The 56,293-nt window shown below is 48.1% G+C and overlaps 7 protein-coding genes across 7 annotated transcripts; 6 read left to right on the top strand and 1 right to left on the bottom strand.

Annotated features, from left to right (window-relative positions):
• Positions 1 to 5,787: 5,787 nt before the first annotated feature.
• Positions 5,788 to 6,744, top strand: LOC123000609 (olfactory receptor 52H1). Its single transcript, XM_044381094.2, has one exon. The coding sequence runs from the start codon at positions 5,800 to 5,802 to the stop codon at positions 6,742 to 6,744; it is 945 nt and encodes a 314-aa protein (XP_044237029.2). The 5' UTR covers positions 5,788 to 5,799.
• A 9,213-nt stretch (positions 6,745 to 15,957) lies between these two features.
• LOC113248271 (olfactory receptor 52Z1P-like) lies at positions 15,958 to 16,971 on the top strand. Its single transcript, XM_026489635.2, has one exon. The coding sequence runs from the start codon at positions 15,958 to 15,960 to the stop codon at positions 16,969 to 16,971; it is 1,014 nt and encodes a 337-aa protein (XP_026345420.1).
• A 2,015-nt stretch (positions 16,972 to 18,986) lies between these two features.
• Positions 18,987 to 24,777, top strand: LOC113248272 (olfactomedin-4-like). Its single transcript, XM_026489636.4, has 7 exons — positions 18,987 to 19,145; positions 19,956 to 20,018; positions 20,265 to 20,417; positions 21,312 to 21,434; positions 21,617 to 21,770; positions 22,159 to 22,318; positions 23,870 to 24,777. The coding sequence occupies exons 1-7, from the start codon at positions 19,077 to 19,079 to the stop codon at positions 24,591 to 24,593; spliced, it is 1,446 nt and encodes a 481-aa protein (XP_026345421.2). The 5' UTR covers positions 18,987 to 19,076; the 3' UTR covers positions 24,594 to 24,777.
• A 2,228-nt stretch (positions 24,778 to 27,005) lies between these two features.
• UBQLNL (ubiquilin like) lies at positions 27,006 to 28,850 on the top strand. The gene has a single exon (XM_026489637.2). The coding sequence runs from the start codon at positions 27,006 to 27,008 to the stop codon at positions 28,848 to 28,850; it is 1,845 nt and encodes a 614-aa protein (XP_026345422.2).
• A 4,497-nt stretch (positions 28,851 to 33,347) lies between these two features.
• UBQLN3 (ubiquilin 3) lies at positions 33,348 to 35,315 on the top strand. Its single transcript, XM_026489619.3, has one exon. It carries the CDS (start codon positions 33,348 to 33,350, stop codon positions 35,313 to 35,315), a length of 1,968 nt encoding a protein of 655 aa, XP_026345404.2.
• Positions 35,316 to 45,994: 10,679 nt separating this feature from the next.
• Positions 45,995 to 47,641, top strand: LOC113248247 (ubiquilin-3-like). Its single transcript, XM_026489616.3, has one exon. It carries the CDS (start codon positions 45,995 to 45,997, stop codon positions 47,639 to 47,641), a length of 1,647 nt encoding a protein of 548 aa, XP_026345401.2.
• Positions 47,642 to 52,026: 4,385 nt separating this feature from the next.
• Positions 52,027 to 52,983, bottom strand: LOC113250174 (olfactory receptor 52D1). The gene has a single exon (XM_026491540.3). It carries the CDS (start codon positions 52,981 to 52,983, stop codon positions 52,027 to 52,029), a length of 957 nt encoding a protein of 318 aa, XP_026347325.2.
• Positions 52,984 to 56,293: the final 3,310 nt, after the last annotated feature.

Here is a 56,293-nt window from a genome sequence, read left to right as displayed (position 1 = left end):
AGAGCAAAATGGCAGTTGAAGTAACTGATAGGGGCCAAAATTAACATGTATAAAATATTCAAACAGGCATAAGAAAATTTCCACCTTACTCATTTAACCACTAAATCTTTTTAGAAAAGTAACAGGATTTCAAGTTAAACAAATTGGTATAGACGTGGTGGTGATTGAATTGTGGGGACTATCACTTTGACATAGTTGGTTAGGACTCCTGCCTGGCCATCCTAGACGGAAGAGCCAGCTCACCTCCTCCATCATGCAAATAGAACCATAGTATTTGTGTGTAAAATAATAGTTTGTTGCTGTTATTTAAGTGGGTGTGAAGGGCAAGGGTGTAATTCAATTTTTAAAGGGGTAAATTATAAATATGGAGGGAAGGGGCACCAGAGCTCATCTCTATTTTAGTCCAGTGGAAGTCATTCATTAACTGATTTATCAGAAAACTATTAGCCCCAGCTATGGCAACATTAAGCCGTAAGTTCTATGTAACGTGATTGAACCATGTGTTCATACAAAAGTCATTCAAGTTTCCTATAATCATCTCTGTTCCATATAATCAACACAGGAAGACCGTTGTCTCCATAAAGGGACAGAATACACCAAAGGTGAGGATTGGAAATTTTCATGACTTAAATATGCCTCCTCTTGCTATAAAATACTGACCAAAAATTTCGACTTCTAGTACATCAAACAAAATATTATTGTGCACTTGACCATTACTTTCAATGACCTTGTGATATAGGATTTAAAGAGACAAGCACTGGAAATGAAATTATTTGTATTCTGCATCCAACTAGAAGGAAACCTGCCCATGGATGAGACAAAGGCAAACAATTGGCAATTCTGGCGTCCCTATTCAGAGATGCTGGCTGTGCTGTCCCAGGGAAGGTGACCTGGCTGCTAGGTCTGGGGGATAAGAGCCTCTCAGGGACACACTGAGACCTGGCCTCCAAACTCCCACCAGTGTCAGCAGCACATCTAACAGACTTCCCCCAGGAAGGTACTTTATGATTCATACTGGTTTTACTGATAAAAATTATATTATGCTTCAGTTTGCTGTGAGTCCCCATTAAGGAAAATATGACAAAGATGGGGATGAAGATTAGTAAAACTACGGAAAGCTGCAGGAGCTAGGACTCAGAGTTGAGAAAAAAACAGGATTTAAGAAAGGGCAGACATGATCAGATTCACATGGTAGGAGGAGCAGTATGCAGACAGGAAATAATGGGAGGGAGACACAAGGGAAATGAGGTGAACCTTTAGGAAGCCATAGAGTGATGTAGGTAAGAAGTGAAGGTAACTAGGGGCGCCAGGGTGGCTCAGTCATTAAGCGTCTGCCTTCAGCTCAGGGCGTGATCCCAGGGTCCTGCGATCGAGCCCCGCATCGGGCTCCCTGCTCCACTGGGAGCCTGCTTCTTCCTCTCCCATTCCCCCTGCTTGTGTTCCCTCTCTCTGTCAAAATAAATAAATAAAATCTACGGAAAGAAAAGAAGAAGTGAAGGTAACTAAACAACAAAACAGAGAAGGATCTAAGTTGAGGACGTGTTAAGAGAGAACAGCAATACATTTTTGTAAGAAGACCCTCAAATCCTCCTGAGTAGTGAGGTGACAATTGCTGAGCCTAAGAGCACCGCGACCATGTCCAGGGATGGGTGGGAGATGCAGTTTGGGACCTGATGGATTTCAAGTAAAAATGAGATGTTTAGCCAAAGATATTGCAATGCAGCAGCCACAGGATTGCCAAGAGGAACATACTGACTTAGGCCATCAAAGGAGAGAGCCTCCAGGATCTGTTCCACTCGTGCCCCAGTACAGACAGTGACAACCAACTTTCCCATTTTCCAGTTTTCATGCACACAGCCATATATATACTAGTCCCGCAGGGGAAGAAAAGATCCACTATAGAGCCTATGGATGCAGAACCTGGGGCCCCACTTTGAATAGCAATAAAACACCCTGGCATGGGCCATGTGATCATTTTGAGAAATGTGTGGTGAGTCTCCACTGTGTTAGACGTTTTCACAAGCACTGGTCTATCTAATTTGTCAGCCCTTCTCTAATCTCAGTAGGTAGGTAGTATATTAGCACCTTCCTGCAGAGAGTGGGTGCTTTGTCCACGCTCTTTATCGGAGGAGTGAGGGCATGAGCAGGAACCCTAGGTGATGTGCCGGGTGGGCAAGTGCGCGGCTCTGTTCCCACAGGCACACCAGCTCATGAGCAAAATAAAAATAAACACCCAGAGGCACCATCAACTCCCAGGCTTGGGCATGGTTAACATAAATTCCTCATGCTCTCCCCTTGAGAGTAAGAGGATGCCAGGGTCCCTCAAGCCCTCTCTATTTACCTCTTCCTCACGTGGAACACTGGCCGGAAATAATAAATGAGCAGGGAATTGATCCTCCCACCATCCCTTGCTTTCCCCTCCACTTATTTGTTTGTTTGCTGTGTCTGCCCTTCTTGCAGAGTTTCTGGCTGGCTGTCAGCACAACTGCTCTTCTTCCTGTGTGGCCCAATGCCCACAATTAGGTGAGTGCTGGCTGTTTGAGCAGCGTGGCCTGAACCAGGATTTGGATAGAAACAGGGGGTGGCTGACACTGAGGGCTCAGTCTCCAGAGCATGCACTGAGGCTGTTACTTCTTTTCCTGAGCGATTCCCGCTTAGAAGCCCAGGTCATGGTTATGAGACTTGCACAGATTCCCCATCAAATGGATGAGAAAAGACTCAGACAGATACACAATTATACACCTGGGTTAAGCATGGCCAAGGTAACTGTTGGCTGCAAAGGTCTGGGTCAGGCATGTGAGAAGGACCCACTGCCCTGACCTAAAGAATGGGACTAAGTGTGAGGGTGTGAGGGTGTGTGGGTGTGCGGGTATGCGTGCATGTGGGTGTGTGCCTGGGCTGCTCCTGTTGGTTGGATGCCCCTGTCTGTTCTGTTCTCTTCTTCACTGTGTGGTCTGACTGCAAAGGATGATACACATGATATCAAATGTGATCTCTAGAGAGAAGTGCAACCGTCCATGCTTACTATGTCCCAGGCACTGCACTAGGCAGTGGTTTGGGGCATGTCATATTTCGGCATAATAATAACCAAGAATTAGAGCTATCAGGCCCTTTTCAAAAATGTGGGACCGAAGGATTATATATTTCAAGCAAGCCCACCCACGTCCACACAGTGAGTAAATGGTGGAGCCTGGATGAAAATACTTGGCCATCTGGCTCCACAGCACATCCTGTGTGCCAGTATTTCATTGAGAGACTATGGGCACCTGTGTGTGTGTGTGTGTGTGTGTGTGTGTGTGTGTGTGTGTGTTTATCTACCATAACAGCATACACACATTTAATAAAAGGAATACTAATGCTTTATGTCATCCAATAATTAGTTCACGTTTAAATGCTCACAATTATACATCATCTTCTTTTTTTTTAAAAGATTTTATTTATTTGACAGAGATAGAGACAGCCTGCGAGAGAGGGAACACAAGCAGGGGGAGTGGGAGAGGAAGAAGCAGGCTCATAGCGGAGGAGCCTGATGTGGGGCTCGATCCCATCACGCCGGGATCACGCCCTGAGCCAAAGGCAGACGCTTAACCGCTGTGCCACCCAGGCGCCCCTATACATCATCTTCTATCCCTGGCTTGAATCCAATCAACAATTGCTTTGGTTTTCATTCTCTTCATTTTATTTATTCTAGAAAAGTGTTTTCCTCACCTAAACGCCCTCCACTGTATGAATGGCATTGACTCCTGAAACAGACCAGACCTTTTCACAGATTGCCCCACATTCTGGATCTGTCTGATCCTGGAATGACAAGCCTCAGCGCAAACGTTCAGCCCATGTGCCCACATGTGTGTGTGTAATGGCTTGGAGTGGCTGTGCGAACATCTGTCGTGACTGAGTGCATGACACATCAACACTAGAGGAGACCGTTCCCCACACAGCTCTGGATCGGGGACGCCTGCAGACAAGCTGAAGAGCTGGGATTCAAGCGCCGGGTTCGGGCTCCTGATGCCAGCTGCTGTTTGAGGCACTGAGCAGCACACACGGGTGGGTTTTCACACGGAGGCTGAACAAGCAAATCACATCTGTACCGTTGGCGAGAGCTGAGTCCTAGCCTCCCCCCGTCTGCCTGCGAAGCAGGTCACTCAGCCCGAGAGCAGGAACACTCAGCAGATGGGGGCCGGACTGTGGCCACCTTCTGAACTCTGGATGTGTTCCCGGAGCCCAGAACCGAAGTCATGGAGACGCTGGAGGGGAGGCTTCTGTGGCTCCAAGAAGTGTTTGTACGTATAGATAAGGGAAGGCCAGAAAGGCAAGCAGAGAACATTCTGCTTCTGTTTTACCAAGAGCAGAAGAGTGGAGGGTGTAAGTGTTGGTCCAGCAGATGTGGGTCTGGGAGCTGGGTCTAAGAATGATTGACAATGTGGGGGCCGCAGGGGGCGGAGCGTGAGCTCTCTGGGTCAGGCGTCAGAGGTGGAGGCACGTGACCACCACAAGCTTCCTGTCAGTGCTGCGTGGCTGGTGACGCGTAGCTGAGAAATACCTTTCATGCGAAAACACTGCTGGAGAAGGAAGAAGCTATGGGAAGTTCGTCTTTAACAGAGCCGCTCTCCAAGTAAACATTCTGGGGATTTACGCAAGAAATAGCAGTTCCAAAATCCAATTGTGAAATATGTTTATACTTTTCTTGGTATGTGTGCATATGTTGGTATGATGTGGGCATGTGTGGAGTGTGTACGTGTGCGTGTATGGTGTGTGTGTGTGGTGCGCATGTGTGTGTAAGGTGTATGTGCAACACAGGGTGCTGGGGGAGTGTGTTTCGCAGGAGTATGGGTTGGTGAATCTATTATGGTAGAATGTGTGAGAGAATGTAAATGTGGATCAGAGGAGATGGTAAACACAAACGTGTGTGTGTGTATCTGAGAGAATAACTGTTGAAGGGTCTAAGTTTCTATCCACCAGAACATGGGTTTGGGAGGGAACAGTCCTTTTGTGGACAGAAATCTCGACTAGAATTGTTAAGTCAAAATATTAGTATAGTATACAGTTTTATAGTGTATAGGGTATTAGAAAAAAAAATTTTTTTTGGTGGGTAGGAACATGGACTCGTGAGCCTCATCTGTGTGGAACTTTTCTAATTTTTATTGAGGTTCCACATATTATCCAGCCTAGTGTAGGAACTCAGCCTGTATTTGTTGAATTGACCAAATTTCTGGATGCTTACGTCATCCAAAAGTGTGTTTACGTCACAAATGTAAGATCTGTAGTCATCGGGGAGCGTTGAAAGAGCAAGTATGTATCCCGGAGTAAATTTTGATATCCCACATGACAGACCAAGCAGATCTTGTCAAGACCTTGTCAAGACTAAGCAGACAAAAAGGTCTATAAAGTCACAGAAACTATTAGCACCATGCGAAAGTCTACACTGTACTTTTTAACTCGTATCGGAGATGTACTCTGTCATGAGAAGAGTGATTGCAGCCAGTCTGGAAGGCTGCCTGGAAAAGTGTAAATCAGCAGAGGTGGCCAGAAGATAGAATATATTCTCTTGAGGTAGAATGACTCTATGTCTCAATGTATCTGAGACGATCCTGGTTTACATGCCAGTTGCCTACAGTTGTTTTAATACCAGCCTATATTTTCTTCAACGGTGTTCTACTGTGGATAACTGATATGGTCTCCTTATGTTTAGGAGTCAATAATGACGAGTAGCTGGAAGTGAGAGTGACTCAAGTGTCCCTAACTCTATCCTCTACTACCCTCTGTTTTCAGGGCCTGGGACTTGTGTCATCGTGTTCTACCATGATCGTTTTCAACCTGAGCAATTACAACCCAGGCCCCTTCATTCTGGTGGGGATCCCAGGGCTGGAGCAATGCCATGTGTGGATTGGGATTCCCTTCTGTATCATCTATATTGTGGCCCTCGTGGGAAACTGTACCCTTCTCTACCTCATTGTGGTGGAGCGTAGCCTTCATGAACCCATGTTCTTCTTTCTCTCCATGCTGGCCATGACTGACCTCGTCCTATCCACATCTGGTGTTCCCAAAACACTCAGTATCTTTTGGCTTGGGGCTCGAGAAATCACATTCCCAGGGTGTCTCACACAAATGTTCTTCCTCCACTATACCTTTGTCCTAGATTCAGCCATCTTGATGGCCATGGCATTTGATCGTTATGTGGCCATCTGCTCTCCCCTGAGATACGCCACTATCTTGACCCCCAAGACCATCAGCAAGATTGCAGTGGGCATCTCCTTTCGAAGCTTCTGCATCATCTTGCCAGATGTATTCTTGCTTACACGCCTGCCTTTCTGCAAGACACGCATCATCCCGCACACGTACTGTGAGCACATAGGTGTTGCCCGGCTCGCCTGTGCGGACATCTCCATCAACATCTGGTATGGCTTTTGTGTTCCCATCATGACGGTCATCTCAGATGTGATTCTCATTGCTGTTTCCTACACCCTTATCCTCTGTGCAGTCTTCCGCCTCCCCTCCCGGGATGCCCGCCAGAAGGCCCTTGGCACCTGTGGTTCCCATGTCTGTGTCATCCTCATGTTTTATACACCTGCCTTTTTCTCTATCCTTGCCCATCGCTTTGGACACAATGTCTCCCGCACTTTCCACATCATGTTTGCCAACCTCTACGTTGTTATCCCACCTGCACTCAACCCCGTTGTCTATGGAGTGAAGACCAAACAGATCAGAGATAAAGTCATACTTTTATTTTCAACCAAGTGTACATAATAATGTTCCAATGTGCTGTGGGAAAGCTAACATCATTTTATAGGGCATATTAATGTAGTAAGATTGAGAAAAAAATAATTCTATTTAAAGTGAGACCTGCCCGCAGGTGCTTTTGCATACCAGGAAAATGGTATGATCTCTATGAAGGATATTGTTCAATGTATAAAACATTCCTTGATGACCTGTTTTTTTTTTTTTTTGTGTGGAATATGCAGAAGCCCAGGATATGACTGGGAAAAAGAGGCAAAAACAAAGAGATGACTTAGTTTAAAAGGACAAAGCAATACAAATTTGGAAATTGAGATTTGCAGCTATGAGAGAAAAATGTGTGAAGTAAGGCAGAAACCCTGAAGAAGTGAGACTCAAAGTGAAAATATCAATGAAAAATGCATTATTAAGGGGATTTGTAGATGGATTGAAGAAATTTATGATAATATTCAATACTTATTCATTACGCATGTCTACAGTTTCCATTCATGTCCCCCAACACATGCAATTCTTCAGGGAAGTGCTATGAGCTATGCGGTACCAGCAGTGCTGCAATGAGGACAGAAGCATAGATTTCTCAATGCCAGTGTTTGTTACCCCTGGTGCTGGTGAGGAGTGAGGCTTCTAGACTCTAAGACGCATTGCAGAAGGGAGCCAAGCAGATGGTGTCAGGAGATCTCAAGGCAGTTCACTGGAACAGTAGAGTAGACATTTAATCTCACTGGCCAGGAGCCTGTGGGGCCCTTATCTATAGAGTGTGTCCCTGAGCTGGGAGAGAGAACCAACACCAGACACAGCAGTGCATTGCAGGGGAGATGAGCAGAGAAACGTTATAGGAAAGTAATGCATGCATGGTAAGACACATCTAATTGCACAAAGATTTTACTGGAGACAACACTCTATATTGTTTTTGAAGAAAGATCCAGAGTTCTTACAAGAAACCTTTTTTTCTTCTTTCATGATTCATTGATTTGGAATTGTTTGTTGAGTATCTACTGTACTGTAACATGATTCTAAGCATTCAGGATATGGCGGGTAATAATAGAGAGACTCTACTCCACTTTTAGGGAGCTTATAATCTCAGGAGAGTGACACACGAGACACAAGAGAACAAAGTCTTTACTTTCAAAGGGTCACGTAACTGATAGGGAAATGAAGTGAATACGGTGATGCACACAAGTGGGGACGAGGACAGTGGCAGAGAGGACAGCACAGGCAAAGGTCCTGGGGCTGGACACAGCGTGACATGATTGTGGACAGAACAGAGGTCAGTGTGTCTGGAGCACAGTGAGGTGGTGACAGCAGAGGAGGGAGGAGGAGGAGTGTAGCCAGGTCCTATGGGACTGGAATCATTCCAACTTCATTCTAAGAGGAGGACACTGAGCTTGCAGAATGAACATGAGTTTTCCAAAGCACAGAGCAAGGCAGTCATAATTGCGGAGCTAGAATAGAATCATACGACACACAACGTCATCCCTATTATTGTATTTGAAGGCATAAAATAGAAGTATCACTAGAATAAACACAGGAAATAAATGAAAGACTTGCAGAAATGTACATATTGTTTCTTGAAAGTGTGTATAGTGGCGTTTACTGAACACTTATATTACATTGTGAAATTTTGCCATTCTGCAATCATAGTTAAATAAAAAAGTGTGAATGGAATAATGAAAGCCTCATAGTAAAAGCCTACATATGCTTTTGAAGCAATGCCATGCCGTGCATAACATATTTAAAGTTTTAATGTAGCAAATGAGCTTGGATCTTTCCTGTTAATTTATCTAACATAGTTTGGCTTGATGTCAATGGCAATTGTAGGCAATGATTCATGATTAAGCCTTTTTCTTTTGTTTATTGTTTGCTTAAGTTTTGCATTTCTACTGTTAGTAACTGGGGAATGTGTCTCCAAGGTCTATTAATCGTGATGGAAGACATGAATTTAAAGGCCATCATTTCATCATTTTCAAGTCATTTATGGTATTTTTCATTTAAAATCAGGCAAGCGGTGTCACCTGGGTGGCTCAATGGGTTAAGCATCTGACTCTTGGTTTCAGCTCAGGTCATGATCTCATGGCTGTGGAATCAAGTCCCGCATCAGGCTCTGTGGTCAGTGGAGAGTTGGCTTCAGGTTGTCTCTCCCTCTCTTACTCCTTCTCAGTCACTCTCCCTCAAATAAATAAATAGAATCTTTAAAAAAAAAGTAAAAAATAAATAAAATTAGGCAAATGATGTTGTATGTCCATTATTTACCTTCCATGATTTAGTAGGCACTTCCAGCAATTTTTCTTATATATGTACATTAAATTAAAAAGATCTTTCAATGAAAGAAATGGCATTAAGAATCCTTGAATTTCCTCTGTGTGGATTTGTGTAATGGAAAACAATATCTAACACATTCTATTAAATTTGTATGCTGCTCAGTGATGAATTTTTGCAGACGCCTAACATACAATTCTTTACTCATTTTATTGATGACTTTGTTATTTTATGGCAGACATCATCGCATTGACAGAAATTCCGATCTTCCAAACTTCTAACTTGAGTATTTACCTCTAAAATTCATCCACTAGTGAAACAATATGTGGCATGAGAGTATTAAGCATATTAAGAATACGAAAGATAGTCAAATAAAGAAATCTGGCTGCCCATTCATTTCATCAAGAGGACAGACCATGGGGTGCGTGTGTGTCTCAGCCAGTCAAGGGCCTGCCTTCAGCTCAGGTCATAGTCCCAGGGTCCCGGAACTGTGTCCTGCATCAGGATTCCTGCTCGTCGGGCAGTCTGCTTCTCCCACTGTTCTTCCTTCTGCTTCTGTTCTCTTTCTCTCTCTCTTTCAAATAAGTAAAAAAATAAGAAGAAGAAGAAGAAAAGAAAATTAAAAAGTTAAAAAAGATAAAAAAAGAGGTGAAATCAAAAAAGTTCTTTTATTTAGCACAAACACTTGAGTCCATGGTTCAAACATCTCTGTAGAATTTTCCGCACAATAACCATTAATCTTCATCAGGCAGTACTTTTTCTTTTCGATCAGTTTCTGTCCTGTCACCACAAAGAGAATCATCTTGAATGTAACACATTAACTTGTATGCAGTTCCCGATTCTTGCTACAGCACTCACCACATTATTCCCTGCAGCTGACTGACGTTTCCTAACAAGACTTGCGATGGAGCTCCTTAATCCTGTTAGATCCTACAGTGTTTATTGGTTCCTATCATTGTTCCATTAAAACGTACTTGTATACCAATCTTAAAATTTAGAATAAATGTGTTGATATTGTATCCCTCATACTTTTATACCTGCTCGGAGTTAGTTGGGCTTGTCAGTAACTTTTGAAAGACGAATTCTTATTCATATCCCTGCCATAGTTTTTTTTAAAGATTTTATTTATTTGACAGAGAGAGAGACAGCCAGCGAGAGAGGGAACACAAGCAGGGGGAGTGGGAGAGGAAGAAGCAGACTCCCAGTGGTGCAGGGAGCCCGATGCGGGGCTCAATCCCAGGACCCTGGGATCAGGCCCGGAACCGAAGGCAGATGCTTAATGACTGAGCCATGGAGGCGCCCCCATATCACTGCCATATTGATATCACACATACATAAAATAATTTTCATGCTAGCAATATCTGTGCATTCATCCAGTGGCAATGAAATATACTTTGCCAGCTTTAGTTGTTCTGTGAGCTGGCTTCTGTCTCCCTAACTACTCCCTTGTACGTGTGATGCGACGTGGTCCTTGTAAAATGGGCAGCCTGCCTGGCACGGACGCCCACGAACAGCAGTGCAGGGTGGAGTCCTCACTTAGCTCTCCTGGGAATAAATCGTCATGTTTGCAGAGTGGGCTTGCCCTTTTTGTCTCCAGTCCATATCTCGACAACTGCTCTCACACGGCCAGTTCCAGTGTATCCACACACACTCCACAAGGAAATGCCGGACATGAGAAGACGTTACTGTGCTATTCTAGAATATTAAAACATTACTCTAAGGATTACTATACTATAAGGAGATTACTATACTATAAGGATATTTTTTTCGGTTTTATATTTGGAGAACCTGTTAAGTTTGTTCTGTGACAGTATAAACACAACAGAACTCATTTGAGTTAGGTCTAAAAACAGATACCAAGTGTGGGGGACATATTTGGAAATATCTGGTGTTACCACATCCTCTTATACCCCAATAAGTGGAAGCCTGGTCATTTTCGAGAAAGGGGAGAGTTGTGAAACTACTCATGTGTACTATAAGTTTCCGCTAGCTCCCGGATGTCAGTCCAGCAGGCATCTGAGCCAGAGTGTGTCCTCAAGCTGACTCTGCAAGCCACACGCCCTTGAGCAATGTTGTGTTATTATCCCGAGCTCAGGCACCCTGCTGGTGCTCCAGGCTTGCTGCTCTAGTCTTCACACCACCTCCTGGGGGAAGGTCTATGATTTGTCATTGTAGAAAGGAAAAACACGGGGTCAGGAGAGTAAGACCCTTGCTCCAGTCTGGGTAGTAGTGGAACCTATTCAACCCCATGTCTGACCCATTCAACAGCCCAGGCTTTTCCCACCACGCTGCTTTGTCTGTATGTCGGGCTAAGGGGCAGAAACAAGGCTAAGTAATGAGGACTGTCCGTGTCTAGGGGGAAGTTGGGTTTGTTATTTGTGGAGTGTGAAGCACGTCTCCATCTGAGTGTGCTGCGCCCCAGCCAGGGGTTCTGCAGAGACCTCCCTGCTCAGTGTCTTCCTTTCCTGGGATCTGAGTGCGTCAGGCATGGAAACCTGGGGGGACCAGGGGAGTCACCAGAGATGACTGCAGACCTCTGCTAATCCCTTATTAACAGTGCACAGCTGTGACTCGTGGGTTCTCAATCCCACCAGGGACGCAGAGTCCGTGCCCCCCTGATGGCCAGAGAAGACACCCATAAATCCTTCACACCCACACCTGCTCTCCCTCAGGCTTGCCCTGGGAGCACCTTCAGAGTCCGTAGGTCACAGTGCACTGACTACTGAATGGCCAAGTGGGAGCAGCAGGGACTGGAGCAGCCCTGGGTAGATGGAGGCTGGATGCCCCTTCCTCATCTTTAATCCCACCTCCCCAGCAGAGAGGTGAGAGCTTCTGACCCTCTGGCAGCACGAATTCCTCAGCCTAGATCAGTCACCCCCAAGACAGGGTCCGGGGACTCTGAGAAGCTCTCCTCCCTGTGCCCTACGTGGATGTATGCCACAGTGAGCCAAGCACTGAACGTCCTGCTAGAGGTTCCAATCCCCATGGGGTGGTCCAGTAGGCTTCTTTGTCCTGATGGAAATGTGTTGTTCACACCCTTTCTCAGAGAATGACTTTGGGGTGCTATGGAGAGCATAGGTGGAGACCAGCATGGCTGGTAAGTTTGAGAAGTGGGGTGAAGTGTCACCACTCGCTTGTCCCTGGTTTTGGGTCAGAACAATGTGGAAGGTTCAGGTTGGGGACCAGGAGCAGGGATTAAAAGACAATACCCCCACATTCTCTATTTTATTTGGAAGCAACCTTGTTTTTAATCCCCTTTTCTTGGCTCTATTGTCATGGGATGTTTGTTCTTTCGTCTGATCAATTCTAATCTGATACTTTCAGCCTGACATTTAGCCCCTGGTTTTTTTACACATTCAGGACCACTGTGTTTCAATATTCTATAGTTCAGCTCCTATCTCATCTTTTTTGTTTTTAATATGTATTAAAGCTGGCTTGATCAGGTTAGGAAATTGAGAACTCGGGGTGCAGTGGAAAGGAACTCATTAGGAATGGGCTCAAGGAATAATACAAGTGTGAAAATCATAATTACAATTCTATGTAATATGCGTTGGGTATTTGCCGTATATCAGGCAATATTGCTTTATTCATTTTTTTATTGCTTTTTGGTGGAAAAAAGCATTTCATAATTCAATTCATATATTTTAGCCAAAAAATTGTTTTTGATGTGGACTCCTCTCTATGGGGAGCCTGTTCTACTGGCCTTCGGGTCGAACTCTGGGTTGATTCCAGTGATGTGACGGTTTCCTGATATCGCCACGGACTGCGGCCAGCTCAGGATCCTCCCACTCTGCCATCGTCCTCAAAGTCCCAGATAATCGGGAGTTTTGTTTACGTATGTTGTTTACATATGTTATTTTACTTATGCTTACAAGGTTCCTGTAATGTCGTTGCATTTATTCTTATCCCCAATTTAGGGAAAGGAAATAAAGGCATAGAGGAGTTGATTCTCTTGTGCAAAGTCCCACAGCTGGAATGTGGCAGAACTAGGGTCTGAACCTACATCATGTGGCCTCGGATCCCGCTCTAGATCGTAACCACTGTGCTGAAAGGGGGATTACAAGGGAACAAGAAGAATGGAACATTGTGCCTGGCTTCCCTCTCACTCCCACCTCCTCCACACTGAGCATGGGGATCACAAATTCTGATTAAACCAAGGGCCAAAGTGCTTAATTGCTTCCCTCCAAATCATACTACAGAGCTGGGACTGGACCCTTGCTGCCGGAGTTCAGTTCTTGACTCTTCCACTCTGCCTTCTCTCTTGTCACTGCTTCTAGCTGCATGGAATGTTCCTTGTTCTGCTCTTCCCTGGAGGGAATACTGGTCCCTCAAGCCCCTGAGGCAGGACACTGTCCGTGAGCCACTCTGAGGAGAACGAGGCAGTCTGAGAAGGATCACGGGGCAGGAAGAGGGAGGACACGGGCTCTGGCTTGGAAGCCATGGGGACGAGGCAGCAGATGGAGGGAGGTGAGTCTCAGTCTGTGGCTGGTTCATGCAGCTCTGTGTGCCCCCCGGACCCCCAGTGACTCATGCCAGGAAGAAGTCCTGCATGCGTGAATGGAGTCAGAAGGAGGACCCCTCAGAGTGGGAGTGGAAACCCAGGTCAGATGAGCTGCCGAATCTGTGTGAATGGCAGAGTGTCTTCTCTTGCCCAGAAGATGACTGCTGTCAAGTGAGAAACAAGGCAAGACTTCCAGGAGAGGAAACAGTCCAGGACTGGGATGCAGATGTTGTTCCTCGTCCCAGCTGTGTGTGACCCTAGTCTTTCTGGGCATTGGTTTCCAGATCACAGCAAGGGGCACAGAGAGTGGGATGGCTTTGCGTGCACGGGCAGGTAGGAGCAGCTCCAGGGATCCAGACCGTGGCTCGGAGACAGTCTTCTGTTCAGGAGCTCAGGGGGAGCAGAGATCTTACTGCTACCTCCCTCGGGATGTCCCTTGTGATCCCCTGACTCAGAGAGGACACGGAGCTGTGCGAGGCCTGGAGAAGGGGCGAGGGACCAGGGGAGAGAGGAGTGGGCAGTGGAAGATGAGAAGCAGCCCCTTGTGTATAGCCAGGCTCAGAAGGGACACTGAGGTGGAGTTTGGAGTTTGAGAGGAGGGTTCTCAGCGGCTTTCTCCTCCCTTCACTTAGCCTATGAGAAGGAGCAGAAGTGTGCACGGTGGGCATGGGCCATATGGGGTAGTTTCCCCTGGAATTTTGCCATAAGGAAATATGCTGGTAGGGCCCCCACCCTGAGTTCAGGGCTTTGCTGTGGGGCCCCAGCCTTTTACAGGTTATGTTTGCCCTGCGGTTTGGGGAGAAACATTCCCAGGTCTAAGGGAGTGACATCTTTCTTTCCTCGGAAAGGCTGGGTCTGTCTTGTTAATCCTGAAAGGACGTTCTCAGGGTCCAGAGGAGCCCAAGGGCCCCCATGCTGAGAGAGGTAAGACCAGACCCCATGATGTGGCAGAACCTTATTCTTCATAAGGACATTCTGGTTTCTAAACCAGTGAGACTTTAATTTGGGAAAGTCTAATCTGGTTTATTTACCTGCTTCTTCTCTCAGGAGTGAAAATGGGGGGGTGTGAGAGAAGGCCCAGGAGGCAATGCTGCAGAGAAGCCTGGAGCAGACCCAGAAATGCTCGATAGCCCCCCACCGCTCCCCTCTGCCACCGCAGGCTACCCTGTTCTCTGCTCCCATGCCCCAGGACACTCCCTCCCCGGAAGAGCTTAGAATACCAAATGCAATGTCTCGTGAAGTTCATGGACACAAGCGTGGGCTTCAGGCAGAGACTGGAAAGCACGTTCTGGCTTCCGTCCTTTGTGTAGGCTGTTCCTCATCCACGTAAACCCAGGGAAGGAAAGCCTGTCCACCTCCACCGTGTGCACCTACACCGCCATCGAGGCACCTGGCCCCAGGCCCTTCCGCGGCTGCTCAACCTTGACGGTCTGCTGTGTTCTCTGGGTGATCAGAACTTTTCCAGGCCAGTCCCTCCAGACTCCATGGGTCTGTCCACGGACAAAGAACGGAAGGAAAAAGAGGCACAAAGCTGAGTGAGGGGATGAGAGTCCACACTGGTCAAAGAAGGAATTAATTTTCCCGACCCAGGTACTTCGAAGTATGATAATAGAACTGGAGGGAGGGATGTCAAAGCCATGGGCAGCTGGGACAAAATACTAGACAAAGTGAAAGGAATAGGCTGTTTGGGCGAGGAGGTGAGCTAGTCCAGGGGCATCTGGAAAAGGACTTTGGAAGAGGAGTTTTGTCTGAGCGTCGGTCAGTGGGTGAAAGAAAGAAGAGTGATTGCATCGCTCCAAACTTCTGACTTACAGTAATGGCGGGAGCACAGAGAACGTTGCTGGGACCAGGGATGGACGACACAAACAACATCCTTGGGGACAGGCCGTCAGGAGAAGCATGTTCTGATGCTCCCGTGTCCCTGGGCCGATGAGGGGAAGTTCCACCCAGAGAAGACCGTCAGAAGAGTGTGGTTTTCAGTCAGGTGAGTTTTGAGTTTTGTTTTTTTTAAGGATTTTGTGTATTTATTTGAGAGCCAGAGAGAGAGAGAATAGGAGTGGGGCGAGGGGCAGAGGGAGAAGCAGACTCCCCACTGAACAGGGTGCCTGACACTGGGCTGGATCCTGGGACCCCGGGATCATGACCTGAGCCGGAGGCAGATGCTTAACCAACGGAGCCACCCAGGTTCCCCAATTTAGTCAGATGAGTTTCGATTCAAATCCTAGTTGTATTTACCAGTTGTGTGTTGTGGAGTAAGTCTGTTGACCAGTCAGCCCCAAGTTCCTTCATTCATCAAATGGAGACGTTAGCTATTCCACGGAGGGCTAGAGAACCCATAGGTCAGCAAAAGCTGCAGCACCCACAACCCTGACCCTCATCCTCACCTGTGTAACGCCCCTGGAGAGCTGTCTGGCCCCTCACAGGCCTCATTCACACCCTGCAGGGACAGAACGCGGCAGAACCAGGACATGGGACTGGATCCCGCGCTGCCCGCTCTCAACCGGACTGTGCTTGGACCTGGGCCCTTTGTCCTGCTGGGGGTGCCGGGCCTGGAGGCCTTGCACACGTGGCTTTCGGTGCCTGTGTGCCTGCTGTACGTGGCTGCTGTGACAGGGAACGGCCTTCTGCTGGGGCTGGTGGCCGCTGACGAGACACTCCGGGCACCCATGTACCAGCTGCTGGGGCTTCTGGCAGCCGCTGACTTGGTCCTGGCCACATCCACGGTACCCAAAGCTCTGGCTGTGCTCTGGGGCCTGTCGCGGGAGATCTCCTTTGCGGCCTGCCTAGCCCAGCTCTTTGTCACCCACGTGACCTTCATCGCCGAGTCTTCGGTGCTCCTGGCCATGGCCGTGGACCGCTACGTGGCCATTTGCCAGCCTCTGCGCTACGGGGCATTGCTGACCCAGCGCGTGGTGGCCATAGTGGCTGTAGCCGCGGTGGCCCGTGGTGCCTGTGTCATGGTACCCCCTGTGGCCCTGCTCCAAAGACTGCCTTACTGTGGGCAGCGGGAGCTCCCCCACACCTACTGTGAACACATGGGTGTGGCTCGGCTGGCCTGTGGCGACACGCGCCCCAACGTTTGGTATGGCTTGGCCACCACGCTGCTGTCCCCAGCCCTGGACTTAGGGCTCATCGCTGCTTCCTACGCCCTCATTCTCCGTGCTGTGTGTCGCCTGCCGTCCCACGGTGCCCGCTGCAAAGCCTTGGGCACCTGTGGGGCGCACGCCAGCGTCATCGCTCTCTTCTACACTCCCGCCCTCTTCTCTTTCCTGGCTCACCGTTTTGGCCGCCGCACGGTGCCCCGCCATATCCACATCCTCCTGGCCAACCTCTACGTGGTCGTGCCCCCGGCCCTTAATCCCGTGGTCTACGGAGTACGGACCCAGCAGATCGCTCAGAGGCTCAGGCGCTGGCTCGGGCTCTTCTGGGCCAGGGCAGTAAGGGATGTGGGCCCTGAGAAGGCCTCGCGTGGCACTGACTGAGCACCTGTTTGCTGAGACACGCGCCCTCCCATGGCCAAATACTGCTGCCCGAGCCCTCCGAGCGCGGCTCTAACCGAGGTGTCTTCATCATCTGCCAATAGGTGGCGCTCTGGTCACCCTAGCCCTGTTCCCTGCTCAGGGACAGAATGCACCCTGATCTCACCTAGCCTGGCCTGGACCTAGCGTGGCTAGACGTTCCCTATCCTTTCTAACTGTGCCTTAATCGCCACAGTTGCATCTCACACACATAGAACACGTTGGGTCTGGACTGCGGCAAACAAGGAGGCCCAGGACACGGTGTGGAGATCAGGATCTCATCTTTCTCCTTCGCTCAGCCAGCCAGCACCGGATTAGTGAGAAGTGGCTCTGCGTGGGGCCTTTTGTCCAGTGTGTGACGCTAAGCAGGAACTCCATGTTTGCTGAACAGGTGAAGACAGGTGGGGCTGAGGAAATGGCACAATGTGAATCAAAGAGAACAGAGCTCTGGAAACTGACACGAACTCTGACCTGGCTGATTCACACTGCCAATCTTGGAAGAGCTGCGGGCTCTGGGAGGGAAGGCAGTGGACCGCCCCATGCCGCCCACCTGAGCTATTTCCCTCTCTGCTCACGTGCAGAGCTTTCCCCGGCTTTCCCAACTGGTTCCACTTGCTAGTTTACTTGGCCTCACATAGGCAGAAGACCCCAGCTCCAGTTGTCATGCTTCGTACCCTTTGTTCTTGCACACTTCCTCCTCTCCACCCCTTCTTACATAAGGCTGTAGGAACACCCAGCTGGACAGTGATTCTGGAGAGGTTTCCTGCTCCATGTAGCTGAAGTCCCAACTCATTCCTCTCATACTTCCCTAACCTCTGTGGCTCCCTTGGACCTGTGGGTACAGCAAGGCCAGGCCAGAGGAGTTGAAGGAGAATGGATCCCAGCCTGGAGCAGGGAGTCAGAGGGTGAAAATCTGTAAAACAAGATGTGGGTATAATCTCTCATCAAGGATTGCCCCCACAGAGCCCAAGGCATGTCTTCCTGGGGTCATACATTCACTTTAGCTCCCCGGCCCTTTCCGTAGAAGGAGAAGTACACACTTCATATGCCTCTCTCTACTGGGTATTACGTGTCGGACAGGGGGCTCTAAAGGAGACGATGCATTAGCAAAGGACCTTTATGCGAAATGCCTATGATATCGGAATTGGGGGAGCAATGACAAGTAGGGAAATAATAAAAGATACAAATTTCTCGATGGAAAAATGAGGGAAAATGCAGTCTTCATCTGACATTCCCTTATTTGGGGGGTTTGAGACTCACCACTGCTTGGGAAGTACTCAAGAGACATAGTGGAAAAGGAAAGAACATTTTGGGTGGTCAGCCCCAGGAACACTGAGCGTTGACTCAGGAACCAACTCTTCCTTTTCTTTAGGGTACATCAGCCCAAAGGACTAGAGGCTTGACAAGATGTTGGAAGGGGGCTTTCTTGAACAACAGGCAGTGGAGGCTGCTGGCAGCAGGAGATCGATTTAGCAGATCCATCTGAATAGTGGGGTGGGATGGAAATGTTTAGGGTGCTTAGAACAGTGAAGAGGACAGACTTTTTGGTGTGGGGAGGGAACATAGCAGAGCAGGCCAGCACGAGGTGGCTGAAGCAGTCCCCCCAGGGATAGAGCTTGGCCCTCTTCCAAGGGCCCTTGGTTAAGTAAATGGCTCCTTCAGATGGATAGTTACATTTTCCTCTAGGGTATTCCTCCCTTGAAGTTGAGAGAAAGACCATACACCCTCCTGAAAGGGACCCATCCCAATGCCCCCCACAGCCTGTCTCAGGTTTGCATTATTCTGTTTGGACAGGAGGGCCCAGCAGGACAAGGACAGATCTCAGCCGGAGACAGAGAAGAGAGACCGTGTTTGTGTAAAAAAGTCCCTTCTACCCATATCCGGAAGCACAAGTGTATCACAGTCCTCTTTCCCCACGCCCCACCCTGTCCCTTCAAAACCGCTCTCACTTGCTCAGTCCTTTCAGATGTTGAAATCTATATCCCTCCTGCTGAGACCATTCACTGGTACCAGAAATAAAAGCCTAGGAGACCTCAAGGGTCTTGCTCCCCTCCTGTAGCAGAAGCAAGATGCAGCCTGCCTTGGCCCTCTGGTTGCCCTTACTGCCGCTCCTCCTGGTGCTTCCAGGACAGACTCAGGTACAGACTGAGGGTAGAGGGATCTCAAGCAGGTGGGCAGATGGCTCTGGGCTTTGGAGTGGCTTCCCTCACCACACTGATCTGTTTCTAGAAGTCCCAGGTTTTGAGAGAGAGTGAGGGTGGTGAGACCTAGAAATGTCTGGAAGGGGGGTGGGATACCGAAGCTGCTCTGATTGTTGCTGGGCTTAGGGTGAGAGAGGGAAAACAAGGATGGAGATGACAGAGGAGGATTTCTGGGCTCCACCCTGCTCTTCTTTGAGGCCTCACTTTCTGCAGAAATCTGCCACCCTCTTTCTGTGTGAAGAATGCTGTTGTGAGGGAGGCCCACCGGGGCTATTGTAGGCACGTGTCCTTTGCTTCATCATCCCCAGAAGCTATACCACTGGCTGCAGCTGCAGACTGAAAACATGCAAAATTAACTCCTAGGGCCAGGAAAGCTATGTGTGGGCATATTCAGAGAAGGACAGTAGTCACCCATCTTGATTCTTGAAGAATCTTTAAGAAACCCCAGCTGATTTTTTTTTTTTAATTCTCAGAACCAGTGGTTTTCAAGTATAACATGAAGAATTGAAGTCATACGTTGTCCTGTCCTAGTGAGCGCTCAATATCAGTCCAGACTCTGGCGCCTCATGGTGCTGTTCATATTCATCTCCTTTCCTTGACAATTTGGAGCTCTCTGTCCTGCCGTCTTCATGACAAAGTGAACTTGTGGGAATGTACTGAATCTCCAGAGTAGTAGTACCTCTAAATGGTGCCCCTACACGGGTCCCCTAAGGCTTCTTTTCAGATCGTCTTTCCTCTTTTCCACAGAACCTCCAGGAAGAGTCTACTCTAAGTTCTGTGAACTGCAACCAGAAGCAGCCAGTGTATGAGGTAGGGTGAGGATGGCCCCATCTGTAGGAGCTGGAAGGGGACTGTGCAATGTTCTGGGAAGTCAAGGGAAGGGTCACTCCAAGTCACAGCAGAAGGAGACTGAGACAGTCATGAAAAGCCTCCTGTGCAGAGAGCTCTTCTCAGACACCCCAGAGGAGGGTCAGCCCTTCTGCTTCATGTCCCTACGCAGCACACAGTGCTCCATGTGTCATCATGCTTAATGTGCCCATGGCCTTGCTTTTGCAGCTGGTGAAAAATGTGCCAGGTTCTGTGGATGAGAATGGCCTGTGCCATTGTGTAGTTCACCTGCCCAACAACCTCGCTCCCCTGAAGCAGCTGGAGCAGCTACAGGCTATAACCCAGGAGCTCATGCACAAGTATGAGCAGGAGCTCTCCAGGGTGAGTGCTGGGGCTGCGGGCTGGGGCTCCTGGATCCAGCATGAGATGAGCCAGGGTGGTAAAGAAATTGCGGAAGGAGGCATAGCCCTCTTCTTTGGGATGAATCCTGAGGATGAAGGAAGAATTAGGTATCGTTCTGGGAATCTCAGTGGCAGTCACAGTACAGGGAGGCTTGTGTACGATATGCTTCCTCCACTAACAGGACAATTCATGGGTACAGGTGCAGCAGGAGACGGACAGAGGTTATAGCAAAAGAAGAGGGAAGTGGGATGGCCAGTGCAAAGGAGACAGAAAAGAGTTGGAGTTGAGTTAAAATAGGGGCGATATCTGGAGAGACTTGTGGATCCGGCTGGTGAGCTTGGAGTCAACGCTCTAAGTAAATGTGAGTGAATGGAAATGTGGCACCCACCATGCGATGTGGGCAGTTGCTCTTTGGAATGGGCACTCATGGGGCCCTGGGGAAGGCTGATGGGAGAGGACCAGGAAGCTGGGAGTCTGTGCATTCATTCACTCACCAAGACACTCGTGAGCGTGTGGCTATAACCAGGAAAGCGGGGAGAGAAGCTGGGCATCTGGGGGAAACAGTTTTTTTTTCTTGCAGTGAAAAGAGGGACATGAGTGTCCTCAGCTGTGAGATGGAGTTGATACGAATGCTCACCCCAAGGGCTCTAATAGAACAAATGAAAGTGCCGGATCTGAGAGTATTTCGTTGGCTGTGTGGCATTTGAGGGCATGTGAATGGAAGAAAGAGCCACAGGTGTTGAAGTTTGGGGCACGGGCCTGTCCCTGGTCCCACAGCCAAGTCAGTGAGTCCGCAGGCACCACTGAAGATCAGTCCTGGAAATGAACCTTGCCCTGAAGCCCAGAAATCCCATTGCCCTTGCTTCCTCCTAGGAGGCCCCAACCTACAGCCTGCTGCGCCTGGAGCTGGAGGGAGCACGGGAGTTGGTGACCCAGCTTACCGCCAAGGGAGGAGGTAGTGTGGCTGAGGACCTCCTTTCTCAACTCCAGAGCCAGGTACGTGGGTAGATTAGAGAATCCATCTCCCCTCCGTAGTCTCCTGTCTTATTTAATCTCATAAATGTGATGATTTCCAAAATCTCTGGGGAAAAAAGACACTGAGCTGATTGATATGGGAGCCTCACTTCAGTTCTTAGGAACAGTCCATGACCCATATCCTTGGCATCTTGTTTCCATAGGTGGCAAATGCCAGCCTCTCACTCAAGCTTCTGGCTGACTCTGACCAGCGCAACCTACGTGCTTACCGCCAGGAGGTGGATGTCCTTGAGAGCCGGCTCATTGATTGTGAAAGGGAGAGGTGGCAAGAGGCCTCTGGTCCACCCCTGCCCCCTGGTGAGGTCTCAGTCTGAATTTCTTAAGATCTCATCTCCCTAAAGACAGGGAATGGGAATGGAGGTACTGAAGTTTGGGTACCAAAGGTCTTGACATAGAATAAATCTTTCTTTTCCTTGCATGGCGCATCACTAAGGCACGCAGACTGTGATAGGGACATGCTCACATACAGGCACACTAGCATACACAGATATATACAGACATCCCTATAATCAGTCATGTGCACTATCCTCTATTATGCAAGGTAACCTGCTTATACACCTGTGCACGCCCTCAAGGAGAAGGAAAGATGCTGAAATGCACACATGGCTATTAACACTTTCATTGTCCTCTCCCTGTGGGTTTGTGTTTCACTCCTGGTTTCTACCTTGCCTGCTCTCTTCTCTAGGTTCTTGTGCCCATGGAGGCCTCCAGAGAGTCAGCAGACCTCTTGTGGTGCAACTCAATTGGAGAGGCTTCTCCCACAAGGCAGGTGCCTGGGGTCGAGACTCGACACCCAATCCAGACTCTTCCCTCTATTGGGTGGCTCCTCTGAGTTCAGGGGACAGGTGAGCCGAGGATGGTTTCTCTTTTTTAACCAGGTTCATTCCAAATGTTTCCTACCCTACCGTAACAGGTTTGTTTCTTTGTGGCCCTAGCAGAGTTTCCTCTCTCCATTTTAGGTATGACCCTGGCAAACTTAGCCTAGGCCTGACAGGTTACATTGTAGAGCTGCTCTCAGGATTAAGGATGACTGAGATGGCCCTGAGCTCCTTCACAAACCCACTGTCTGAAATTTCTAATCCCATCTTAATCCAAACTGGTTCTATCTATAGCCTGATCTTATCTCAAGAGGAAACTCTTTTCCACCTGGCCCTCAGAATCCTAGCTTCTTCTTAGAAGTAGTTTAAAGGATGAACTTGGCCATACTTGAGACTTGGACTCAAATGGAGCTGAGTTTGAATCTCAGTTCTACCACGTAAGCTATGTGAGCTTGGAGAAATGCATTAACGTCTCGGACCCATTCTAGCTGCCTGGAAAGTGAGGATAGTTAAATTTTGAGAATATCATGTGAGATTTCACAGCAAAGTGAACAGCATAGTCCGTGCTGATAGATGCTTTTTAGATAAAAGGATTGCTAATGGAATCCACAAGTAGATGAAAGAGCCCTTCAATTACCTGGCAGCCTGGCTAGGCGGCTCGGCTAACACACAGGCAGGGAGCTTAAAGTCAGTCCACATAGGAGTATGAGAAAGATCCAACTGCATAGGAGATTATGGGAGGGAAGGATGAGCGTGGTTTGAAACTGTCACCGAAGAGCTCAGTGGAAGCTCATCTCAGATAGATCAGTGTTACTGATAACATTGCTCCCGATTCCTCCAGGTGCTTTATAGCTCGTGAAGTGTGTTAACATGACTTTGCATTTTAAATCATCTCAAAATCTCTGTGGGTAAGGCAGGACTTATGGACCAAGGTCAAGCAGTGACAACACTCTGAATTCAGGGATAATTTAAAGAACTTTCCAAAGTCACCTCATGAGCATGTGTCTCCCCAAATCCAGCTCCAGAACTACGTCCTGCTGCAGTACACGCGTGTCTTAGGGGCAGGTGGAAGGCAGTGGAATCTAGGTACAGAAGAGTCTCCATAAAGTAGAAAAGTAAAATAGCTATCCCTTGTTGATTGCTCACTCGGCAATGAATAGTCTACTAACTGGTTATTAGGACCAGTCAGTCCTAATAGCAATGAAATAGACTCCTATGTTATTCTTTTTACAGATTTGAGTTATGAGCCAAGTGACTTTGAGCAAATTACGTAGTCTTTTTGAGACCGAGTCTCCTAGTCTGTGGGAATACAAGCTACCTTCTGGGGCTTTTGCTGGAATTAAATGAGATAAGCCACTCAGAGTTTCCACGAGGCATTGTTGAGTTGATGTCAATGTTATTTCTATTCCTGATTTTCTTACAGTTATGTTTTTGTCCCAGTATATTGTAAGTAAAGGAAGAGAGATTACAAATCAGTTCTGTTTGATTCCAAAGCTCCCACTATTAATTAGAACATTAGCCTGCTCATTTTTATCAGCATTGTGTATCCTGACGGTGCTGGTGTGGCGCTTGGCCTAGGTACTTTGACTACTACCGGCTGTACAAGTCCTATGATGACCTGGTGCTGATGAAGAACTACGTGGAGAGGTCAATGGGCTACGGCGATGGCAGCGGTAATACCGTGTACGAGAACTTCATGTATTTCAACTATTACGGCACACGTGACATTGCCAAGGTGAATCTCTCCTCCAACACTCTGCTGCTACGACGCCCGCTGCCCAGCGCCACCTACAACAACCGCTTCTCCTATGCTGGTGTGTCCTGGAAAGACATAGATTTTGCTGGTGATGAGAAGGGGCTGTGGGTGCTCTATGCCACTGAGGAGAGCAAGGGGAACCTGGTTGTGAGCCGTCTCAATACCAGCACCTTGGAAGTGGAGAAAACCTGGCGCACCAGCCAGTACAAGCCAGCCATGTCAGGAGCCTTCATGGCCTGTGGAGTGCTCTACGCCTTACGCCCCCTGAGCACCCGCCAAGAGGAGATCTTCTATGCTTTTGATACCACCACTGGGCGGGAGCGCCGTCTCAGCATCCTGCTGGATAAGATGCTGGAAACGCTTCATGGCATCAATTACTCCCCCTCGGATCACAAGCTCTATGTCTACAATGATGGCTACCTGATCAATTATGACCTCAGCTTCCTGACGCTGAAGCACAAGCAATCAAAACTACCAGCTGGAAAGTTCTCCTGGCTTCCTACCGTACCACATCCTGTCACACCCAAGAAAACTTCCAGGCCCTGACCCCCTGGGGCAGAGTACTGGGAGAATCATGTCTCCTTCTCATCCTCCAGATGGATCACCCCCCAAAATGGCCATCAGTCCTACTGAATGAGAAATGTTGATTATGTCTTTATTATTGATGATTCTTTATAATTGATAATTCTATAGAATGGATAACTCAATCTTCACATTAAAGTTCTTTTTAGTAATGGCCTAGGTGGATTTGATTGGGGTTTAACTGGGAAACTAACACTAACAAACACCTCTTTACTAGAATCCTAGAATTGTAGGAACTGCACTCTAATTTTTAAAACAAATCTATTCTGTGTTTTGAAAACCAGGAATCCAGCTCTGACAATTATAAAATTCCATGAACTAGGCTTAGGATGGTAAGTCTCAGGTTGAGAGCCTCTGGTCCCAGTGCAGAGACCCAGGGCAGCTGGTCATTAGAAGGGGTATAGAAGCCCGCTTTCTTATCCTCAGCCGCCTGCAGGTACCTCGGGAGAAAAGGGACAGCGTGTCGGTGTGAAAATCAATGGTTCCCTGTCCTGAATCGATCTCACTTTGAATGCAATTGAGAGAAGGCCTTAGCCTAAGTCCCATTCTAGGAAGTGAGCAGCGAATGGCTGAGCATGAGGAGGGTCTGACAGGGACTGAGCTGGTGGTCTAGACATTCTCAGTAGAGAACCTTTAGGTGTGACACAGGAAGTCCCCTGGCCAACTGTCTGTCATTTCTTTGCTCATCTTCAACACACTGAGAACATGGAGGCCCGGACACCCCACCTCTGTTACTTATCTATCCCCATGGTTTAACTCCCTTCCATGGGGTTGGATGGAATGTTCAAAATTTCAGACCCCAAAGTCCTCATAGTCACACAGAGGATACCAGAACACTTCATGCACACTGTCTCATGCTGATACTTCCACATATACGAACATTCACAAATATACATCCAAGCAGCCATATCGGTTCTTTCTCATATGTAGAATATTTCCATCTCCATAGATATAAGTACACATTTTAACATATCCACTAAGGGAAAGTTCATCTGCTGCCCAAATATAGATCAAGCACCATCCTCCAAACCTGCATGGAACTGAGAATCTGTTTTAGTTGCCTAAACCTGTTCTGTTAGGGATTTCACTACGAATCACCTCCGCCATCACCTCTTGAATTATAGACATCTCTCCCCCTAATGCTATGCCACAGAGGTGGGCACTGGAGACTGGGCTAAGACACTGAATCAAATATTTCTAAAAGTTCTGCTAAAATGACATGTAGAAAAGGCCAAGAGATAGGTGAATAAAAAATATTTTGCGAGGAAGGACTCACGTGCCTTTAATTGATATGTTCCTTAGGGAGCCTCCGCAGCTAGCCTTGCTGCTGCTTTTAGGATAGAGGAAAGCTTTCTCCACATGGGAGCACTGTCAGTTAAGTCCAGTATCCCTAAACCTAGAGCCGAAGAAAATCATGACCTAAATCATGACCTCCTCTTCCACTTGTGAACTTTGTCCTTGCTCCCTTTTCCTTTGTAAGGCCTCACTTTTTTGTGATCTCTAACGAAAGTAATAAGATCCTTCTTACAGGAAAGAATCTATTCTTACAGGTATGCAGTTTTATCCATGGCTTCAACAAACCCAACTTTCAACATAACAAGCCTGCCATCCCAACAGGGACCCACACACCACAGACAAGAACACATCTCACATAAACAATCTGGACTTTTTTTTTTAAGATTTTTAAAATTTTTAAAATTTATGTGACAGAGAGAGAGAGAGAGAGCAGAAGCGGGGAGAACAGAAGACAGAGGGAGAGGGAGAAGCAGGCTCCCCAATGAGCAGGGGCTCAATCTCCGGACCCTGGAATCATGACCTGAGCTGAAGGCAGACGTTGAACTGACTGAGCCACCCAGGCATTCCCATTTTTTTTTAAATAGTTCCATCCTGAGAACTTTGTCCTCCATTTTCTGGAAAATGACTTTATTTTATTTTATTATGGAGATCTGGTGATCCCACCCCACCCCCACACATATGTCTCCCTTCCCCAGCTGGTCCTGGCAGAGACTGTGAGACTAGAGTTGACATCACAATATCCCTTTTTTGAAGAGGTTATGGTCTTGGTGGGTGGGGCAGAAGGGAGGGGCAGCCCTGGGTGGAGTCATCTTTACTTAGTCCACCTAGTACCAAGTATGAGTCAGTAGCCACGACAGGCCTCAGCTGGGCCACATCTGGAGAAGTGGGGTGGGGGATGATATAACATCGCAAAATACCTGGCCCCAGCCTGGTCAGTCATCCCTCTCTGGGCAACAAGGAAACTAGCCTTTGGCCTAAGAATACAACACCTGAGACGAAGGCCTGCAGAAACATCCGTCTGCCCTCACCCCTTCTGCCCCGGCTTCTACCTGCTCACCATCTGCCTGCTCACTGAGGTCCATGCCGCATGTCATCTCTCGAACGCCCAGGATGGCCCAGAGTGGGCGTCCTTCTGGTTTGCCTGCAGACAAGAAAATCTCTTCAAGTGTCACCCGAGTGATAGTGAAGACTGCAGGCAAGCAGGAAGACTTTATGATAGCAGATGACACCTCAGTGAGGCAATTCAAGGAGAAGCTATCCACTCACTTTAAGTGCCAGGTGGACCAACTCGTGCTGGTCTTCATGGGCCGCCTTCTCAAAGACCATGACACACTGAGCCAGAGGGGCATCCTAGATGGCCACACCATTCACTTGGTCATCAAGTCCAAACGCAGCTCCAGATCCCTAGCCCATTCCTCCCGGAAGCTGCTGACCGAAGAGCCCTGCCACCGGGACAGAAACACCGAAGGAAACAGCAATGGAGTGTACCAACCTGCCGGTGTGAGTCACACCCCAGTGGAATCAGCCCTCCTCGTGGAGTCTGATGCACCCAAAACGCATACCCAGGATCTGGAAGTGGGTAGTCCAGAGTACATAGCACAGATGCTACAGAATCCTAGTATCCAGCAGCTCCTGTCTGACACAGACCTCATGAGACAGTTCATCTCAGAACACCCAGACATGCAACAACTGATGCAGCAGAACCCAGAAGTCTCCCACATCCTCGACAATTCTGAGATCCTATGGCAGACTCTGGAGCTGGCCAGAAACCTTGCTGTGATTCAAGAGATAATGCAGATCCAGCAACCTGAACAGAATCTTGAGCATCCACTGAGCCCACAGGCACACTTGGGCTTAGAGACAATGCCCGGTGGGGACAACGCCCTGGGTCAGAGTTATGTTGATTGCAATGACCAAATGCTCAACAGCTCACAAGATCCCTTTGGGGGCAATCCTTTCACAGCTCTCCTGGAAGGACAAGTTTTGGAACAAGTTCAATCCTCACCTCCATCTCCAACACCACCCCAGGAACGGCGGGACCAGCTCCCACAGCTCCCTACAACCCGAGTCATCTATACTAGTTCTCGTGGTTTATCCTCCATCACCTCAGCCAACGTCACCCCCAACAGGGTGAACCATACTCCCAGTGCCTATGCCACCACTATCTCCGCCACGTGCCGGAGTCACACCTGTCCCGTTCAGCAGCCGGCTGGGGTACCAGCCTTACCTAGCATAGAGCTCACCCAGCAGCCCCAGGCAGAGGATAAAGATGGCACCATCTCTCTAGATAGGTCTGACCAGAAATTAGAAGACGACCTCCAGGCTTCAGATGAGCAGATCAGCTCCCAGATCACAGGAAACATGATGCAGTTGCTTTTGAACAACCCGTACTTGGCAGCCCAGGTGATGTTGTTCATAAGTATGCCCCAGCTGAGTGAACAGTGTAGGCAGCAGCTGCCCGCATTCCTGCAGCAGACACAGCTTCCCGACATGCTGATAGCCCTAGCCAACCCTAAAGCATCACAAGCAATATTGCAGATTGAGCAGGGTCTGCAGCTGTTGGCCACAGAGGCTCCTGTTGTTCTACCCTGGGTTGCACCCTACCTATGGGGCCTGGGTTGGCTTCCTGCCCCCAGCTGCAGCTACCCTGACACGGTGCCCTGGGCCTGGGATGTGCCAGATATTGCTGAACCCAAAGATCCTGAATGCTGCCACAAATCTGGAACCGTCCAGCAGAAGCTACAGTCCTTAGCTGAAGACCCTTCCCAACTTCCACAAGCCCCTGAGATTCGTTTCAGTCAGCAGATGGAGTCTCTCCAGGCCATGGGATTTGGGAACCACCATGCCAATCTGCAGGCACTCATCGCTACTGAGGGGGACACCAGTGCCGCTATTCGCAAGCTCAGGAGATCCCAAGGATTCTAACCACCGTGCCTACTTATTTGCTTGTTACCTGCCTGCTGACCCATTTGACCACATCATCTGCCCCTTCCACCTCTTCTGATGCTTCCAGCCAGGAGAAGTCCTGGAACAGGAGAAACCAAACAATGTTTTCTCCACTGAATAATAGACCACTGGCCATGGGTAGAAGATCTGTCAATAAAATGGCTACTCCCACATGCCCACATCTGAGGTTTCGCTTTGTTTCTTCTGCAAAAAAGGAAACTATCTGTGAGTGATACCCCTGTCTCATCTACAATCCACACATGAGCACACACACACCATGTGCAGATATTAATATAGAGAATCACGGTTGTGTACATAGACCCACAAACTCAGACATCATACCATGCTCACATACCCAAGGTCATGCATATGCTGTGCACACATACACGAGGTCACATAGCCAAAGGTTCACGTGTACAGGCACATACATTCAACACCCTGCACACACAGTCATGGGCATGCACAGCAACGCACAAATACCTAAGACATACGCAGACCCACGTGTAGGGGAAGACAGTCATAACGTAGCCATACAAAAGGAAAATTCCTGTAGATAGACACATAAGTAGTCATAAAGATTTCCTCAATTTCCCAAGTCCAAGTTGTTCCAGTTTGAAAGTGGAAGAAGAATGGCCTGGTGGGCTAGGGTAGGAGAAGTCCACATTTCAGCCAGGTCTCCGTAAGTCTTTATCCTCTTCAGGAATCTCCTCCTAACTGCCACTGTCAAACTCGTAGGACTTTGCTGACAGTCCTGTCAGTTTGCTGGACTGTCCCTATTCTCTCTTTAGCACAGAGAGATACAGTTGCTTACCCTGACTGCATATTCCCATCACCAAAACTCAGGCGTCCGGGGCGGGGGTGGGGGGCATGGCACCTTCCGAGAAAACACATCCTTCAGCATATCTAATGTCCATAGCTTGTGTTTTCTGTGCCTAGCAAAGGCCCCATCTCCTCCTCTTCCTGCCTCCCTAGGAGTATCCCAGCCAATTGGCATGTAAACTATTACATAAGTCAAATATTGTTTTAGGCATTGAAGAAATAGCAGTGGCCAAATAAAGTCAAATAAGCCAAATAATTTCATAAGTCAAATATTGTTTTAGGCATTGAAGAAATAGCAGTGGGCAAATAAAGTCAAATAAGTCAAATAATTTCATAAGTCAAATATTGTTTTAGGCATTGAAGAAATAGCAGTGGGCAAATTAAGTTCCTTTATTTAGGAGTTTACTTTTGTGGGCATAAGACTGTATTCTACTTAACCTATGAATAACTGCTATGAGGAAAAATGAAGCAGGCTAAGGTCTTCTACACACAGGGTAATCTGGGAAGGCCTCTCTGGAAAGGCAATAATTGATCAGAAATCAGAAGAAACTGGGAGAACTGAACACACACACTCCCTTAGGGAGAAATATGTTCCAGGCAGAGGAGGCTACCTAGGAGTAAAAGCGTGATGTGGGAATATTCTTGATGTGTTTGAGGAATAACAAGATGTTGTAGCTGGAGTGGAGTGAACTAAACAATGGGAGGAAAAACAGGACATCAGGAAGAACTTTGTAGGGTCTGGTAAGGACTCTGGATTTTACTATGAATGCAGTAGAAAATCCCTGCTGGATTTCGAGCAAACAATGCAGGTGTTTCAGGGCATGGGTCTGGCTGCCAAGTGGGAAAAGACTGTGCTAGAGGTTGAAGTGAAAGTGGGCCCACTAGTGAGGTAGTTCTTGAAATGGAGCAGGTGGGAGCTGGTTGTGGCTGGAGCAGTGGAGGTGATGACGTGGACTCAGACTCTGGTCTGCAGAGGGTACCCACAGAAATCCGTGTGCTCCTCACAGACTACCCCTCCTCCAGCCCTGACACTGCCATCAGCAAGACTGAAGGAGGGTCCACAAAACTCCAAGCACACCTGCAGATCGACTGCCAGACTCCCACTCCCCCCTCAAACTAGCAGAAAGATAGGTCTCAAGAAAGAATTACATCTAAAATGGATTTTCCACTTTCCCATTAAGGTGCCTTCATCCAATCAATTCATCCTTTTTTTTTTAAAGATTTTATTTATGTATTTGTTTGTTTGTTTATTTAGAGAGCTCCAGCAGGAAGAGGGCAGAAGGAGAGGGAGAGAGAGAACCCCCAGTGGACTGCGCACCATGGGGCTCCACTCGGGGCTTGAAGTGGGGCTTGACCCCAGGACCCTGAGATCATGACGTGAGCCAAAACCAAGGGTCAGATGCTTAACCAACTGAGCCACCCAGGAGTCCCTATCCAATCAATTAATCTACCTAGTTAAGCTTCATACCCTGTTTGCCTCACGTTACCTGAAAAGCTCAAACTCTGTTGTGTCATCTTTCTGATTCTTATCCCAATATGCTCCAAAAATCCCTCATGTGACCCAATTTTCCACTGGTCATCAATTCTCCAAACCTTTCCACCTACCATTTAGAACTCATAATTTAGCAACAGCAAAACCCTACTCTACCTCTAACCTTTCCCTACATGATCCCCGCCTTTTCGCCATAACTGAAATCTGGTGATCCACTGACAGCCCGTACACTCTGTGCTCCATCCTGTTATGAATAAAGACCAAAATCAAGCTCTTGACTTGGCCACTGACCCCAGTCTCTCTAATTCATCTACTCAATGGCTTAGTCCTGCAATTATTTTCTCTCCCTTCTGCATCATTTGTCCCTCCTCATTGTGTTGTTCCCATCAGAATAAAAGCATGATGTAATATTCTCAGCTTAAGATAAAACAAAACAGAAGTTTCCCTAAGCCCACATTTCCATGCAGCCATCATAACCTTTCTCTTAAGTACAAACTCTTATTGAATCTACTTCATTTCCAACCCACTCTCTTTTAAACCCACTCGCTTTTAAACCCATCCAGTCAGATTTCTGCCCCCTCCACTCTTCCAAGCCTAGGCCCATCGCGGTCCCCATTCTCTTGTCAAACCCAGTGGTCAGTTCTCTGCCTGTATCTTCCTGACCTACCAGCATCATCGACACCACCAGTTACTCTCTCCTTTCTGAACTCTTCTTCCTTTGCTTTGTTCTCCCCCCTCCCCTTTTTCTCACTGGATGTTTCATTTCTTCTCAATTTCCTTTGTGGAACACATCTAATATTCCAGACATGTCAATATGTAGTGCCCCTGCCTTGGTCTTTTTACCTTTATCCTGTTACTATACTCACGAGTCTTATGATTCTAAATACTCTGCCCATGCTGATGAACTGTAGACTCGCGGTAGGGAACTCCCTCCCTTCATGTCCATTTGGGTATAAAATAAACATCTCAAATGCATGTGACTCTGAATTCTGGGTTTTCTATTTAACAACTTTATTCCCTGGGGCACCTGGGTGGCTCAGTCAGTTGAGCGTCTGCGTTTGGTTCATGTCGTGATCCCAAGGGCCCTGGGACCGTGTCCTCTATCAGCTCCCTGCTCAGTGGGGAGCCTCCTTCCCCCTCTGTCTCCCTCTCTCTTTCTCTCTCAGTCTCTCATGAATAAATAAATAAAATCTTAAACACACACACACACACACCTTCATGCCCTGCTGTTGTTGTTTTTAATATCAGTAAATTGCCAATGCATTCTTTGGGTTCTTCTGGGGAATAACTAATATTTTTAAAAAGTGAAATAAAAACTGCATGTCGTTTTTGGCCTCTCTCTCATATTCTTGATCTTGCCCATCAGGAAGTCAATATGCTGAAGCTCTATACAAAATTCACGGCTAATGTTGAATCAAAGAGAAGACGGAAACATAGAATGCCAGGAAGAACAATTCAGGGTGCAGCTGAATTTGGGTCTTCACGGGAACAGAGGGGGCTAAGCCTTCCTAATTGTGCAATCCTAGGCTGATTCCCACGCACCACACACAGGTGTGCGGAAGTAGGGCTCTTGGCCTGTGATGGAAGGGTCAGCCCAGGCCCCTCACTGTGAAGAAGCCGTCAACGTAAAGGAAATAGAAGAGGTAAAGGGGGGTGGTGGAGTTCCTGGGGATACAGGGCACCTCGGAGAGATCTCAAGAATCCATTGTGTGAGGCTGTGATGTCAGTGCTGAGGTCACAGAGGTGACCTGATGGAGTGGGTTCCGGCCCAGAAGGCTTCAGGGGTGGCTGTTAGCAAGATGAGGGCGGTTTGGAGCCCTGTATAAGAGGAAGGACGGGGCCACAGCTGACTGGTATGTATGCCCCGACCCAGACCCTTCTTCCTGCCGTTGCCCTTCACTCACCAACCATAGACCTCTTTCTCAGGGCATCCAGTTTCCCTCTCCCGACCCAACACCACTCAGACCCATAATCCTCCACAAGCATCCCATCCCGAGGACCTCACTGCCCCTTCCACGCAGACTCCCTGTGCCCACACCCTGAGACCCCAAGCCCTCTTCCCGCTCACCTTTCCTACTTTCACCACTGCCTGAAAGGATGATCTTGGTACCCCATCCCCATCCCCCAGCTGTGTCCCCACAGACCTGGGCCTCCTGCTGCCCACCATGGCCAAAAGCGGAGAGGCCCTGCCACAGGGCAGCCCAGCACCGATCCAGGATCCCCACCTCATCAAGGTGACAGTGAAGACGCCCAAGGACAAGGAGGATTTCTCGGTGACAGACACTTGCACCATCCAGCAGCTGAAGGAAGAGATATCCGAGCGCTTTAAGGCCCACCCTGATCAGCTGGTCCTAATCTTTGCTGGCAAAATCCTCAAGGACCCTGACTCACTGGCACAGTGTGGAGTGCGAGATGGCCTCACTGTCCACCTGGTCATCAAGATGCAACGCCGTACCATGGGCACTGAGTGTCCGGCTGCTTCAGTCCCTGCCCCAGCCCCCAGCCCTGGGTCATTCCCTCAACCAAGCTCCATTTACCCAGCAGACGGGCCACCCACCTTTAGTTTAGGTGTTCTTACAGGCCTCAACGGGCTAGGCCTGACCTCTGGTAGTTTCTCTGACCAGCCAAGCTCACTGATGTGGCAGCATGTCTCTGTGCCTGAGTTTGTGGCTCAGATCATTGATGACCCTTTCATCCAGGGTCTGCTGTCCAATACAGGCCTAATGCGCCAGCTGGTTCTTGACAACCCCCATATGCAGCAGCTGGTCCAGCACAACCCCGAGATCGGGCATATTCTCAACAACCCTGAAATCATGCGGCAGACGCTGGAGTTTCTACGCAACCCAGCCATGATGCAAGAGATGATGCGTAGCCAGGACCGGGCGCTCAGTAACCTGGAGAGCATCCCCGGTGGCTACAATGTGCTTCGTACCATGTACACAGACATTATGGACCCGATGCTTAATGCGGTACAGGAGCGGTTTGGTGGCAATCCCTTTGCTGCTGCCACTACTGCTAATGCCACCAGCAGCAGCAGCATACCTTCCAGGACAGAGAACTGTGACCCTCTCCCCAACCCCTGGGCTTCCACATATGGAAGCTCAGGAGGCAGGCGAGGCAGGCGTCCCGGGGACCAGGATGTATCTGAAACTAGAAACAGGGTTCCCAACATTCTGGGCAATATAGGGCTCTATGACTATCTTCAGCAATTACGTGAGACCCCCCAGTCCCTGGGAACCTATCTGCAAGGGACTTCATCCACCCTCAATCCGAGCCAAGAACCACCACCACCAGGAAATCGAACGCCCCCAACTTCGTCCTCCTCCCAGGAACGTGAGTCAGGCCAGCCTCTCCGCAAAGAGTCGGTAGCCATCAAGGGAAAGTCCTCTCGCCCATCATTCCTGAGATACCCCCCAGAGAGCAGTACTGGACAAGATGGAGGCCAAGGTGGTGCAGGGAATGGCTCCGCTGGCCACAGCACCAACATGCCTGACCTTGTCTTAGGGCTAGGGCGTGCTGCCGACAGGGCGCCGTTTGTCCCTTCGCCGCCGTCCCCCATGGCAGCTACCCCCGGGATGCCTGAGCATGCCTGGCTGCCCCCACCAGCTTACCCAAGGTCTCTGAGGCCTACCAGCACGAGCCAGGTCCCACCGTTGCAGGACGAGATGCGCCGGCAGCTGCCGGGGCTACTGCACCTTCAGGCCGCCGTGGCCAACCCTCGCGCCATGCACGCCCTGCTACAGATTCAGCAGGGTCTGCAGATCCTGGCTGCCGAAGCACCTCGCCTCCTCCTCTGGCTCATGCCTTGCCTAGCAGGGCTGGGAAGCGTGGCAGGCGGTGCAGAGCCTAGAGAGGGCGCCCTTATGCCCGAGGATGCCCCTCCGGCCCCCGCTCCTGAGGGTCCCCCAGCACAGGGCTCTGTGGAGCTGGGCCTCTATTCCACCCCTTTCCTCCAGCTGTTGCAAGCTCTAGCTGGCGCCAACCCCCAGCAGCCGCAGCCCGAGACGCACTTCCGGGCGCAGCTAGAGCAGCTGCGGGCGATGGGCTTTCTGAATCCCGAAGCCAATCTCCAGGCCCTCATAGCCACGGGGGGTGATGTGGATGCTGCCGTGGAGAAGTTGAGGCAGGCGTAGGAGCCCCAGTTGTTCAAGCCAGATCTTTCCCTCTGTGCCCTTTCCCCGTATCCCACTACCCGAACTCCCCCGTTCTTGAATGCAGCTGCACACTATGAACCAAATCCACTATGATGCCCTTTACTGTGGAGACAATGTTGTTCCAGAGCCAATGAGGAAGAATGAGAGCCAGAAACAGGGTGGGGGTGCTGCGAGTGACCCAACCACCCCTGCCACTGTACCATCTTGGGGCCCCAGTCTGAGCTCTGCTAATGCCTATCTTGAGATGCAATTACATCCAATCTCCAGTGTCTGCTGCTGCCTGAGTCCAGTTCTTTGTGGGCCAGGGGGGAAAGGGGACGGAGAGAAGCTGGTGATGAGACCTCTGTCTGCAGGGGTGGGATGGCTTGGAGGGTGAGCTTGAAGTTTTGAGGTTCAAAGAGTCGTGGAGAACAAACGAGGGTGAGCCGAGGCCTGCAGCTCCCCTGGTGTCCTTCCAGAGGTCCCCCAGATCTGCTGTCCTGTAGGAGCCACCCCCAGGTGCTGTGTTCCTTGGAGCGTTCCTAACAGCGGCCTGCCTGCAAAGCACGCACGGTTCATTCTTTCTATTGCCCCTGAGGACTACCCCACAGGTGGCTCTCACTTTCCGAATTTGAGGCTGATTCCTGAGTCGATAGGGAGCCCCAAGAATTCAGGCTGAGTTCTAAGATTCCCTAATCTCGCAAGGTTACACAAGTACTGTCCCTGGTGGACACAGTTTGTCCTGGATATTGTCTTTCTCGCAGCCGCCCGCTCAGAAATGGAGTATCCCCCTGCCCGCAGCGCTCTGCTAGTGGAGAGAGAGCCGATGTGAGACAGAGACGGGAGCCTCCTCCAGGAGGCGCTGGGCTGGGAGCCCAGAGCCCTCAAACTGTATGTGAAGACTACTCGTTACATAGAATGCAAGCTGTGAAAGGGGCTGCGAAGAGCGCGGGCTGTGGAGTAGCACACGGCCTGATCTTGTGTGGGGGGCCAGGGAGGCTTCCTGAGTACGCGCTCCGAGCTGCAATCTTAGAGTGGTAAGAACGAGGTTGGCAGACACGTGGCAGGAGAAGGGAGAGCGTCCCAGCGGAAGAGCCAGGAGGAACAAAGATGCGAAGGCAGGCAGTGTACGACACCAGGATGTGCCCTCGGCCTCTCCGACTAAAGTCGTGTTTGCACTCAAGGGTGCTGCCCCTGACCCGAGTACTTCCAGGATAAGAGTGATACGATTCATAAGTCAAGTGAGCAAACCGGCGTCACCCACGGGGGTAAACACTGGAGCAATGCACGAACATATGGGGCATAGTCACACTTAAATACACCCTGACACGGCACGGCTTTGTACAGGTGTTCGGGCCTACATGCGGAGCACGGTCTGTTGAAGGTGGATCTCAGAACTGACATGCAAACACAAACACTGATGTTATATTGCTGTCCCGGGAGGAAAAGGGGCTTTGAGGGAGGGGACCGCTGCAGTAAAAGTGGTCATGGCGTGTGCTTAAACATCAGAGACTCAGCGTCGGGTGTCCTTTTAGGAACTTGGAGGAGCAGGGCCCAGGACATGTGCACCAACCCGTCTTACCTTCAGCAACCAGCATGCCTCAGCTGCTTTGGGGGCAACTTTCTCCCACTGCTTTAGGTTTCAATCTCTAGGTGAAGCAGGAGGCTTCAAGCTCCCCTTCTACCGCCTCTTCCCTCCCCTCCGTGGGGAGGGCTGTCAAGATGAAAGGAACTGCTGTTTATAGTGGGCTAGGGAGGAAAGCAGGGGCAAGTCTTGCCTCTCTGTTTCCTGCAACCAATAAAGCAAGTGCTGTGGGGCTGCCTCTGACTGGGGACAGTGTGCCACGCAAACTCTAGTTTCAATCCTCCAAAGGCCAGGTATCTGAGAAAAAGCCTCGGGAAAGATTGCTTTCATTTGCCTTTCCTCCGGGCCAAAGGAGGCATGCGGGCTCATTTGAGGTAAACCCCAGGGCAGACAGCAGGTGGGAATCTGGGTCTAAGCAGGTGGGAATCGTGACTAGGGAGGACAGTGTCCACTGGATGTTTTCAGGCCGTGTTAGGAGAACCCTGGACAGTGGACCTGGGTGTGTGGCATCTTCGCTCTAGCCTCATTGGAGGCTGAACTCCTCAGCCGCATGTCTGGCTCCGAGGCAGTGTCCAGGAGAAGGGGGTTCCTGGGACAGGGAAGGTCACTGTCCTCCGCCTAGGGCTCCATCTAATGTAGGGCCTGGCCCAAGGGAAGCACTCAGTAAAGACTGAACGAAAGAAGGCTGAATGATGAGTGAGGAAGTGAGCAACCAAATGAGAAAGTGGTTAGAGAGACGACGCAGACGTGAACTGATGGACGGGGCTTGTGCTTGGGGAAATGGGGACTGGAGTTTGGGGAAGAGGGGATCCCGCAGGCGGATGTGACCAAAACAGCAGGCTTCTCCGGATGTCCCATTTGCTCCCTGCGGTGACTCTCACCCTCTGTGAGAGGTCTAAATCCAGGACCTGTGCCTGGAGAGGACGCACAGCAGGGCCTGCGTACGTGCAGGAGAGAAGCACGGTCAGTTTGCGTGATACTGGGTCTAGTGCCTCGCTCCTCGCAAAAAAAATGTACCCTTTCTTCAGACCAAGAGATTTGCTAGAAAGAAAAAAGAAAAAAGGAAGCAGCTGCAGCAACAGCACTGAAGTCTGTAATGCTGTACCTCGTAGCCAGCCAGGTAGCTGGACAAGGTAAGAGCAAGGCGTTATGCAAGCAACAGGAAGTGATTCTATGCACCTGTTCTCCTCCTCCTCCTCCTTCTCCTCCTTCTTCCTCTTCCTCTTCTTCTCCTAATAGCCCTGTCATAAATACACACACATTTTTTTCTAGGTATTTTAGGGTTTCACTACTTACATTTAACTTTAAATAATAATAACAAATGCCAGCCCTGTTCCAAGCTCTTTATACCTGAATCCACACAATAGTCCTCTAATGCAGGTCGTGTTACTATTCCCATCTTCCAGATGAGCAAAACTGAGGCATAGGGAGAGGGGAAAGTTCATGGCTTAACCTTGTACAGCTCTCGCATAGCAAAGGCAGGATTTGAAAATAGTCTATTCCAGAGTCCACACTCTTAACCACTGCCTTGGTCAAGTTAATTCATGCTTCAATCCATACCCACAAAAAGTAAAAAGGAGAGGGCTTTGTAGCATTTAATTGGGACCTTTGCCCCCCTGCAAATACCCACAGTGGACTGGAATATTTCCTTTGCCATTCCTTATGTTATTTATGGTATTTTTAAAAAAATTTAACTGACTAGTGCCGTGCTTCTTAAATTGTTTTAACTTTGAAATACTTAATGCCAAAATGTTCAATGCTTGACTCATTATTCCTTTGCAAAATACCATTGTTTAATTTTGTCTATTTATCTGCATCTACTTAAAGTAGACGTCAAACTTCAGAAAAGGCCAAATGAGATCTTGATTGGTTTTGCACTACATTTGTAAATTAGAGAGAACTGAGAAATTTACAATTGGCAGTCTTTCCTTTTAGAATAAGGAGTGTTTCATCTACGGCCATACCACCCTGAACGTGCCCGATCTCGTCTGATCTCGGAAGCTAAGCAGGGTCGGGCCTGGTTAGTACTTGGATGGGAGAATAAGGAATATTTCCATTCAAATTTCCTTTGTTTCTCTATAAGGAAGTGGTTTCTCCAACTGCTCATGAACAGAGGGGGAGGGATGGGAGTAAGCAAAATACATGAGGGGGATTAAGAGGTATAAACTTCCAGTCATAGAATAAATAAGTCACGGGAATGTCATATACAGCATAGGGAATATAGTTGTCATATTGTAATGACGTTTGGTGACATAATGCCTAAAATTGTCAAAGCACTATAATGCACACCTGAAACTAATAGGGTATAGTATGTCAATTGTACTTCAACGACAATAATAAAAGAACTGTGGTTTATTTTATTACTTTTTTTTAACTTCTTTTATTATATTAGTCCTACACATTTGGATTTATTTAAAAGTTACGTTTTTCTGGTTATTTTAGGTGAGATTTTTTTCCATTACATTTTCAGGGTGGATATGGTTGTGATGGAACTGTGCTACTACCAGTTACATTATCAATTCTTTTCTTTTTTTTTTTAAGATTTTATTATTTAGGGGGCGCCTGGGTGGCTCAGTCATTAAGCGTCTGCCTTCGGCTCAGGGTGTGATCCCAGGGTCCTGGGATCGAGCCCCACATCAGGCTCCTCCACTGGGAGCCTGCTTCTTCCTCTCCCACTCCCCCTGCCTATGTTCCCTCTCTCGCTGGCTGTCTCTCTCTCTGTCAAATAAATAAATAAAAGAGAGAGACAGCCAGCGAGAGAGAACATAGGCAAGGGGAGTAGGAGAGGAAGAATCAGGCTCCCAGGGAGCCTGAAGCCTGATGCGATTTATTTTGTCGATAAATATACACACACTACTGTAAATGTGTTTTCTCCTTCTTATGGTTCTCTTCATAACACTGTCTTCTCTCTAGCTCACTTCATGGTAAGAGTACAGAATGTAACGCACATAGCATACAGAGTGCGGGCTCATCCACTGTTTATGTTATCGCCGAGGCTTCCCGTCAGCAGAAGGCTATTGGTAGTTACATTTTTGGGGAATCAAAAGTTATACGTGGATTTTTTACTGCACAGGATCAGTGCCTCTAAACTCCGCATTGTTCCAGGGTCAACTGTGTGTATCAGATAATACAGAGAAGTAGATTAAGAAGTTAAAAACTAGCAATGCTAATACCACGGCGGTTGTCCTTCCAACATGTTACAAACCTGTGAATCTGTTGTACGTAATGTTTCATAACCTGGCTGTTTAACTTGATAATAAGTCAGGGAGCTTTTTTTCCAAGTTACAAAGGAGCCTTTTGCGACTCATTAGTTTAACCAATATTTCCTGAACACTTACTGTATGCCAGAAACTATGCCTCGTGCTGGAATTCAGTGGTGAACAAGATAGCTATGGTTTTTGCCCTAAGGTGCTCGCAATCTAGCGGCGATAAGAGACTTCCAACAAACAAACAGGAGATAGAAGTAATAGCTAACAGAGCACTGAGAACGAGGCCCCGTTCAATAAGCTTTGTGCCTATTAACTTTTAATTCTTGCAACCACCCTGGAGGTCGGTACTGTCATTAACCGATTTTACAGATAGGTAAAGGAAGCAGGGGAATGTTAAGTGTCTAATCCAAGGTTGCACAGCTCGGAAGTGGTGGAGTTGGAGCTGGGATTGGAACCTGTGTTTCTAGGGGCCGCACTCTTAATCTCTATTCTACTACAAAAACAATAATTGAATCATAATAAATTTCATGTGGGAAATAAAGCAGGTAATTGGCTAGTGCATTTAGGGGGAGGAGGTATATATTTTTAGAAGAGTGGTCGGAGTGTATCTCTCTGGAGGGAGTATTTCTGCAGAGACTTGAAGGGTAAGAGGGAGCCAGACATTCAGAGAGCTGGGGGAAGAATGTTCCAGGCAGGGGGGAAAGTGTAAAGAAGTTCCCTGAGTTAGGTTAGAGTTCAACACGTTTGAAGAAAAAGGAAAGAAGGCCAGTGTGTCCAGAGTAGTGAGAATGGGCGGGGGTGCGGGGGTGCTTCAAGGTGAGGTGGGAGAGACGGCGGGCAGGGTGGTGCAGGGCTCTGTTGCCTCCCACCGAGTGTGGAGTGATTTCTTGCTCCTCTCTGTGGAGCAGGAATGAGAGGCTGGCAGGGTGGAAACCAAGTCAAGACAGAAGATCTTGCCATCATCCAGGTAAGGGATGGTGTTGCCCCTTCTCAGACTGGGGTTCCCCACAAGGGCAAATGGCAAGAAGTGGACAACTGCAGAATTTTTGGAGCTAGAATTGACAAACCGTTCTGATAAGATCAGATGTGCAAGGTTAAGGGAAGGGAGGAATTGGGGTTCATTTACTCATTCAGCTAACATTAGTTGAACCCTCTCTCTCCGCCAGGTTCTGTGCTGGGTGCTGGAGACGGGGGGTGGTCTAGAGCACAAAGCCCAGCCTTTGTGAAGCCAGAGGAGAGGACGCAGACATACCCCATGATGGAATTTCAAGCAAAGGGAGAGGCTAAGAGACACAGAGTAAAGAGACAGGGATTGACAGGTGGCCTCTTCCGGGGTTGTGATCATCAAGCTCATGACTCCAGACAGCGTTGAAGCAGAGATGTGGTGAATAAAGCGACTGAGCAAACGAAAGTCAGGAGCACGAGTTCTGAGTTCCGAGACAAATGGGATGTCAGTTAAAAAGCAGCCACGAGCAGGGTGCGTTCCAGAATGTAAGAAGGCTGCTGAGTCTGGGGCAGGGTGCTCAGGAGGTGGGTCAGGCAGTCAGCCCGGAGCCAAATTAGCAGAGCGTTTTAGACTTGGGAAGGCATTTAGATTAATTCAAGTATCACAGGAAAACCTTTGGTGGTTTTGTGTAAAGAGATGAGGTTAATTGATCTGTATTTGCTACTGTGGGAGGTAGTGACTCTGTTGGACGGAGAGAGGAAGCAGGGACACCAGCTCGGAGGCTCCTGGAAATGTCAAGGTGGGGCACCTGAGTGGCTCAGTCGGTAAAGCATCCGGCTCTTGATCTCAGCTCAGGTCTCAATCTCAGGGTCGTGAGTTCAAGCCACACATTTGGCTCCACACTGGGTGGAGAGAGAGAGTTGAGGTGATCAGAGTCAGGACACATGTCGAAGAAAAAGCCCTGAATAGTTACTGATAAATTAAATGTGAAAAGAAAGGACTCAGGGGTGATTCCTGTGTTTCTGGCCTGAACAACTAAACGAATGACGGTCTGAGAAGGGAGAAGGGGCTGCAGGGAGTGGTAAGTGGAGATTCTGCTCTGACCTGGGCGGGCTTGCTTGTAAAACCGAGATAGGGAAGGTTATGGGAGAAACAGGTTTGTGGAGAGAGAGACAAGAGTTCATTCACTGTTCTATATGATTCCATTTATCATGACAACAAAGGATTCTCACATATGCTTGCTCCACATTCATCCTATTGTTGGGCATTTATTGAGGTGAGCAAAACATCACAAACTGTCATAACAATAAACCCGTGTCTGTGTCTTTCATTCAATCTCCCTTTCTCCCTCAACTCCCTCCCTCCCACCTTTCCTTTCTTCCTTCCTACATGTATTTTTTTTTTTTTATTGTTTACTGGCAACAGGGTTACAGTAGCAAATAGGATAAGATCCCTGTTCTCATGGAGTTTATATTCTACTGAAGGGACATGGAAACATAAATGAATAGTAAAGAAGAAATAATGACAGGGGCGCCTGGGTGGCGCAGTCGTTAAGCGTCTGCCTTCGGCTCAGGGTGTGATCCTGGAGTTCTGGATTCGAGCCCCACATCGGGCTCCTCTGCTAGGAGCCTGCTTCTTCCTTTCCCACTCCCCCTGCTTGTGTTCCCGTTCTCATTGGCTGTCTCTCTGTCAAATAAATAAATAAATAAATAAATAAATAAATGTTCTATGCAGATAATTAAAATAGACTGATAAGATACGGAATGGTTGGGAAGGGCTTTGTGAAGAGATGATTTGAAAGGTAAGAGGGTGAGCCCTGTAAAGATTAGGCAGACAAGCATTAAAGGCTTAGGGAACAGCGATTGCAATGACTTTAAGTATGGGAAGGCACTTGGCCTGTGTCAGATATAAAAGGGAGGCCAGTGTGGCCAAGGTTTGTAGAAAAGGAGAAAATCATCATCAGGAAGTCAAGGAGATGAGTAGGAGTCCGAACAGGGGAGGCTCTTCTGTAGCTAGACAAGGAGTTTGGATTTTATTGCAAAAGCGATATGGAGGCGGTCTTTGCTACTCCCATCAGAGGGTCTTTTTCAGTTTAATTAAACTTATAAACTACACTTGGCTCAAACCTACTCAATGTATTATAGGAAGGAAATCACAGCTCACTAGCAGGTCAGAATCAGGCATTTCTCTTTTAATGGGAATCCTTACAGCACTTCCTGCTCAGTTAGCATGGCCACCAGGGGTCGTCTTCTCCCAGGTGACAATTTTGGTTAAAAAAAATCAAAACTCTCATTAGATCTTTCTGAAGCAAATTGCTGACAAGAAACAGTGAAACTGCATATGATACTGAACTTTTTGGGGCTCCTGGGTGGCTCAGTCAGCTAAGCGTCTGCCTTCAGCTGAGTCCCACATGGGGCTCCTTGCTCAGCGGGGAGCCTGCTTCTTCCTTTGCCCGCCGCTCCCCCTGCTCTCTCTGTCAAATAAATCTTAGAAAAAAATACTGAGCTTTTCATATAGCTTGATGTCTAATAAAAGTATTATCAGGATAAGAAAAATTAGCCAATCTCTGTGAAAAATATGGGAATGTAATATGTTTTCTGGAAATTAGATCTTATTATAATACACTTTAAATCAGGTGCATAAGGTCAGCATTTTACTGAATCTAGTTGGAGTCCTGGGTCTAACAGAAGATACCACACTCCCCTCCCCAGGCTGCTTGGAGTTATCTCCATTATCTGCAGCTAAACATGTCTCTGGGCATGCGGTCAACCCTGGCAGGCACATCTGTTCTCCGTGTGTCCCAGTCTAGTTAGGGGCCTGACCACAGGATGTGCCGAAGATCAGCAGTGACTCTGGTGTGGAAATCATACTCAGTATTTGACAAACGTCTGCTCTGTGTCAGATACTTTGGTTTGCACTTTATATGCTTTATCTCCTTAAATCTTCAAAACAAATCTGTGAAAAACTACCATTTTATAGGGGATGAAACCCTGGCTTAAAGGAGGTAAATGACTTGTTGAAGGTTATTAAGTGGTAGGAGTGGGACTTAAACCAGCGCTATTTTCCTCTTGAGAGTCCACGTTCCCCCTTTTTTGTCCTAAGTGGTAAGTTTTAAATTGATCCAACAAATAGCAAGTTGATTGTTTTATTTTATTTTCCAACTATAAAAGAAATATAGGTACAATGTCAAATATTCCAATGACGTTGGCTTCTCGGGCAGGATGAAGGGAGATTCTTGTGCTGAAGAACTCAGTGGACGGTGTGGGCAGGGCTCCTTCACTGAGACACAGTATGTGAACGGACTGGCAAGGGCTGTCAGTGGGTGCTTGGGAAGGAGACATGCCAGGTCTCCAGCCTGAAAGAGAGGAGAAAAGGCATGTTTCACCTCACAGGCTATGCAGGAGGAAAAAAAAAAAATCCCTGGAAACATGAGGTATGAGAAAGCGATTCTGGATAACTGTCCCCCAGAATGTTCTTCAACTCCTGTTACGTATTAATTTATTAGCTAATGAAAAGCCAGGAACTTTAGTTTGAAGATCCAGTTCTGCTGGCTGAAACTCAAAGAAAATTTCCCAGAGGAATTGGTTTTGTTAGTAATTTCCTTACGGTAGAAGTTTTTCTGAGATCTGGGCATTCCCAGGAAAGGCTCACTAGACGGCTTGCTGCCAGCCAGCCACGAGGCTCACTCTGTGAAGTCTCCTCAGACTGAGAAGGTCTTTTAAACTCAGGAATTACAACTTGTCAGAGTCTTGATATCGGTTGGATATAGGAAACACTGATTCAAACTAGTCCACGTGTAAGAATATATATCAAAATCCAGTTGTAGAGGGACCACGTGTTCCCCACGTCCAGCAGAACGTTCGGCAGGTGGTATTGTAGACAGCCGAGTGCTAATTCTGTAGCCCTTGGAAATGCCAGAATCAGAAAAAGGGTCAAGGATATAATGGCAAAAGCCTGGCAGCCTGCTGTGTTCATCTTCACAGTAAAACAATACAATGGCTGCAGAGATTTGACAGACTTTACCTGGGGTCCCACCTGCCTGGAGTGGTCAAAACAGTGCCTTAGAGAATCATCATTTTTCTGCTTTTGCAGCTGAAATACGTCCGCTCCCAAGTGACGATTTTCCTCTTTGAATGGATCTTAAATCTAATCACTGTTAAGTCATAGAGACCTAGAGTAAAACTATTACTTTCTTAGAATTTATTTTGCCTCAGCTCTAATGCTGGAGAGTTGAGATCACAGTTTATGTCTTTGAGAGCGACTTAGTTCAGAAGTTCCTGGGGAACATGATGTTATTTTCCTTAGAACTGCGTCAGTAAGTTACTCAGCCCGGTGGCCTCGGAGACACAAGCTGCCCTCCAGCCCCCGCTGTGCCTGCACGGACTGACCGTACCTATCTTCCTTCTGTTCATAGGGAAACAAGGGAACTCGTGGCCTTGACTGGGCCACGGTCAGTACACAGCCGTTTAGTGAAAGACAGGTGGCTAGAAGCAGCACTTAGACCAGGGCCTTTCCTACTTTGCTATATTCGTTTACCAGTCTCAGGTGGTATGATTTTCAACAGTGAAATTGGCTGGTGCACAATAGGTTTCTAGAGAGAAATAGTTAATTTTTTTCCTATTGCTCTTTAAGTCAAGTTGTAAAGACAGCCCACCTCAGGCAGGTGGAAGAGACCTCTGCCCTTCCCCCATGCGGGTGTACTTCTCAACTGTGACCTCATCACTGACATCATATCCCTTAAGGCTGGCCCTGGCGAAGGACAGCCAACACCTCTATGGGAGCCAGGTGACCTTGAGGCTACATTAGGAAGTGGAGTCCGGGGGTCGTGGGTGAGTGGACCTCCCTCAACACCTGCTGGTCCCTGCACCCAGGTGTGCTTTCTGCAGCACCTGGGCTTCTACAGGCCCTCGGGCGGTCCTGCATTCTGCTCTTGAGGAGTATGGCTCGGGCTAGGGAAGAAGCAGGGGACAGCCGGCTGGTGTCTGGTAGGGAGCCGTCATCACGCATCATCAGAGTGTCTGTCAAGACCCCACAGGACTGCCAGGAATTTATGCTGGCGGAAAATAGCAGCGTCCACCACTTTAAGAAACAGATCTCCAAACGCCTGCACTGTGACACCAACCGTTTGGTGCTCATCTTCACTGGAAAGATCCTCCGGGATCAAGACATCCTGAGCCAGCGTGGCATCCTGGATGGCACTACGGTCCACTTGGTGGTGAGGACCCATCTGAAAGGAACGCTGCCTGGTCCCAGAACCCTGTCAGGCCCCACTGGCCACTGCACGCATCGTTCTGAACCCTCCACCTCGGAGAGTGCCGGGATGCTGGCCAGGCTGGGCCGGCTGGGCCGGCTGGCCCGGAGCTCACCCGATCTGGCTGACTTTCTTGGCCAGCTGGCTCAACTCCTAATGGCCGCACCTGAGTCAGTGGTGCAGCTCTTGGAGAGCCCTGTGGTTCAAGGCCTGGCAAATGAGAAACCAGCCAATGCCAGCCACGCTCCCGAATCCTCAAGGCTAGTACAGAAACCTGAGTCAGCTCTTAAGGCTCTGGAATCCTTGCAGAACCCAGCCCGGCAACAGGAGCTCCTGCAGGTCGATAAGCGGGGGCTGGAGGCATTGAAGGCAGTGCCAGGTGGTGACAATGCTATGCGTCCAGTCTGCTCTGATATCCAGCAGCTTTTGCTCTTCGCCCTGGCCCCGCTGGTTGCCTCCAAAGGCCACAACCCAGGTTCAGAGCTTTGCAAAGAGGAGGCCAGCCCTCACGTCAACACTGACCCTACCGCCATCCCCACAGCCTTGGCACCAGCCAGGCCATTGGTGCAGAAGGTCAGGGCAGGAGAAGTTACCCAGGCCAGGTGTGTGGCCTCCAATCAGGCCAATCCAGGATGTGGGACTGGCATGCCAGATGTAAACTCGGGCCAGGATCTTCTCTCCCAGGAGAGCCAGCAGCCTGCAGGGAGAGCCACTGTAACCAGTCAGCTGAGACCCTCGCCCTCTGCCTTGCGTAGGGCCTTGCACGTCCTGCAGAAGAATCCAACTCTGCTACACCCGTTGGCAGCTGGAAGCCCCCTGCGACATTGTATGCCGCTACTTCCCCTCCTGACCAACCCACGAGCCCTGCAGGCATTGATACAGATAGAAAAGGGCCTGCAGATACTGTCCAAGGAGGTGCCTGGGCTGGCACCTTGTTTGTGGGGTCCAGGTAGGCCACATGGGACTAGAGAACCCCCTGAAACCAGGGGTGGAGGGCAGGGTCAGAGAGCAGACTCTGTGCAGCCCACCTTGGCTGTTCTTCAGCTTCTCCAGGCATTGGCCAATGCCTGCTCCCAGTCCACACAATCCTCATTACCCTCATCCCTCCTCACTGAAGGCTGCTACCAGCAAGACCTGGAGCATCTGAAGGTTATGGGGTTTGCTAACCATGATGCCAATCTGCAGGCCCTCATGGCCGCGGGAGGAGACATTCACGCTGCCGTTGAGAGGCTGCTGGGGGTACCAGAGGCCCCGGTCCCTCCAGCTGATGCCTACAGTGCACCACCTCATGGAGAGGGAGGGGGAGGAAAGGGAAGGGGAGGGGAGGGGAAGTAGCATATTTTGAATTCCTCTTACTCAGATCACGTGCACACTTGAACAGCCCCCTCCCTCACTGCCCAAGGCTGTTCTACATTAAAAAGATTGCTTGGATCTCATGTGTGATGTTGATTTGGGGGTAGGTGGGTAAAGAGAATGTTGTTTGGGGGAGAGATTGATCACGTTATGGGGTCTTGGAGCTGGGCTGCTCCCATCCTCAGAGTGTTTTCCAAATTTGAACGTGAGGTGGGGATGTCCTGAGTGTTTTCAGCAACCTGGTTCCCCACCAACATTGTCATCATCGTCACAAGCCACCTCCGTTCCAACTCCAGAGCGACTCTGAAGGAATCCTGGCTTTTGTTTCCCCAGGAAGCCACTCTCTCTTTCACCAAGTATCTCTGGCTTCAGGCCCAGTCTCTCCATATTACAGAGAGTCTGTCCAACCTCCCTCAGCTTGGGCTCTTTCTCTCCTACCTGCCCGTGTCAGGATCCTGCTCCGTGAGGTGAACCCCTACCACTTCTGAAGCCCCATCCTCTCCTCCTGGGCACGTTTTTTCCCTTTACCCTGTAAGATGCTTGACTTTGCTGCCCTATTAGCCACCGAACTTCTCTCTCCTTTCGTCTCTGAATTTCTGCAAAGTGGCCATGTCTCTCCATCTTCTGCAGGCAGGCACTTACCCCCAGGCTGGTGGAGAAGCTTTCTCAGAACTTTCTCATTCCTCATCTTCCCACTTTTTGTTTTTGTTTTTAATTTTGTACAAAATCTGATATACTAACCCCTCTTTCTTTAAGCTGCTTTATTTAATCTATATTCTTACCCATTTTTGGTTTTGTTTTGTTTCTGTGGAGTGGTGCTTCCTGAGAGTAAAGCTACACGGATTCTTTCTTTATTCATCTTTCAGGGTTTGACCATGTTCTTGGCTGTGGCTCTTCCTTCTGTGCTCGTAGTTCCTTCATCTCTGAGTCTATTTATACTTTCCGAGGCCTAGCAGCCTTCTTTTGGGTGTCACCGAGGAACCTCGGGCTCAGCATAGCCAGAGATAGCTCAGCATCTTTCCCTGGGCCCCATTCCGACTCTACATTCTGGGGTCCCTGTGTCTTAGTGAAAGTCCCCCTTTCATTCTCCATTCTCTTCTGTAAACTCTGATCCGTCAATGAGGGGATTCCCGTGCGCACCTGAACAGCCCCCTCCCTCACTGCCCAAGGCAGTTCTACATTAAAAAGATTGCTTGGATCTCATGTGTGACGTCGATTTGGGGGTAGGTGGGTGAAGAGAATGTTGTTTGGGGGAGAGATTGATCACGTTATGGGGTCTTGGAGCTGGGCTGCACCTATCCTCATACCCCTAATCTCAGAGTGTTTTCCAAATGTGAACGTGAGGCGGGGATGTCCGTGAAGTGTGCTCCAGAGGACCAGAGGCCGTATGACCCATACAGCAGGAGACCACCTAATGAAAGAGAGGTGGGAAGCATACTGGAGGCATTAGTTTTGGGAAACCAGGGACTGTAGATTCAGAGCCAGCTGACCCTGGGCTGAAAAACCACAGAATCTCATGCTTCCCGGGGCTGGGGAGGGTGGACTTCTCTGAGTTACACACCGTGACTTAATTGTTTTGTGACACTACAGGAATCTATTTACCTGAAGATTGTGGCAGTCAGGGACTGTGCGAAAAATACCTTTGGGACCGCATGACCCATCAATGATCCCAATACACAGTTTACTCCACTTCCCTGTGGCGCCAGGATGTTGGTCTGAATTTCTGAGATGAGTGATGCACATTGGGTCCCAGGGAAGAGAGGGAGTCTGGGGGTGAAGTGGGAGTGATGGGCAGGGCAGTCTCCTGAGCTCCTAGAAGCATGCTTTCTCCTTTATCATGTGGGCTCCAATGGCCAGACACCTGAGTGAGATGTTGGCAATAGTGTTAGTAGTCTTCCTGGGGACTGGATCCTGTTACCTCCAGTCTTCTAGAAGGCCTACCGGCTTCTACACCTCACCCTCCCCTTCTAGGAACTGTTGCATTTTAGCCTCAGGATGATAAAAGAGCCCAAACCAGAACTTTAGGGAGTGGAGCTTGGCATCAGGGCTGCAGAATCCTCCATCTGTCTGTTATTTGTGGTATATGAAACTTGGAATTTGGTCAATAAGGGGAAACCACGGGGAAGAACTGCCCTGTGCTGTGTCCACAGGGTATCAGTCCGGAGTATAGGCCACAGCTAGACCCCTATGCCACGGCATCAGCAGCTGTGTGATCCTGCATCCCTCCTCTTCTAGTCTCTGCTCCACCCCTTTGACCTTCCTCCTTGGAGCTCCTCTGAGGCCACAGACATAGCCGGAAGAGGAGAAGAGCCCAAGAGTTATGATGAATGGTTGATGACTTTGTGGGTGAGATAAGGGAGGACCAGGCGGCAAACTATGGGTCTTGTGGCCTAACATCAGACACGTCATTTTCTCACTTGTGAACCTGACTTTCCTTACCAGTCCATCAAGTCCCTATAGCTCTAGGGTCTTGCAAATCTAGTCCACAGATGCGTGCATTTTATGTATTACTATGGGAGTCCAGAGTCCTGAATCCTGGCCCTGCATTTGACACTAACTTCCTGCGTTCCTGACCCCCACTCTCTTCCAGGAAAAATGTGAGTTTCATGGCAGGTAAGTAGTGTGAATGGTGAGCAGTTGCCTTTTGAGGGGGACCTTTTGATCAAATGAAGCCAGCATGTTAGGGGGAGCAGGTGTAAGACCCGCGAAGAAGCATTTCAAGAGCAGAACAGCAGTTCCCTTGCCCTTCTCCACCTTCAGCTTCTTTTTATATATTTTTCTCTATTCCTGAAGTCATTACATTACTGGGTCTCTTTACCATTTACTACCTCGAGGGACAAAGGGTCTGCACTTTTGTTGCTGCATGTCCGTGTAGGTTGGCACCCTCACACATACCGCATTCTGAGTAATGTTTGAGATAATGGCCCATATAGATGCATAACCTTGGGAAGATTAGCCTCTCTGAAGCACAGGCTCTTAATTTAAATTGCAGATAATAATCACATTTTGAATTATTGGGAGCAGTTACTGGGGACTTATTTGTGTATTTTATTTTATTTTTTATTTTTTATTTATTTATTTATTTTTATTTTTTATTTTTTTTTAAGATTTTATTTATTCATTTGACAGAGAGAGACAGCCAGCGAGAGAGGGAACACAAGCAGGGGGAGTGGGAGAGGAAGAAGCAGGCTCATAGCGGAGGAGCCTGATGTGGGGCTCGATCCCATAACGCCGGGATCACGTCCTGAGCCGAAGGCAGACGCTTAACCGCTGTGCCAACTAGGCGCCCCTTATTTGTGTATTTTAGAACTGAGGTTACTAGGACAAAGGAGGGCTATTAAAAAAAGCAATTTGGAGTTTGAGCAGGCCTCCCTGAAACCTGAATGAGGGATAATTTTATGGCCAAAAGGAAAGGGACTTCCAAATGGAAGACCAGAGGAGGGATGGGAGAAAATACAGTTTTAATGAGCACTAGTTATATACACCAAGCCCAATCTAAATATTTTAGAAATGTTGTATAACATACTTATCATAATAACCCTGTAAAGTAATGTAATGAAAAACAGTCCTAAATAAGTGATGAGTTGGCTAATAATTTTCAGAGTTTACATAACGTTCTCATATTTATTTATTGGTCATTTTACATGTAGTCACTATCTTGAGTTTTCTACATTCATTACCTTACTTATTCCTAGAGACAGCATTAAGAGTTAGATATTAAAAAAAAAAAGAGTCAGATATTAACATGATCCATTTGACAGTTGGCTAAACTGAGATGTCGGAAGATTGAGCACGCTCAAGGCTATAACACTAGTAAGCGGACGAAACAGGACTCAAACCCAGGTGCCCTAACTTGAGACTTTGTGCTCTCCATTGTTACCCAAAGCATTGGAAATCAGATGAAATTTACCTCAAATGTCCTTTTTTTTTTTTTTTTTTTTTTGGACTCACAGAAGAATATTCCCACTGTGAAGCCCAGACTCATTTAAGAAGAGGAATTGACTTGATCTTTAGTAAGTCACAGAAACATTTGTAGAAAAGAAAAAAATGTTAGGTGCATTCTACACTGACATACCAGACTACTGAGATTTCTCCAAGGCATGCTTATTCCTAATTATAAAATATTCCCAAGACTAAAAATACTATCATCTCTCCGAGCTCTTCAGAGTTACTCTGGAAGGTTCGGGATTATGGTACATTCAATATGATTTTTGATACCTACCTCCAATTCATCTGACCTTCTCTTTCCTTCCAGTGCTTCCTCTCCTGTAAGACATTTCTGTTATATCAGAGGTCTCCATCCATGTAAATGCATCTAGACAGCTACCGTACCTTTATTTTCCTTGTCTCCAAACTGTGCTCAAATTTCACATTAAAATTTTCCCCAACTGAAGCAGTCTCAGCAGTCGACTCTGAATCTCCTTGGTCCTGGCCCCATAGATGACTGGATTGAGCACAGGAGGCACCAGCACATAGAGGTTCGCCAGAAAGATGTGCACATTCTTGGGGACTCGGTGCTGCCCAAAGCGGTGGGTGAGGAAGGAGAAGAAGGCAGGAATGTAGAAGACCAGGATGACTCCGAGGTGGGAGCCACAGGTACTCAGAGCCTTGTGCCTGGCATCTTGAGAAGGCAGGCGGAAGACAGCATGGAGGATAAAGCCATAGGAAATGGCAATGAGGATGCAATCCAGACCCATGGCCAGCAGAGCCACAGTCAGCCCGTAGACAATATTGACCGTGATGTTGGCACAGGCCAGGCGAGCGATGCCCATGTGCTCACAGTATGTGTGTGCCATGACATGGTGACCACAGTAAGGCAGTCGCCTCAGCAAGAAGATGAATGGGGAGACAATGGCCACACTACGGAAGATCCCAACAAGGCTAATCGTGCCTATGACAGTATGGTTGAGAATGGCTGTATATCTCAGTGGGTTGCAGATAGCCACATAGCGATCAAAGGCCATGGCAAGAAGAACCGAGGACTCCAGGGCATAGATAGAATGGACACAAAACATCTGTGCCAGGCATCCAGCAAAGGAAATCTCACCATCATGGAACCACAAAATGGCCAGCATTTTGGGCACAGTGGTGGAGCTGAGAGCCAGGTCAGTGAGTGAGAGAAGGCACAGGAAAAGGTACATGGGAGCATGAAGAGCCCTGTCTGTCACAATGACCAGGATGAGGGCAGCATTCCCAGCCAGAGCTACCAGATACATGGCACAGAAGGGGATGGCAATCCAGACGTGGGCCCACTCCAGCCCTGGGATCCCCATCAGGAACAGAGTGGCTGGGAGGCTGTCATCACTGAGGTTGGAAGCTGACATTCTGCATGGAAATAAAGGGCTCAATCCAAGGTGTGATTGCATGACTGTCCTGTAACATCAAGTTCTTGGTTCGTTCTTTACATAAAATTATGACCCTTCTGTGAAACAATCTTTTTTAGGCTGAGAAAAATATTTGTCATTAACTTGTCAAGAATCTGAAAGACTCTATCACATATTGTCTACTCTTTTTTTCATTCTGCTAATTCCTGTACTTGTCAATCATGTTTTGAGGTCTATACTCCAAGCACCAAACTAACTATTGAAGCATCTTTGCAATCTGATCCTTCGTGTCTTACCTGCTTCACATGCTGCCCATCATTTATTAGCCTTTAGTCAACTCACAAGGGGGGATGTTCCTTGCCTCTTTAATTCATGCCTTTTGCCATGCCTAGGGAGTCTCCTGGCATTATTTTCTCCTTCTCTGTTTTCTAAGCTTCAGTGAAAGTTTTCTGCCTCCCAGAGCCATCCCTTTCTTCTGGTCCCTAATGGTCTTTTGGTTTGTTTTTCATCCTTCTACTACTTTACAAAATCCTATTGGCTGGGATTATGCCCTTATGCAATTGTAACCTCCACACTGACCATGCCTGTGTCTGGACCTAGACATTTTGATCGATGTTCACTCAAGACTCAATGTTCACTAAAGTCAATGGAACATAACATTGACTTTTGGACTTTATGAGATAATATTTTCTGTGTTTCTAATTATCTTCATAAATACACACTACATAACTTCATTTTGTATCTCCCCTGGAATGCCCAGAAAGAAGTTAGGCCACCTGAATACACTCATATATCACATGATTCAGCACCTACAGTGATTTGAGTATTCATCAGGGGATAATAGAAGAAAGAAAGAGACACACAAGATATTCTAGCTGGGAGACAGCAGTCTCTACTGCGGCAAAGACAGCCAGAGGTCCTGCACACCCATCAGTGTGATGGCTGAATACTGAGGCTAGATGAGTATGACAAGTGCTGACAGAGGCAGACCAAGGCAGAAAACGATTGTTCTGGGGTTGCTTACAATGAAGATATTCTGGAATGGGAATCTGTTTTTGCTCTGGAAGGCTAGCTGCATTTAAAAACATTCCCCTTTAGTGAACACGTTGTTTACTTAAAAGAAACCTGTATGGGGTTCTGAGAAACTTCAATTTTAGTCTTGATACTCTCACAAAGTTGATGTGTGACTTTGAGAAAATCTTCTACTTCTTTGGCCTGTCTTAATTTGGAAAAACCAATGACTCTATAGTCATTCTCTCTTTTCCAGCTGTTTCTTATGTGGCATTAGAATAATCCCACAACTTCTTTGGGTGTTTTTTTTTTTTTTTCCCATCTCTAAATCTGAAATGGCATCATATGGCCTATTACCTTCACAGAGTTTATGGTTCAGCAAAAAGTAATATGTATGAGATAAAAATTTCAACACCCCAAATAATGACCCCCTTTATTTGCGAGCTTTTTATCTCCTAACACCCTTCTGGAGAAAATGGAGTGTGATAATCATTTGCACCCTTAATCAATGACAATGTCCAGAGAAGTAAGCTGATGTCATCCAGATCACAAAGCATGTTCATTGCAGAGCTGAAATTAGGGGTCCTGATTCAAGTTTCAAGTTTTACCTGACTCAAATGTCTATGACTATGACCAATATTTGATTTCCTATCTCTTTCAAACAAGGCATTTTGTCTAATATCAATTCATAAGGCTGCAAACAATTTTTTTTTTTGTTATCTGAATTCCAAATGTAAAAGAATTAGGGAGCCCTTCCTCTTCGTATTAAGACCTTTGCTGATGACACCAACTGGTCTTGGGATGGCCTTGACTACAGGGCAGATAGGCTTGGAAGTTGGGGGCAGAGAGCTGAAATCACTATCATCTTCCTTCCCTACTCTTCCCAAACTATTCATGACCCTTAAGGAAGATTTCAAGTGGTTATTTAAGATAATAGTTCCCTGTGACCATCTGGGATGTGACAGGCAATTACGCTTACAGCATAGTTGGATTTTTTTCCCCTAGGAAACAATGAGATGCGGATATTGAGGGAGTGCCATTCTGGTCCTTAATGGGGGCATCCTCTCAAAATTGGCCCAGGGTCTTGTCTTTGAGGTCCCCTTCTCTGACCTAGACCTCAATAATGTAAGTCTGTGTTCATTCACTGAACACAGTTATTGGGCAACCTGATTTGAAGAACGTACCTGTATGGTAGACACACACTTGCAGGGGGAGCCCGCTGAGGTTGGAGCTCTGTGAGAGGGTGTGCTGAGTGTGAGGCTGTGTGGGAGGGCGCTCGAGTGACAGCTTGTGCGGGAGGTGGGTATCTGAATGCACAGTGTTGTTTAAGGAGGTGAAAGCTGTGCTTCAGGGCAGGCTCAGGTGGGTGTGGTGGGAGGGAGCAGAGGGGTCTGAATGTGCAATGCGGGTTGAAATGTCTCTGTTCTTTTGTCTGTTCCCTGTTTTCTGGGCTCAGTGATTGTCTTCAGCTCAGCTCTGTGTCCCAGCCTCCTCTGGTCAATGGCCTTGATCAGCAAGCTTATTTATTGCCTCCGTCTGTGATGCTCAGGAGTGTAAACCAAATTGGTCTCCTCCAGGGATTTGGTCTGTGACGCACATTGTGAGAGAGAGAATGAGAAGGAGGGCTGATGACATGAGGAAGAATTAGGAAAATCTTCCTTGATGACTTTTCTAGGAAAGAGGAAATGAAACAGCTGGTATATTTTGTTTTAGGTTTTTTTCTTCCCTTCTCATCTCTTTTTCTTTTCTTTTCTTATCTCCTTGCTTTCTTCTCTTCTCTTTATTCTGTGTGTTTGCTGAACTCCTTATCACTTTGAATCCACCAGAGTTCTGTGCTCGCGGGCGGTCAACAGTGACTGCAAACATGTGCATACGTCACTGCATCCTAAGCTTCTCTTACAAAATACAAATTCAAAGATAAAATGACCAAGAATTTCCTAATGATGACAGCAGAGTGTTACGGAAAGCACAAGGGCCTTCTGAACATGGGCACCTTGCAAGTGCAAGAAGCGGGACCTGGTAAGAAATGACACCCATACTCCAGGTAGATCCTCTCAGGTCCCTGAGCCAAAGATTTCCTGTCAAAGCACCTTCCAGATTTAACTGATCTTTATTCCATGACTTCAGAGTACTCTTCTCTCTTCCCTGCAAACACACTTCTCTCCCCTCAAATTCATTCAATCTAGTGGTCTTCAAAAACCTTATCTGGCTGTTTCCTAAAAGAATTTTCAAAACACTGTATTCCCCTTCCATAACTTTGTCATTAAAAGTTTAAAGAGTAGAAAAAGATGTGGGGCGC

The sequence above is a fragment of the Ursus arctos genome, unplaced genomic scaffold, assembly GCF_023065955.2.
Source record: "Ursus arctos isolate Adak ecotype North America unplaced genomic scaffold, UrsArc2.0 scaffold_22, whole genome shotgun sequence".
Lineage (NCBI taxonomy): Eukaryota > Metazoa > Chordata > Mammalia > Carnivora > Ursidae > Ursus > Ursus arctos.
This window is presented reverse-complemented; position numbering and strand designations above follow the sequence as displayed.

Bases quoted from the DNA above. Each gene is read 5' to 3' on its own strand.
- UBQLN3 (XM_026489619.3), top strand. From the start codon at position 33,348: ATGGCCAAAAGCGGAGAGGCCCTGCCACAGGGCAGCCCAGCACCGATC.
- LOC113248272 (XM_026489636.4), top strand. From the start codon at position 19,077: ATGCAGCCTGCCTTGGCCCTCTGGTTGCCCTTACTGCCGCTCCTCCTG. The intron at 21,771-22,158 runs GTGAGGTCTCAG...TCTCTTCTCTAG, and splicing joins TGGTCCACCCCTGCCCCCTG to GTTCTTGTGCCCATGGAGGC. The intron at 22,319-23,869 runs GTGAGCCGAGGA...CGCTTGGCCTAG, and splicing joins CCTCTGAGTTCAGGGGACAG to GTACTTTGACTACTACCGGC.
- LOC113248271 (XM_026489635.2), top strand. From the start codon at position 15,958: ATGGGACTGGATCCCGCGCTGCCCGCTCTCAACCGGACTGTGCTTGGA.
- UBQLNL (XM_026489637.2), top strand. From the start codon at position 27,006: ATGCCGCATGTCATCTCTCGAACGCCCAGGATGGCCCAGAGTGGGCGT.
- LOC113250174 (XM_026491540.3), bottom strand. From the start codon at position 52,983: ATGTCAGCTTCCAACCTCAGTGATGACAGCCTCCCAGCCACTCTGTTC.
- LOC113248247 (XM_026489616.3), top strand. From the start codon at position 45,995: ATGGCTCGGGCTAGGGAAGAAGCAGGGGACAGCCGGCTGGTGTCTGGT.
- LOC123000609 (XM_044381094.2), top strand. From the start codon at position 5,800: ATGATCGTTTTCAACCTGAGCAATTACAACCCAGGCCCCTTCATTCTG.